Here is a 72,089-nt window from a genome sequence, read left to right as displayed (position 1 = left end):
AAGCCTGCTTGATGGTCGTTTCTAAATCTGGCGGACGGTAGCGCCGTCAAGGCAGTGGAGTGACTCCTGCTTGATGGTCGTTTCTAAATCTGGCGGACGGTAGCTCCGTCAAGGCAGTGGAGTGACTCCTGCTTGATGGTCGTTTCTAAATCTGGCGGACGGTAGCTCCGTCAAGGCAGTGGGGTGACTCCTGCTTGATGGTCGTTTCTAAATCTGGCAGACGGTAGCTTCGTCAAGGCAGTGGAGTGACTCCTGCTTGATGGTCGTTTCTAAATCTGGCGGACGGTAGCTCCGTCAAGGCAGTGGAGTGACTCCTGCTTGATGGTCGTTTCTAAATCTGGCGGACGGTAGCTTCGTCAAGGCAGTGGAGTGACTCCTGCTTGATGGTCGTTTCTAAATCTGGCGGACGGTAGCTCCGTCAAGGCAGTGGAGTGACTCCTGCTTGATGGTCGTTTCTAAATCTGGCGGACGGTAGCTCCGTCAAGGCAGCGGAGTGTTTTACTCTGCCACACTGGCGATCAAACAAGCCATCCACAAAATTATAAATCTGCCCCTAAGTCTGCTGTCTCCGTGGCTCATGTCTGACCTCTATGAATGCCATGGTTGCACTTTGTGTTATGTTATGTTGTGTTGTGTTTTATACACTTCTGACGTGTGCTCTCACTTGTCATTTATGGGAGCTCTGTGCATTGATAGTGTCATGTCTTTACTCTGGTAGTAATGTATGCACTATGTACACATCATGTCTGAAATCTGGATTTGTCACATATGTCCTCTGAATGCGCCATGTTGTAAAAATCATGTCTGTGTTCTGTGTGTCACACCAGAAAAGAACCATGGGTCCGAATTAGGAAGAGGTTAGTAAACAGTTTGAATATGCTCTGCCATGCGAGGTGGGGGATTTCCTTTTTCAGGACTGTTCCCCTCACACACCAGAGGTGTCTCGCTTCATCATAGGGCTGCCTCCTCACACAAAAGACCTAGTCTTCGTGTGGCTACAAACCTCTCTCTACGAGGGAGGAGGTAAGGGATGTTTTGTTGAATCAGGTGGGGTGTACTAAACCCTATTTGAGCTTGGCGTGTGTATAGAAAGAATGCAGTGTTGTGAAGTGAGAGTTTAAAACTGGCTCCAGGGTTAGCTATATTGTAATTTTATTCAGCTACCCGGTGTCAGGATTAAAAACAGTGAGGAGGTGATTAGACAAGTGCCTACATTAGAGACAAATGTGTAGATAACTAGACCAACATGTTTCGGCCAGAGAGACCTAAATAGTGTTGCGGCCTTCTTCAGGGTCAGATAGTTCAGTTACTGCAGAAATTAAGTGAAAATACGTGAAAATGAAAACATGTGGGAAAATCAAAAAGTATAATACTGAACCAGTAATATTGACTGTTCAGTATGTACTGCATACAACCTAAATTAGAGACAAAAAAGCATGTTGTCCCCAAATGCATAATCAGTATATACATATACAGTATGAATCAAACAGTTTCTAGCCTCCTACATAAAATGATTTTTATAACACATGTACATCTTAGATCAATGTGTAGTTAACAAGGACATGTGACACCACAGTGGGTTGCACATTTCACTTCGTATGTCCCGGCTTATTAGCCATGTGGTACGTGCACCAAAACATGCCAAAAAGAGGTATATGGCATTAAAAACTGGAGATCCCAAGGGAGGGACTAAGATATAGAATGTAAGTGTGACTTAAAGTTAGTCAGATGGCCTATGTAAGGACTTCTGAGGAAACATTTCTGCGGTAAAACTTCGATATTGAATTGCTGTCACCTAGGGTCTCGGGTGTTAGCTATACGCCCAGACTTAAATTGTGAGCAGGAAGCCCTAGGCAAGTGTCAAAAATGGCTTGGTTCACAGGCTAGTGGCAAAGGCATAACATAGAGTGGCATACAGGTCTGGGTCCCCAGGCGCGTACCAGTGGTGGACCTGGTTCAGGGCAAGAAGGGTAAGATAGCTGAGGCTGGGGGTGTTATTTGCCCGTGTGGGGCAAGAAAAAGGAAAGGGGAAGGGCTGGCCAGTCACTGGCAGGCATGAAGTGATGTTTCTGCCTGCCAGACACTACCCTACAAAACTGGTTAGGAAATCAGCCAAACGGGCACTCAACACCAATCGTGAGCCTCTTCCAGATCAGCCCTCTGCCAAACCAACACCATCTCAACTTGTCTGTGTTAACACCTACACCTCCATGTCCAATGTAGGTATAAAATCCATATTACATAATTGGCACATCTTGAACAAAGGACAATTGACCCTTGAAAAACCTTTTTTTTGCAATTTAAAAGAAACTCTGATCCACACAAGACCCTTTGTGTCAGAATTAACAAGACAAAACACACTTTAGAACTTACCTCCTGTCCAAGGGCATTACCCCTGTGGGTAGACAAACTTAAGACAAAATCCTAACTTCTGTGAATACCAAAAGTAGTACGTTTAGGATTTTGTCTTAAGTTAGTTCTGTGAATCGGGCCCAATGTCTTTTGTGTGAGGATGCACCCCTATGATGAAGCATGACACCTGTGGTGTGTGAGGGGAACCGTCCTGAAAAGGGAAATCCCCATGTTAGAAATGGGATCCCTGGCTGGCGAGGGCTTGCGCCAAAGTCAGTCAGAGACCACCACTTCCACGTCAGGGCAAGGGAGTTACACGCCAAGATAACCCCTGCTCACCCCCTTGGTAACGTGACTCGAGCAGTAAGGCTAAACTCGGAGGCGATGTGAGTTAAGTGTTTGCGCACGCACACCCAGCAACAACACCCAAGGCCCACCACAAAGGAAACTCTACACAAGGTTATGTATAAAAATAGCCTTTGTATTACACCAAAACACATTAGATAAAAACACACACTTTACAATGTGCCAACAGGCACGGGCAGAATTTACAGGGGATATATGTACAAGACAGGGCCACATGGACCACTGTCAGGAATATGCACTTTTAGAATTAGAATACTTGTTGGAATTAGCACTTTGTAGGAATAATAATACTTAGAACATAGAACATATAATGACTGTAGTACCAAATAGAACATAAAGCACACAACCAGTAACCATTGGTCACAGGTAAGTACCACCTACGCAACCCTAACCACCTTGGGAAAAGGTCACGCAGGGAACCAGGACCTCACTAGCAACACCTGTACTAGGAGAAAACAACCACCTAAGTATCACCATGATGCATCACAACATTCAGAGGTGTAGGGAAGGAAAACACATGATTCATAAACATACATTCAGCGGTGTAAGAACAAGGCACATGACGCATCAAAAACACATTCAGAGGTGCAGCAAAAGAACAATTCACAGAAATCACATTAGCACAGAACTTACATCAAAGTCAAGGTTGCGCCACTGCGCCAAAACCTAAACGTAGCAGCTGCCCACTACTTGCTGGGCATCTGAGGACAGGGACAGAACAGGGCCTAAACGCTGCAGCTGGCACTAAGTGCTGCGCAGCTGGGGAAGGCCAGGGTAGGGATGAAGGAGTGCACCTCAGTCCTAAAGTCCAGAGTTAATGTCCCTAAAAAGCAAGACCTAAACGGTGCAGCTGCCCACTAATTGCTGGGCAGCTGTAGCAAATCTGCGACCGGGGGCCCTCACTGGTCCTTAAAAACAAAACTGCTACTGGGGCTCTCACTAGCCCCTCAGGAACAAACACTGTGCAAAGAGTTGGAGCCCTCTAGGCTCTAAAAACACATAGGGGCCCTGGAACAAAGCTGCGCCAACTGTGGGAGCCCCCTGGCTCTAGAAACGAACAGTGCACCGCGTGGGAGCCCTCTGGCTCAGAAACAACTGGGTGCCTTGGAGCACTCTGGCTCCTTAAAAAAATAAATGCCCCCATCGTTGGAGCCCTCTAGGCTCTGAAAATCAGCATGTGGCCCCTGGGGCACTCGTGGCTAAAAATATAATATTGCCATTGTTGGAGCCCCTCTCGGGGGACTCGCAATTCGAACCATGCTCCCGGAGCCTCTCATGGGCTGTCAAGTAAGATATGCCCCTCGTTGGAGCCTCGTAGGCTCGGGAAGAACGGTGGGGCGGCCCACTGCCATCCGGAGCCGCCCTAGCTCTGCGGTCACCGGGAATCAGCTGCGCACTCTCCCTCCCCCCGCCCCCCGGGGAAGCTCTACTCACCGGCTGCTCTCCGGAGGCGGCGGGGGATGCAGTCATCCATCGGGGGCGGTAGCGGGGCTCTCCCGATCCTTAGGAGCCCCGCCCGACGTCACCTTTGTTCACCCGGTCCCCCATCTTGGGACCGGGACTCAGTGTGCAGCCTGGGCGGTTTGTACTGGCAGCCCCGGGGCTCTACCCAGCTCACGGGAGCCCCGGGCGGCCATCAGTAGGCCGGCTTCCTCTCTGCTTTCGTGGCGGGGCAGGCAGCCAATCGTGGCACAGCGGCGGGCGGGCTTCCTGGAAGCAAGCGAAAGTCCCGCTCGCTCCAGGCACCCGGCCGCCCGACTTCTTGTCTTGTGCCCGGCTGCGATCTCCTGACTGTTTCAGGGTCAATACCGAGGGGTGGGCACCCTCGGTAGGCAAAATAAATGTAGAAGCGAGGTGGGCACTCGCTAAGGACTCCATAAACGGGGTGGGCACCCGTAAAATGATTAAATACGTGGGGTGGCACCCATAGATTAAAATACAACTGCGGGCACACCAAAGGGCAGGAGCGCTTCCCTCCAAGGGAAAACGCTCTGCCCAGAAAGGAAAAGCAAGGCGCTCTCAAGGCGCTGGGGGGTCACAGACAGCACTAGGCCCCCAAGGAATGATCCCACAAGTAACCAGGGCCCCAGCAACAAGGTCCTTCTAGGTGCAGAGGGCAGGAGGGTCCAAAAGAAGTACTCCAGCACCCAGGCAAGGCAGAGGGGTCCCAGCACAGTCCATCAGCAATCCAGGGGCTGGGCAGGGCCCAGGGAGGCAAGCCTTCCCCTGGGCCCCAGCAGCAGCATGCCCCTGGTAGATTCAAGTGTCAGAACAAGAACATTTTGTAAGGGGACACAGCCCCTTTTTATACAGAGTAAACCTTTGTCTTGGGTGCAGGGTGCGGGAGAAACCAGTCGCAGCTGGTTTTGGAGCACTCTTGATGTGCTCAGCCACCCTTCCTATTCACTAGGGAGGCTAGGGTCATCAGTTGCACCACAGGGGGCGGAGCCAGCATTGTGTGGGGAAAGCCCAGCCCTATTCTGGTCCCAGGTGCACCCCTCCCTCACATCAGCATGCTAATCTCTCCACTCACCACCGGGCAGACCCACCCAGACTCCTGGAGCCAGGCTCACCAGCCAGCTACAGCCAATCACACGCCAGCACACTTACTGCACACACACACCAATGTCTAGAAGTGGCACTTCCACACTAGACACAATCATGCAGCATACACCATTGCACAGCATTAAATCACACGAGTCCGCACATACCAGACTCGAGCCTGCACACCCCACGCATCAGAAACTACCAGGGACACATACATTCCCTATGCATTCCTATGGGAGGGCAGGCCTATCTCACCACACGCACGCACTTTACCCTGGGATACAGTGGTAAAGTGCGCAGAAACCAAAAATCACTAACACCATGTCACAATTAAAAGCAAAAAGTTCAGGGGTGAACCTGCCAGAAGGGACAAGTCCAACACCCCGCCTCGCATGGCAGAGCATATTCAAACAGTTTACTAACCTCCTCCTACTTCAGACACGTGGCTCTTTTATGGTGTGATATTAGATTGGTGGGGAGTTCGACCACGCAGGTCCTTAAATCTCCTCCAGCCCTCAAGTGTATTGTGTGTTCTGTGTGTGTCATGTCTGCACTTAGAGTATGTCAAGTCAGCATTCTATGTATGTCATGTCTGTGATCTGCATGCACTATGTTATGTCATATCTCAGCTCTGTATCATATCTGCTCATTGTATGCCAAGTATATGTCATACCTGTGTTTTGTGTATATCAAGGCTGTATAAGGAGTGAGTTGTGAGTATGCTCTGTATCATATCTGCTCATTTTATGCCAAGTATATGTCATACCTGTGTTCTGTGTATATCAAGGCTGTATAAGGAGTGAGTTGTGAGTATGCTCTGTATCATATCTGCTCATTTTATGCCAAGTATATGTCATACCTGTGTTCTGTGTATATCAAGGCCGTATAAGGAGTGAGTTGTGAGTATGCTGTGCGCATGTCATGCCTGCACTCAGAGTACGTCTGGGTACGGCATGGATGCACCTCAGGTGTAAAGCCTGGGCTCTGTGGAGGTCATGCCTGGGCTCTGTGTAGGTCATGTCTATGATCTGTGTGTATCATGCCCACAGTCAGTGGATGTCTAGGCTATATGCTGTGCATGTCATGAAAGCAATCTGTGTATAAGGTTCACACTCTGTGCATGTCCTGTCTGATCCATGTGTGTCACGGGTACGCCTCGTGTGTCTGCGCTCTCATGGTCTTGCCGTGGTCTTCCTGTGTCATGCCAGCGACCTGCAAATGTTTGTGCTCCGTGTACATGATGTCAGTGTGCATTTAATGTCTGCACTCTGAGTATGTTTGCACACTGCGTGTGTCTTTTCTGCACTCTGTATTTGCATTTTGTGGGCATTTAGTAGTATTCGAGTAGTTCTACTGGTCCACACAAACCCTCGTGCGGAGGTCTGTGCGGCCGTCTCTGCTTTCTTTTAGGCGTGGAGATCTCTGGACATCTGCAGAGGTCTCTGCACACAAATGCCAAAGTGTGATTAGTAAATGTGGGTTGGACAGGGAGGAGTGACTAGAAAACGGGAAAGATCTTCTACAGTGGGGGAGGACACACCCCGTGCCCAACCCTCCATGGGCAGCCGCTGCACCTCACCGAAGGCCGTGCACAGCAGGTGGTTGGCCTCATGTTCTGGTCTCAGCCAGGCCCTGTGCTCCACCCTCCATAGGCAGCTGCTGCACGTCAAAGAAGGACCTGCACAGCACGTGGTCGTCCAACACTGCAGTGACAGCCATTGCACCTCGCTGAAGGCCGTGCACAGCAGGTGGTCGGCTGCATGGTCTGGCCTCAGCCAGGCCTTGGGGTCACGCCTGCAGTGGCAGCTCACCCCTCTGTGCAAATCTTCAGCAATTGTTGTTTGCCACAGTCCCTGGTCTCCAGACAGATTCTTCTTTGTTTTACTTATTTTTGGAGCTGTAGACCCCCCCCAGATCCTCAAATTCAGGAAGGACTACAGATTTTTCTGGTCCCTCAAGTCTGGACAGGATCTGTGACTTCAATAAAGGATCATGCTGGGATACGCAGATCCCGCCACTGGATCCAGGAATCCCGTAAGACACAATTAATTCCCCCTTGGGGCCCTCACATGGGCCTGGGGTCTTGCAACCTTATGTGCCCTGTAAAAAGTGTTTACAGGACTCAGGACCCAAGAACCAGAGTCCTTAAATGGTGGTGGCAACATTTTTATCATGTTGCTGCCAGCCAATCAGATTCTTTTGTATCCAATGATTCAAAATTGCTGACTGGAATATCAGCTCCCTGGTCCACTAGGATTTGACTTCGTTTTTTAAACCCTAGAATTCAACAATATCTGTGAATCCTTAATGATCCACGTGTCTCAAACAATTTCTGAAGAGTAACCCATTCATGCCCAATCTAAGCCCCTCTCTAGAAGCTAATTTCTTGAAAAAAAACCTAATGGATTTCCACCAAACAAACAAAAGCACACTCCTTGAGAAGAGTTCTACCTATGCGCCAACTTTGCTGTCATTTGTCTTCAGTGCAGAAGTGCAAAGCTGTCTCCGGGAACTCCATTGTCAAATGACACTTTTAGGACGTTCCTTTTATTGGCTAAAGAAGTTATTTCCTAAGCGCACGTCGAGCACTTTCTTTTGTGGCCAAGGATCTCTCGTATTCCCTTTGTTTCCCCCAGGACGCCCTCTCCAGTGGGAGAGAGACAGAGCAGATTCCAACAAACCCCAGGGAGCGGCGAGAAGTGGAGCAGAGGCCCCCCGCTGAGACAGCTGGTGTGTGGGTCCAGATGTTGCAGCCGTTCCTCCACTGGAACCTGGAGCGAGGAGCAGCCGCTGGTTCTGCAGCAGGGGGTCAGGCCGCAGTGCCCGCTCTGCTGCCCATCAGCTCGGTCCCAGGGCCTGAAGCTGCTGCTGTTGCCATAACTAGTCCCCACAGGCACTGCGGGCGCCCCGTGTTTGCCGCAACTGCACCGCGTGATCCTGGGCAGCTGCCCTTGACTTCCCCGTATGTGGGGACCCAGCATGGTCTCCCCGCTGAATCTAGAAGTGTAGAAAGGAAGAGGGGAGCCCTTATAACCCACTAGAGCAGGGGCCACACCACAAATCATGTGAAAAATTAAAAAATAGCTCTAGCGGGCAGATGTTTGCAGTGAATGTAGAAGCTCACTTTTTATGTGTGGCTTCTAGTGGGATAGCTCGCCTGCTGGGGTTATTTATATTTTTTTCTTAAAAAGGGGGAATTATAATTTTAACTCAATGATAAAAGAAATTGCTGAGCCGAATCTAAGGATGTACACAATTTAGACTGACACCCTTCTTCAGACTTTATTAATTACATATAACCAAAAATGAAGAATCATACATACTATTTCACAATCCATAAAGCATTGTAACTCACAATCAATTATCAAATATACACAGACTGTAAACAAAACATATATGTACTAGGTGAAGTAGGTGTCTGCAAATGACGGATAGCTAGCCCTTTTAAGGGCACCAATGGACAGGCCGTCTACAGGAACCAGCATCAAATTCATATTAGACCATCTAGTGCTTTTCACACATTAATTGGCTGCAACATTAATTTCGTGGTCTGACCCAAGAGGGCTTGTGTCTGCCTTGTTATATAATAGATGGTGCTGATCCTAGATGGTAAGGGTTGACACATTCCAGCCTCCAGGTTTTGGCCTCCTCAGGACAAAGCGGGACCGGAATCACCCAAAGCGACAGGGTTTCTACATCAGACTTCTCCAGGCTGTGAATTCCGTATTGCAGCTCAAAGTATGAAGTTGCGTGGGTGCTGCAAAAGTTAATGTTGACCACATCCAGCACGTGAAATGTGTCTTGCTTCAAGAAAAGAAGGGTATCCAGGCTGATAACTCTCTCCGGTCAGTGGTGTAACAAACTGCAGTGAGTCTGGAAACAGGGTCCATGTCCTCGATCGCTGTCGCAATATCTAATAATGTGGAAGGCACCCCCCCCCCACCCATTGGGACATACCTCAGAGGACTTGATCTGTGGTTCAGCATTACGGGGCAGATCTTCAACAGTGGCCCCATCTGCAAAGTCGTTTTTATTTGGAAAACTGCGTAAAATGATCATAGTACATTTAGTAGGCACGCAGGTGCGCCTGTGCCATACGTGGGATGCCTGATAACCATATAAAGTGTAGCTGCACCCTCTACTTATGGTGATATTTTGCGCACTGTGTACATATGGTGGTAGTTGGTGATTTATGTGTTTTTCATCTTACCTAACTTATATACAATATATATTTGTATATCCTATAATCCTGTGTGCGGTCTCTTTTGTGGTGTATTCCTTGTGTTTGTGTGTGAGTGTGCTGCACAAACGCTTTACACATTGCCTCTGAGGATAAGCCTGACTGCTCGTGCCACGCTACCAAGGGGGTGAGCCGGGGTTATCTTGGCGTGTGACTCCCTTGCCCTGACTAGAGTGCTGGGTTCTGCCTGACTTAGGTGCATGCACTAGCCAACCAGAAACCCCATTTCTAACAGTGTGGTTAATACAACCCATGAAGCAGTACGTGTCAGTTAACAGTTGCACTCTAGAGAATAAAGACGTGTATTACCAAACCTCCGTGTGTGGCGTGATTCCTTTACATGCCACCAGGATGGGAAGGCGGCTACAACCTATTCTATGCGAACGAGTTAAAACATCTAAAAGTCAGTCTCCAGGCAACACGGAAACGCAGGCTGAGCAGGCCGGAGCCCCGGGGACTCACTTAACAGTTTGGAAAGTGAGCAGTAACCAGGACTTTGAACGATTCGTAATATGGAGAAATCATACGTTATCCTGAGTGTCTGCCCAGGGACCTGGTGGTGAGGACTAACCGCACAGACTGCGCGTTAACACATGCAGGAGTCCATCTTGGCGGTGCAGTAATAGGATTATAATTCACGGCCCGTCACCGCCTCTGAAGTGCTCCTGCGTGTAATGTTTTCATGAGCACTTTGAGCCTCTGGGTCTAAAACATTTTTGTGCCTGTGGCAAGTATTTTAATATGCATTATGTGTCCGGAGAAGGCTTCTTACCCATTGGCTGCTGACATGCGCCTACAGTGGATTACCATAAAATGAACCCCGGCAGACCCCTGTGCATGGCTCAGAATGAATATTATGATCCTGCACAAAATCTCAATTGAACTAAAGGATGTGGTGTCCAGGCACCTTTCATCTGCTGCCAGGACACCATATACTAAACATTAAGGGGCAGATATAGAGGCCCCTTGCGCCAACAGTACGTCACTTTTTGAGACGTACTGTTGACGCATTTTACTGCTCCATGTTTACAAGGACAGGAAAAGCCTCCCAGCGTGACTTTTCCTCTCCTTGTAAATAGGGCCCCTTCACACGCAGCACTTTGAGCGGAAGTGGCATTCACCTGTGGGTGTTCCCATGCAGCACCCATGGAACCAGACACAATTCCAGATTTACGAGGAATTGAGGGGAGGCGTAGGGAGGCGCAACGAGGAGCAATGTTTTCATTTCTCCAAGTTTTTTCCCCTTTCATTTCGTGCTGCATTCTGCAGCACGCATTGAAGTAGAAAAATGCCTGTAGTGATTGTTTTTGTGCAGGAAGGTGCTCCTTCCTGCACGAAAACAATCTCCCCATGACGCAGGCACCCTTGCATCATGGTGCAGGGGTGCCTGTGCCGGCGCATGGCAGCTGTTTGTGCCCCAGGGGAGAGCAAAGGAATGCTACATATCATTGTGAATATGTCACATTCCTGTGCTCTGAAAGTGACTCAGTGCGACGGGCTTGTGGAATGCACAGAGCCGCTTTCATTGTAATTTGGTAATTAGGGGTGATCGTTATCACTGGGGATCTATCCGGGTTTAACCCAGTTCACATATGTTCCGAAAATGTCGGATTCAATTAATTCTATGCTGGACTGGAGCCTCAGATTAAGCTTCTCAAACTTTACTGCAATTTTTTCAGCAGTCAATAAAAACAGTAAAAACACAAAACTACAATTCCTATAATCCCATCAACCAATCAGGACATACTACTCCCTATATCAGGGCCAACCCCAAATTCTGCCTCCTCTTTCTTTGCTGCTGCAGCCAAAGCTAAGCACTTTTCATATTCATTGGTTTAATGTTAATATAACCTTCTATTATTAATACATTTATTGTCAGCATTACCAATCGCTGCGTTTCATGTATTATATTCAATCAATCAATCAATCAATCAGCGATTCATAGAGCGCACAATGTGGGGGTCTCATGGTGCTGGGGGGGGGGGATTCGGGCAGCTCTGAGGTCATCTGAAAAGCAGGGCCTTGAGGTTCTTTCTGAAGATTTGCATTGTAGGGTTTTGTCTGATGCTGGAGGGGAGCTTCTTCCAGGTCATGGTCGCGATTTAGGAGAAGGATCTGCCCCCCATTCTGGCTCAGGCCAGTCTTACCTACCTGGTTGTGCCTGGTACAACCCCCGCCCCTCCTCTTATCCCTGATATTATATATGTTGTTTGTACTCTCTACTCAGCTGTGGATCATTCTGTGTCTGCACAAGACCAGTTTGAGCCACAAAAAGGCATTGAGAGAGCCTGTCGGTCCGGTCAAGACATTTACTTGATGTTACTGGGCCCTTGGCTAAAACACTTGAACTGTTTGTGAACATCAAGGAGTCTGGAACCCCCATTGACCCTGAGGTCCCAGCAGGATGGACACAACATGCCAATTGTCAGATCAGCAACACTAACTGTGCCATGTGAACCAAGCACAGAAAATCTGTCCTAATGTTAATCAACTTGAAGCAATCAGAGTTGGCCTCAGCAGAGGCTGGTCCTATGGCGAACGGATTACTGTTCGAAAGACTTGAGCAAATTCCTTAACACCTTCACCATCCTTGACAATGCCCAGGCGTCAATAAAGTAAGTATTCCAGGTGGGCTTTTGTGCCAGGGCTGGGCGTTGGCAAAGCTGCTCGCCTGTCTGTGCCTTCCTTCAAGGTCTCTATCCAGGCTATGATGATCAACGCCAATCCTCCTAGCAGGACCCGAGCAGAGGTTCCTCCTTCTATTTCATGCACTCTTGCTGTCGTAGAGCCAGATACGGCAGAGGCGTCATCCGAGCCAACACCTATAACCCATCGTAGCTGTCCCTTACAGGTGAGCCTGTTTTCCAACTCAGAAGCGACTTTGGGGGGTTGAATTGGCTTGTTTCTTCACACTTTAACTATGCTCACTCAAGATACATAAACAATTAGAACTAAGAGTGGGACCTTCTCGCTGCCAGCACCTAACCTATCATCGCTCCAACAGTATTATCCCTTCTGTGCTTGCAAGGGTTCGTGTGCACACCAAATAGCACTCACCGTCACAGTGCTTGTTCCCTCAGGAACCCAACAGTTTAAACCAAAAACACAGGTGCATAACACTACAAAATTAGGTCAATAAGAACAATTATAAGGTCCATATCCAAAAAAAGAGAAGGTTCCTCAATTTTTTCTCTTTATTCCATTTTCATTGTGCGTAGAAAAAACAGAGTCCAGTTCTAAGGACTCAACACATAGTACAGCCGACGCGTTTCGCCCTAGTGCAGGACTTCTTCAGGGCACTAGATGATGGTGGAGTCAAATACCTCCATGTGCTGAAAGGACATAGAAATTCTGCTCAAAGGCTGTTTCCCATCCGGAAAATATTTTAGCAAGTCTTTGAACCCGTCTGTATAAAAGCCATGACTAGTCAATAATTACAATGCATGACCCACAAGGCTGGGATCCAAAACTGGCAGGTTAAATTTGTGATGATGTTCAGATTAAACCCTGTAGGGATTGGTCTTCAGATTGTCACATAAAGATCTAAGGATAGGTGAGATACCACCAATTAATAGGAAGTAGACTTGTATAGTAGAAAACACTGCTGGACCTATAATATATCCATGCAAAGGAAAAATCCCATCATCAAACAACTCTTCACTGGTAACCAATTTAGGCAGGAAAACAACAGCCGCAATACGATGGTTGCGGTCAGCGGAGAACACTGGGACAAGTCGCAGCAAAGGAAAAACCCGAGCAGGATGAGAAGTGCAGTGACTCAAGATGCCTGGGTTCTCCAGATGTTGCAAGGGGACAACATAAAGTTCTATGGGACCCCCTCTGAACGGTTTCCACCCTGTCCTCTATCATTTTCCCTTTCAGATCTGACAGTGTTAGATGAGGACATTCACATCCTCCTTCAGAAAGGAACCATCTCCTTCTCTCACCGTCATACAAAGAGATTTTGCAGCACTCTTTTTCTGATCCCCAAGCAAAGGTGAGGTTAAAGGTTGGTTTTGAACCTCCAAGAATTCAACAGCTGGGTTTGCTACCATCATTTCAAAATGGAGGGTATCAATCGTCTCAGAGATTTACTCAGAGAGGGCTTGAAGGACGCCTACCTGATGGTGCCGAATTTTACCAAACGCCGGCTATTCCTCCAGGCTCAATAGTGGAACCGTTGGTTCGAGTATTTGTTCTTCAATTTGGGCTGACCTCCTCTCCTTGATGAAAGCTGCTTTGGAATTCCTGGGAGCTCGAGGGGCTTCCCTCATTATTTATCTGGACAATCTTCTTCTCATGGCCCAGGAGAAAGATCTCCTCCTCTCTCGCCTCGACTGGACTATTTTCTTCCTTCAGCAATTGGGTTTTCTTCTGAATGTGAAGACAGCTATGTTGAACCACTTACGTTTTGTGGAGTTCCTGGGCTTCCCCAAAAAATGTGATGCAGCACATTTATTGTTGCTGATGTAGAAGGTCCCGGATGTCAAACTAGAGTTGAGAGACCCCCTCTCCAAACCCTCAGTCTTGTTGAGACAGGTCTTCTGGATTGCGGGACTCCAGGCTTCCGCAATCTAGCCCATTCTTTCAGGCCCCTTCACTACTGTGTATCAAAGTAGGGGTAAAGAAATTAGATCGAGAGTTGATCCTAAGGCTCAATTTACCATTCCAAGAATTGGAATGGAAGGTCCAACATGAGTCGGAGCCCCACGTAGCAATGATTAACAAGAAAGGGACTCAGTTGTTCCTAGACGAAGAGTAATAGTGATACGGTCAAGAGAGGATGAAAATTGATGAGGGGGTAGTGCTCAGTGGAGTGCTCCCCTGGGCATCCCATTAGTTGGAATGAATGGCCTCACACACCCTTGCGAGTGTCATGCTTCATCATCGGCCGTTGCTCCTCGTTGGGCAGGCGGTGCAATGTCCAACGGGCTCACCTCTAGGAGGGGCTCTTTATCGGAGATCTTTTTTCCAACAGCCTGTGGGTGAAGTGCAAGTGAGGGGCCAGGTAAGAAGTGGATAGTGTAGGTGGGTGTGTTAAAATATAGCAAGGGATACCGGAGAGCAATTTATTCTGGTGGTTCCCCTACTATAAGTAAAACAAGTGGGTGGCCTATGATCGCCAGAAATTAGGTTCTGTATCACGATCTAGGACTGCACAGCGTTACGTGAGGTCAACATGTTTCTCGCTTCTGCGATTGTGCTGCGATTCTTCAGGACCTTATTAAATTGTTACATCTATACACAAAAGGAAGACCTAAAAGTGTCAACCTATACACATCAATTTATAACTGTTGTACTACCTGGGTGTACCCGCTCTTGCCTATAGGTCAAGGAGTCCAGGTGTCAACAGTACCCGGTAGGTGTGGTTTCGAGGGAGAGAGCCAATAGGGGTTTAATGGTTGTCAAAGCCTCGACCAGTGCTGTTTCGCCTACCCATCTCTATCACTATCCGGACCCCGGTAGGTCTTCCTTTTGTGTATAGATGTAACAATTTAATAAGGTCCTGAAGAATCGCAGCACAATCGCAGAAGCGAGAAACATGTTGACCTCACGTAACGCTGTGCAGTCCTAGATCGTGATACAGAACCTAATTTCTGGCGATCATAGGCCACCCACTTGTTTTACTTATAGTAGGGGAACCACCAGAATAAATTGCTCTCCGGTATCCCTTGCTATATTTTAACACACCCACCTACACTATCCACTTCTTACCTGGCCCCTCACTTGCACTTCACCCACAGGCTGTTGGAAAAAAGATCTCCGATAAAGAGCCCCTCCTAGAGGTGAGCCCGTTGGACATTGCACCGCCTGCCCAACGAGGAGCAACGGCCGATGATGAAGCATGACACTCGCAAGGGTGTGTGAGGCCATTCATTCCAACTAATGGGATGCCCAGGGGAGCACTCCACTGAGCACTACCCCCTCATCAATTTTCATCCTCTCTTGACCGTATCACTATTACTCTTCGTCTAGGAACAACTGAGTCCCTTTCTTGTTAATCCCTTCACTACTGTGCCATACAGCATCGTACAATTCACCATCTGTACAAGGGTTTATCCTATTTGGACCTGGTGGAGTAAGATGTCATGAATGAGGAAGGAGTGGGGAGAAGGCCCTCCTTATTCGCTGAGAGAACCTCCACCCATTGACAGCGGAGAAGCCATGCAGGCCCCCCTGGCTTCTCCTGGGTAAGGCCCAGACTTCCTGGTGCTCCAGCACTCCCTTCCATGGATGCAACGGACGACAGGCTGGTAATCCCAAAGGCCATTTCTATTTTGATTATTCCCAAAATTAAAATATATAAAGCCTGCGGGGTTGGGGGACACACTGGGTGCGGCAGAAGAGGGTCGATCCAGCGAGTTGGAAGGTGCTCTGGTAAAACGGAGGTCTTTAAACTGCAAAGGAGAGGACCAGGTGTGTGTGTTGGGTTTTGTCTGGCGCATTCACTGCATTCTCCATTAGAATGTTCCCTGCGTGGAACACAAGTAGTGATTCTGATCTCGGCAGTTGCTGTCGGGGAGACGCTGTGGCTGGAAGCTAATAAACGCCCTCCAACTTACTTGATGTTTGGGCTCCCATCTTTTCTTTGGCGACGATCGTTGTTCCAGCCTCCATCCTCCCCATCGTCTGAGCGGTGTCCTGTTCTTCTTCCAGTGAGTCCTTTTCAGCTCCGCAGTTGTAATTTCCCAGAAGTTGTTGATTCTCGCCGCTGGTTCTTCCTGGATTACCGCCGCTGTGTCGGAGCCATTTCCGTGCTCCATGAGGTACTTTCGTGGTGCTGTACCTCGCATTGTGGGGTGTGTTAGCCCCGTTGTGTCCACGCACTGTCTCCGGTGACGTCACAGGCTACGCTCCTGCCTGCCTGTGCCTGACCCGCCTCACGCAACGTAAGGACATTGCGTGCGGCCATTTTGTGGATTTCTTGATTCCTCGTTGCCTTGGTTACTCAATGCTTGAAGTTACCGCGCTGATGCACACAGCTTTATTTCATTGCGCCCGCCTCAATTCTTTCGCTGGTGCGCACAGCAATCTTATTTATGGCCATTAATTCACACACATAACAGTAACGCTAGCTTTGTTGGCAGCGTTGTTTCTTTACTGATGTGCACAGTAATTCCCATCATTCATGGAACTCTGGATTCTGTTAGTAAGTGCAATTCTTAAGTGTGGGAATTTCTGTTTTCATATCCTTGTGTTTTTTCCACTGTGACTGATGACTTGTGGAATCTATAGTGGATTTTTTTTCTTGTCTGCAGGCTCATCTAATTTTTCATTTTGAGCATTTTGTACTGTATGGCAGCAACTCACCCACGCAATGGATCACATATTGACCCCTCCTCCCTTCTTGCAGACTGCTGGTACACCGCCTGTACCATGGTAATAGTGGAAGGACACTTTTGAGGCATATTTAGAAGCCATTGATGTTGACACTTTTACCAGCAAAAAGAAAAAAGCTCTTCTAATTTATTTTATAATCTTGGCATTGAAGGTAGGAACATTTTGGAAACCTTGACTCTTGAGGTGGTCAGCACTACTGTTAGTGGTGGTGATGCTGGTGATTCGCTTCTGATTGATGAATATGCCTCGTTGATAAAAACACTTGACAAGAGGTTTTCTCCCAAGAGGAATGTAGTGCTTGAACGTCATAAGTTTCTTCAACGTGCTCAAACCCCTGGTGAATCTATTGACGATTTTGTAGCAGCCCTTCGCATTATTGCTATTAACTGTAATTATAGGGAATTTAGAGATGAAATCATACGGGATCAGCTTATTGAGAGAACTTCTAACAAGAAGATTCAAGAGAAACTACTTGCTTCTGGTGATCCTGACTTGGAGACTGCTCTTACTCTGGCCAAAAGTATAGAGCATTCTCAGATTTGTGTTAAGGAAATGAGTTCATCCTCTTCATCTGCATCTCCTTCTACCATGGAGGTTAAACTTTTGAACTCCAAACCTCCTCTCAAACCTAAAGCAAGTGTACCCTTGCCTAATGTTACTCGTCCTGCTTCAGCTAATGTTCCTCCCAGAACTAGGTCTGTGCAAAACGAATTGGTATGTTTTCGTTGTAGTAGTAGGTCGCATTTGGGTTCTGCAAAGTTTTGTTTCGCTCTTAACCAAACCTGCTACAAGTGTGGGAACAAAGGTCATTATTCCCGGATGTGCACAGCTACTTCTGCAAAAAAGCCCATTCACTCTGTAAAGAACATTTCTGGGGAATCTGATGAGGAATGCTATGAATTATTGATGCTGTCTTCTTCTTCTCATGAGGCAGGGGTGGTTGAACTATCTTCCTTGTCTGGCCTCCGGAAAAGGAAATCCCCTTCATGTTTTATAACTGTGAATGGGGTTGTCTGCAAGTTTTTAGCAGATTCTGGTTCTCCGTTCACCTTGTTGAATCTTGCTGATTTTAGTAAACTTTCTGGTGTGCTTTTGGAACCCTCCAACATTAAGATTTTTGCTTATGGTGGCAAAAAGGTGGAAGTGCTGGGAAAGTGTTCTGCTAAACTGAACTTTCATGCTGACCATACCACTGATGTGGTATTTGTAGTCAAGGATGGTGCCAATTTGTTGGGGTGGGACGAGCAAGGTGATTTGAACATCATTTTGGATCCTAACCATCCTGATATGGTAATATCCCTGAGTGCATTGGGCGAGTTTTATTCTTCATCTTCTGCAGCACCAAGGGCACTGACTGTGTCTCAGGTATCGAACACTAAGTGGGCGCTAATGTTTCCTGAAGTATTTAGTGGGGAGTTGGGCAAATTCAAGGGTTTTGAGCATCGTATAATTCTGAAGGAAAATGCCAAGCCCGTTGCCCACAAGGTACGCAAGGTGCCTGTAAGTTTACGTTCAGAGTTGAAGAAAGAGTTGGAACGTCTATGTGCTGCAGGGGTGATCAAGCAAATTGAGGGTTCTGAGTGGCTCGCTCCCATAGTTTTGGCACGGAAATCGGACACATGTTTGAGGATGTGTGTTGACTTGCGCGATCTCAATGCAAACATCTGGATTGACCGTCAACCACTTCCAAATATCAACGAGATGTTAGCTACTCTTGAAGGTGCTACATTTTTCACTTCTCTCGACATTTCATCTGCGTACCACCAGATTGAGCTGTTTCCAAATTCTAGGCACCTTACTTCTTTTGTAACCCCGGAGGGAGCTTATCGTTACATCCGCATGCCATTTGGGGGCATGTTACCAACGTTAAGCGATATTTATCGCTAACGATGCTTAGCAACAAATTTTTTAACGCTAAGCATCGTCAGAAATTATCGCAGATAAACCTTGCTATTATCAAGGTTTATCGCAAATGCGATAAAAAACGCCCGCAATGCATGAATATCGCTGAAAAGTCAGCGATATTCATGCATTACCGAGCTAATGCTCTTAGCCATGTTATCCACCTCCCATTGGATAACATGGCTAAGAACTGCTCAGGGCAGGTGTTAGTTTTTGGAGATATTCGCGCTTAGCGCGAATATCTCCAAAAGTTGGTAATAGGAGATAGCGATGTTAGCGACTGTTTCCAGTCGCTAACATCTTGGCACGCCCACTTTGCATGTCATTAGTGATAAATATCACTGACATGCAAAGTGGGGCCCAAGATGGTTGCTATCTCCTACTAGCTGTCGCTAACTGGTGTTAGCGACAGCTAGGTAATAGGGAGATCATTTTATCTCCGCTTTCTTGGCTTTTAAAGCCAAAAAAGCGGAGATAAACCCCCTTGATAATATGCCCCTTGGTTTGGCTTCAGCCTCGGCTGTTTTTCAGAGGCTGATGAACAACCTGTTTAAAGATATTCCGGGTGCTGTCTTTTTCCAGGATGATATACTGGTCCATGGCAAAACCGAACTTGAGCATGATGAACGTGTTAAACTGATTCTGAGCATTGTAAGGTCCAGTGGGCTAACTCTGAGGGAGGACAAGTGCAAATTTCTTCAAGATGGGGTGGACTATCTTGGCCACCATATTTCCCACAACGGTGTTGAACCAAAGGTCAAGATCATTGATGCCATTCAAAATGCTCCTATTCCTGCGAACAAGGATCAACTACGTTCATACCTTGGTCTGGTGGAGTATTACTCGAAATTTGTTAAAAACTTCTCCTCCAAGACTGCTGCTATGCGTAGTTTACTTAAAAAGAATGTTAAGTTTGTTTGGGATGCTGATTGCAGTAGTAATTTCAACATTATCAGGCAAGAAACTGTTGGTGCTCGCCCACTGAAACTGTTTAACATCAATGACTTATGCATTCTTTCCACTGATGCCAGTAATGTGGGTTTGGGGGCTGTTCTCATGCAGAGAAGGAGTGATGGCCATAAGGAAACCATTGCTTTTGCCTCCAGAACTTTGAGCGGTGCAGAGGGGACATATTCTACCATAGAGAAGGAGGCTTTGGCAATGTGGTTGGGTGTATTGCATTTCAAGAATTTTCTCTGGGGCAACAGATTTATCTTAAGGACTGATCACAAGCCTGTAGTTGACTTATTCACGACTAAGGGGGGTGGCAGGGCAACCCCACATATCTCCAAATGGCAGTTCAGGTTGCAGGAGTTCCAGTGTCAACTTGAATATGTGGCTGGGGCGAAGAACTTGGTTTCCGATTGCTTATCCAGACTTCCTCTTTTCAATAGTGATGACAGTTTTGAGTGCGATGACTTGGAGGTGGTTTGTGCTGTTGGTTCTTTGTGTGACTCTGTCGGCTGTGCTCTTTCTCAGCGTGAGTGGTTGAAGGGGATTGCTTCAGCTGCAGATATGCAGGTGGTCATTGACCTTCTGTGCAAGGTTTGGCCGTGTGAAAAGGATTGTCCTCCTGCAATTGTTCCTTACATGAGAGTTAAGGATGAGTTATCCCTTGTGGATGGTATATTAAGAAGAGGGAGTTTGTTGGTTGTTCCTCTTTCTGTCCATTGTAAAATTCTATGTCTAGCTCATGAAGGTCATCCTGGTATTCGTTCCATGAAACGTAGAGTGAAGCAAGACTTTTGGTGGCCGTCTGTGTATAAGGATGTCGAACATTTTGTTCGCGATTGCTGTGAATGCATAGTTAGCGACAAGTCACAGGTCACTCATCCTTCGCCTGTTGAACCCATCGTTGTGAGGAATATTCCCTGGTCCAAGTTGGCTTTGGACATTGCTGGACCCTATGGTCTCATTGGCTCCACTCCCAAGTATGTTCTGGTGTTGGTTGACTACATGACTAAGTGGCCTGAGGTTAGGTTCGTGGACTCCATCAGTTCATCTGTGGTGATTACATTTTTATGTGACATTTTTTCCAGAGAGGGTTTTCCTAAGGAAATAGTATCTGATAATGGTACGCAGTTGGTTTCAGCTGAGATGTCTTCATTTTTCAAGGGGGTTGGTATCAAACATATTTGTACGTCACTATCATCCTCGTAGCAATGGTATGGTTGAGCGTTTCAACCGTGTAGTCAAAGAGCACCTTCAACTGGCCTTGGTGAATGGTTTGCATTGGCATCAAGCGGTTAGTGATATGTTATGGGCTGTAAGGACCACTCCACATGTTTCGACTGGTGTTGCTCCTTTTACATTGTTGCGGGGAAGGGTTGCTGGTACCAAGTTAAACAAAGAATGGATGTATAGGAAAGTTGTGGATGCTGCTTGTTTAGCTGCTGTAGCTGATGTCAGAGCTTCGGTTCCGAAAAAGTATGATACTAGATCAAATGTTTTGTCTCCTTCCAAGGTGAAAGATGGTGACTGGGTGAGGATAAAGAGACCTGGTTTTCTCCGCAAGGGGGAGTCGCGGTTTTCCTCTCCCAAGAGGGTGTCTGAAGTGAGGGATTGTGTTGTGGTGTTGGAGGATGGTAGGGTTTGGAATAAGAGTAAGGTTTCTATTGTGCCTGGTTTCATGGCTGAGAGTGTCAGCAAGCGGTTTGGGATTAGTGTTTCCCCTGCTACTCCTAGTGTTTGTGGTAGGGCTGTTGTGCGTTCTGCTGTTTCTGTCTCTAACCCACAGAGGGAAACCTCCTCCAGAGTCAGATCTGTTCCTGCTAGATTTCAGGACTATAAGATGGGTTAATGTTGTGTTTTATATGGTGGGATATTGTTGTGTTTTGTTATCTCTTTCGCTTCTGTCTTTTATCTCTTTTTCTTCTGTCTTTTTCTCTATGTGCTGGTTTCCATCTTTTTCTTTTCTCTCCGTTGCTTGTTCCCATTTTCTTTTCCTATCTTATTTTTCTTTTGTTTTCCTTTATGAAGAAGGGGAGGTGTGTTGGGTTTTGTCTGGCGCACTCACTGCATTCTCTATAAGAATGTTCCCTGCGTGGAACACATGTAGTGATTCTGATCTCGGCAGTTGCTGCCGGGGAGACGCTGTGGCTGGAAGCTAATAAACGCCCTCCAACTTACTTGATGTTTGGGCTCCCATCTTTTCAGTGTGTCACCAGTAAAAGTGAGGAGGGTTGGGTGTCAGTGCTTAAACTGGGCATGTGATGTCTGGTACTGAATACCTGCACTTCTTAAATGTTAATGGGTGAGTACCTGCACTTCTCTGCAGGACTGCAATACTTTCAATAGGAAAGTACCTGCACTTCTCAGTAGTAACCATGCACTCTTGGTGAGTACCTGCACTTCTCAGTGGTAACCAGGGACTCTCGGATGGTGAGTACCTGCACTTCTCAGCAGTAAACAGGACCTCTTGGATGGTGAGTACCTGCACTTCTCAGTAGTAACCAGGACCTCTTGGATGGTGAGTACATGCAAATATCAGAAGTAACCAGGACTTCTTGGATGGTGAGTACCTGCACTTCTCAGCAGTAACCAGGCACTCTTGGATGGTGAGTACCTGCACTTCTCAGCAGTAACCAAGCACTTTTGGATGGTGAGTATCTGCACTTCTCAGTAGTAACCAGGCTCTCTCGGTGAGTATCTGCACTTCTCAGTAATAACCAGGCACTCTCGGTGAGCACCTGCTCTTCTCAGTAGTAACCAGGCACTCTCGGTGAGCACCTGCTCTTCTCAGCAGTAACCAGGCCCACTTGGATGGTGAGTACCCGACCTTCTCAGCAGTAACCACGTCAAAATTGGACGGTCAATACTTGCACTACTCAGAAGTAATCTGGCACTTTTGGCTGGTGAGAATCTGCACCTCTCATTAGTAGCCGGGACCTCTTGGGCGGTGATTACTCGCACTTCTCTGGAGTAACCACATACTCTTGGGAGGTGAAGACCTAATCTTCTCAGTTGTAACCAGGCTCTCCGGGACGGTGAGTACCTGCTCTTCTCAGCAGTAACCAGACCGTCTTTGAATGGTGAGTACCGGCACTTCTCAGTAGTAACCAGGATCTCTTGGATGGTGAGTACCTGCACTTCTCAGTTGTAACAAAGTACTCTAGGACGGGGAATACCTGCTCTATTAAATTTCCATCTGAATGGCTGGAGCGGGTGAGAGGTCAGAGCAGACCCGGGACATTCATGGGCGGGGTAGGGGGGAGGGATAGGGGGGACAACGTGAAACACATGTTGAGCGCCCTTGAAACGCCATCAATAAAAACATTGCATTAAACAGGTGTCAGCGCTACAGATCCAACCCCTGCGGTCTCCACCATCACAGGCTGCTGGATATGCAAATATTCCACAGAGGAGCAGAACACAAGCCAATCACACACGGTCTCTCTCTCTCGAGAGAGGGGCCTGACCTCTGACCCGTGACCCCCCCAGGGACTCACTCTGTGAGTCAGGCGACCAGTGTCACCACCAGGCGAGCGTCGAAGCGGCTCTGCTGCTAATTAATTCCGAGTCAAAGGATTGAAAAACATCCTTTGATGTCAGATTCCTGCAGAAGCGACATTAATGCCCTTAAAGGTAAGATGAGCAAAGAAGAGGCGGCACAGGAAGGGTTTCTATGGCAGCGCTGTGACGCGGCACATTTAGAGCAGCTTTATCGATAATATTAATATGTATCAGGCCCTTCAGAAAACAGCCATTGTGAGCCGCGTCCATCAGAGCTGAGCCGGCGGGGGCGCGGCGGCCGCAGGTGGGGGTGGGATTGTAGCGCCTCCTGCCTCTACAGAACTCAAGGCGCCTCCTGACTCTGCACGACTCAAAGCGCCTCCTGCCCCAAAACATGACTCAAGGCGCCTCCTGCCTCTGCATCACTCAAGGCGCCTCCTGCCTCTGCACAACTCAAAGCGCCTCCTGCCTCTGCAGGACTCAAAGCGCCTCCTGCGTCTGCAGGACTCAAAGCGCCTCCTGCCTCTGCACGACTCAAGGCGCCTCCTGCCCCAAAACATGACTCAAGGCGCCTCCTGCCTCTGCATCACTCAAGGCGCCTCCTGCCTCTGCACAACACAAGGCGCCTCCTGCCTCTGCACAACTCAAAGCGCCTCCTGCCTCTGCAGGACTCAAAGCGCCTCCTGCGTCTGCAGGACTCAAAGCGCCTCCTGCCTCTGTACGACTCAAGGCGCCTCCTGCCCCAAAACATGACTCAAGGCGCCTCCTGCCTCTGCATCACTCAAGGCGCCTCCTGCCTCTGCACAACACAAGGCGCCTCCTGCCTCTGCGCGAGTCAAAGCGCCTCCTGCCCCAAAACATGACTCAAGGCGCCTCCTGCCTCTGCATCACTCAAGGCGCCTCCTGCCTCTGCAGGACTCAAAGCGCCTCCTGCCTCTGCAGGACTCAAAGCGCCTCCTGCGTCTGCAGGACTCAAAGCGCCTCCTGCCTCTGCAGGACTCAAGGCGCCTCCTGCCTCTGTAGGACTCAAGGCACCTCCTGCCTCTGCAGGATTCAAGGCAGCTCCTGCCTCTGCAGGATTCAAGGCAGCTCCTGCCTCTGCCGGACTCAAAGCGCCTCCTGCCTCTGCAGGACTCAAAGCGCCTCCTGCCTCTGCAGGACTCAAAGCTCCTCCTGCTTCTGCAGGACTCAAGGCACCTCCTGCCTCTGCAGGACTCAAGGCGCCTCCTGCCTCTGCAGGACTCAAAGCGCCTCCTGCCTCTGCAGGACTCAAGGCGCCTCCTGCCTCTGCAGGACTCAAGGCGCCTCCTGCCTCTGCAGGATTCAAGGCAGCTCCTGCCTCTGCAGGACTCAAAGCGCCTCCTGCCTCTGCAGGACTCAAAGCGCCTCCTGCCTCTGCACGACTCAAAGAGCCTCCTGCCTCTGCAGGACTCAAAGCACCTCCTGCCTCTGCAGGACTCAAAGCGCCACCTGCCTCTGCAGGACTCAAGGCGCCTCCTGCCTCTGCAGGATTCAAGGTGCCTCCTGCCTCTGCAGGACTCAAGGCGCCTCCTGCCTCTGCGCGACTCAAAGCGCCTCCTGCCTCAAAACACGACACAAGGCGCCTCCTGCCTCTGCGCAACTCAAAGCGCCACCTGCCCCAAAACATGACTCAAGGCGCCTCCTGCCTCTGCATCACTCAAGGCGCCTCCTGCCTCTGCACAACTCAAAGCGCCTCCTGCCTCTGCAGGACTCAAAGCGCCTCCTGCGTCTGCAGGACTCAAAGCGCCTCCTGCCTCTGCACGACTCAAGGCGCCTCCTGCCCCAAAACATGACTCAAGGCGCCTCCTGCCTCTGCATCACTCAAGGCGCCTCCTGCCTCTGCACAACACAAGGCGCCTCCTGCCTCTGCACAACTCAAAGTGCCTCCTGCCTCTGCAGGACTCAAAGCGCCTCCTGCGTCTGCAGGACTCAAAGCGCCTCCTGCCTCTGCATCACTCAAGGCGCCTCCTGCCTCTGCACAACACAAGGCGCCTCCTGCCTCTGCAGGACTCAAAGCGCCTCCTGCGTCTGCAGGACTCAAGGCGCCTCCTGCCTCTGCATCACTCAAGGCGCCTCCTGCCTCTGCACAACACAAGGCGCCTCCTGCCTCTGCGCGAGTCAAAGCGCCTCCTGCCCCAAAACATGACTCAAGGCGCCTCCTGCCTCTGCATCACTCAAGGCGCCTCCTGCCTCTGCAGGACTCAAAGCGCCTCCTGCCTCTGCAGGACTCAAAGCGCCTCCTGCGTCTGCAGGACTCAAAGCGCCTCCTGCCTCTGCAGGACTCAAGGCGCCTCCTGCCTCTGTAGGACTCAAGGCACCTCCTGCCTCTGCAGGATTCAAGGCAGCTCCTGCCTCTGCAGGATTCAAGGCAGCTCCTGCCTCTGCCGGACTCAAAGCGCCTCCTGCCTCTGCAGGACTCAAAGCACCTCCTGCCTCTGCAGGACTCAAAGCTCCTCCTGCTTCTGCAGGACTCAAGGCACCTCCTGCCTCTGCAGGACTCAAGGCGCCTCCTGCCTCTGCAGGACTCAAAGCGCCTCCTGCCTCTGCAGGACTCAAGGCGCCTCCTGCCTCTGCAGGACTCAAGGCGCCTCCTGCCTCTGCAGGATTCAAGGCAGCTCCTGCCTCTGCAGGACTCAAAGCGCCTCCTGCCTCTGCAGGACTCAAAGCGCCTCCTGCCTCTGCACGACTCAAAGCGCCTCCTGCCTCTGCAGGACTCAAAGCACCTCCTGCCTCTGCAGGACTCAAAGCGCCACCTGCCTCTGCAGGACTCAAGGCGCCTCCTGCCTCTGCAGGATTCAAGGCGCCTCCTGCCTCTGCAGGACTCAAGGCGCCTCCTGCCTCTGCGCGACTCAAAGCGCCTCCTGCCTCAAAACACGACACAAGGCGCCTCCTGCCTCTGCGCAACTCAAAGCGCCACCTGCCCCAAAACATGACTCAAGGCGCCTCCTGCCTCTGCATCACTCAAGGCGCCTTCTGCCTCTGCGCGACTCAAAGCGCCTCCTGCCTCTGCAGGACTCAAAGCGCCTCCTGCGTCTGCAGGACTCAAAGCGCCTCCTGCCTCTGCAGGACTCAAAGCGCCTCCTGCCTCTGCAGGACTCAAAGCGCCTCCTGCCTCTGCAGGACTCAAAGCCCCTCCTGCCTCGGCTGGACTCAAAGCGCCTCCTGCCTCTGCAGGACTCAAAGCGCCTCCGGCCTCTGCAGGACTCAAAGCGCCTCCTGCCTCTGCAGGACTCACGGCGCCTCCTGCCTCTGCAGGACTCAAAGCCCCTCCTGCCTCGGCTGGACTCAAAGCGCCTCCTGCCTCTGCAGGACTCAAAGCGCCTCCGGCCTCTGCAGGACTCAAAGCGCCTCCTGCCTCTGCAGGACTCACGGCGCCTCCTGCTTCTGCAGGACTCAAGGCTCCTCCTGCCTCTGCAGGACTCACGGCACCTCCTGCCTCTGCAGGACTCAAAGCGCCTCCTGCCTCTGCACGGCTCAAAGCACCGCATGCCTCTGCAGAACTCAGAGCGCCTCCGGCCTCTGCAGAACTCAAAGTGCCTCCTGCCTCTGCAGGACTCAAAGCGCCTCCTGCCTCAGCAGGACTCAAAGCGCCTCCTGCCTCTGTAGGACTAAAAGCACCTCCTGCCTATGCAGGACTCAAAGCACTGCCTGCCTCTGCAGGACTCAAAGCGCCTCCTGCCTCTGCACCACTCAAACTGCCTCCTGCTTCTGCAGGACTCAAAGCGCCTCCTGCCTCTGTAGGACTCAAAGCGCCTCCTGCCTCTGCAGGACTCAAAGCATAGGCACCCTTGCCCCATGGGGTACCTGTGCACTGGCTGCCTCCCGCCTGCACAGGCACCCTTGCACCATGGGGTACCTGTGCACTGGCTGCCTCGCGCCTGCTCAGGCACCCTTGCACCATGGGGTACCTGTGCACTGGAAGCCTCTCGCCTGCACAGGCACCCTTGCGCCATGGGGTACCTGTGCACTGGCTGCCTCGCGCCTGCTCAGGCACCCTTGCACCATGTGGTACCTGTGCACTGGCCGCCTCCCGCCTGCACAGGCACCCTTGCACCATGGGGTACCTGTGCACTGGCTGCCTCCCGCCTGCATAGGCACCCTTGCACCATGGGGTACCTGTGCACTGGCCGCCTCGCGCCTGCATAGGCACCCTTGCACCATGGGGTACCTGTGCACTGGACGCCTCGCGCCTGCTCTGGCACCCTTGCACCATGGGGTACCTGTGCACTGGATGCTTCGCGCCTGCTCTGGCACCCTTGCACCATGGGGTACCTGTGCACTGGCTGCCTCCCGCCTGCACAGGCACCCTTGCACCCTGGGGTACCTGTCCACTGGCCGCCTTGTGCCTGCACAGGCACCCTTGCACAATGGGGTACCTGTGCACTGGCTGCCTCGCGCCTGCTCTGGCACCGTTGCACCATGGGGTACCTGTGCACTGGATGCCTCGTGCCTGCTCTGGCACCGTTGCACCATGGGGTACCTGTGCACTGGCTGCCTCGCGCCTGCTCTGGCACCCTTGCACCATGTGGTACCTGTGCACTGGCTGCCTCCCACCTGCACAGGCACCCTTGCGCCATGGGGTACCTGTGCACTGGCTGCCTTCCGCCTGCACAGGCACCCTTGCGCCATTGGGTACCTGTGCACTGGCTGCCTCGCGCCTGCACAGGCACCCTTGCACCATGGGGTGCCTGTGCACTGGCTGCCTCGCGCCTGCACAGGCACCCTTGCACCATGGGGTACCTGTGCACTGGCTGCCTCGCGCCTGCACAGGCACCCTTGCACCATGGGGTACCTGGGTTGCAGACAGGATTGTTTTTGTGCAGGAACTCGCACCTTACCGCACAAAACCAGTCCCCTGGGCCATAATCATCTCTTTATGTCTGCAACACAGGTAGAAAGAGTAAGTGCCGATGCGAAATAAACATATTTCCCCTCGGTACACCTCATCTGGGAAGGAATCTCATTTTGGTGCAATCACAGGTTTAACTGACTTATGGTACATCTGGGCGCGCACACAATCCACGGGTGGGTGCGTGGGAACCCCTATGCAACACCCATGGAACGCCTCCCTGGGGCACAGTAAGACAATGTTGCAATCTGCGCTGCGCTGCGCTGCGTTGCTCTGGATTTATCAAGCCAGGCAAGGTGGCCTTGCGTGGATTCATAAATCCAACCTAGGACAGCTCTTGCAAGGGCGACCCAACTCCTTCTTAAATCTGCCCCTGGATTTACATCTGCGGTGCCTTCACTCGGCTCCTTCTGCATAAGTTAACCAGATCACAGCGCCGCTCGCCCTGCACACTTTACAGTGGGCAGCTGTCACTCCTTTCTCCTGCCCAGGAGCTCCAGGTCTTACACAGCAGAACAGGGCAGGAAAACTGCACAATGGCCCCATGCTCAGGGAGAAAAAAGCCTGCATGTCCAGGCCTTTCGTATTTTGTTTTGTGAAAACAAAACCACGTGTCAAGGGCGCATCAGAGACGGAGCCCACTGGGGGCATCACTGCCTTGAGTGTGCCCCCTGCCCCGCGGGGGCTCCAGGCACCAGCAGCCCGGCTCCAAACGATTCATGGGGGCCCTGATCTGATGTTTGGTTTTGGAACTATCTATCCTTCGAAAACATTTCTCGAATGCCCGGTGGCAGCGCGTGTTCACTGGGAAAAAAACCTGTAGTGAAATTAATGGTTATCTGATTTAAGTTGGTTTTCACATGAAGTTAAGCAAAATAAATTATTATTGATTCCTTTTAAAAGGCCAACACACAATTGACTATTTTATCGGGGCCTACGTCATAGAGTTCCTGATCCTCTGATACAGGGCCGGTCCTAGAACTTCTGGGGCCCCGGGCGAAAGGAAAGATGTGAGGCCCCTTGAATTTGCATGTAACATCCAATCGCGGCCGGCCTGATGCGCGAGTGGGGGGTCACGTAGGTGTTCGCACGCGGGGCGTAATTTAAAAATAAAATAAACTTACCTTCCCAGGTCTCGCGTCGTCTCTGCTTCTGACCTGCTCTCCTGCAACAGGAACAGGAACAGAACAGGAAGCCTCCCTCCCCTAAGCCAATCTCAAGGCTGCAATGGCAGCATTGTGATTGGTCGGTACGCAGACAAGCCAGACCAGCCAGGCGTACCTGCCAGCCAAGCCATTCTTACAGCCTTGGGGGCCTGAAATAGTTCAAATTATCTCGCTTGCAGTAGTGTGATGGTTAGTAGCTGTGTTGTTACTAAAATTGGCAGCGTGGCGAGGGCGATGTGTGGTGCAAGCTGCAGTGACCGCCTGATGAGAGCCCTGGCACTTATGTTGTTACAAATTAAGCACTCGCTGCTCTGCTCTTTGAAAATATTCTGCCAGCTATAAATGAACTACTGCAGACCACTGCTGGCTGGGTGTGTTTATTGTTGTCTCTTTTATTGAAAGGCTGCATGCTACATCGTGTGTTTTTGGTGAAAGGACAGGCCCGTACCAAGGAGTGATATACCCGCTTAATGCATACATGCAGATGGTATTGTCAGACTTCTCTCTTTTTAAATTACGGACAAAAAGCCTCAGGCAAAGCTCATTTATGCAGATCAGATAACTGGTCTGGGACCACAGGCTCCTAATCCATGACTCAGCGAGAACCACAAGGGACATAATACTTAAATATGACTGCAAAATAAGAGTCTTTGGAAGTTCAAAAATTAATAGAGAGGTGAAGTTGGTCTCTCACTTGCAGTGCCAGATGTCATGCAAGGCGGACACACTGTGGGTCAAAGGTTACACAGGAGGATGAGTATGCCATGATAATTCTCACTGAGTAATTGTTATGGATGATTTCAGCTCCAAAGGTGGACGGTGCAATCACTGGCTCTCTGTGCAACTAATATGCTTAACTAGACTTAGTGAGCAGGCATCAAGCAGATACTTAGAGCTCTATAGTTGCCTCACACATGTGCATTCTGGGACCTGTAGTTTTACTTCCCTTCTGTGGCGCTCGGAGTGCCAGAAGGAAACAAGCATTCACAATGCAATAGGTCTCCCATTTGCGTGAATTTAAGCTATTAGCATTGTAAATGACTATGCCTTTTATTTATGTTTAAAAAACCAAAATATAAATAAAAAGGCATTGTCATTTACAATGTCAATAGCTCAAACTCGCTTAAATGCGAGACCTATTGCATTGCAAATGCTTGCTTTACATGGAGCACCAAGATTGAACATTTAATATTAAATCAATCCCAAAAACCATTCAGTTCTTTTGCTGTTCAAGGACAATCGAAAAACGAATTATTTATATGAAAATGGGCAGTGGAAGAAGCTGCAGAGGTCTCTCGAGTTCACAGCAGCAGAGCAAGCCTCAACGTAAATGAGGAAATAAAACGGCCCACTTAAGCCTCAGGGACTGGGCCTCTCGCACCAGCCGAATAACTGCCTTCCCAATCCAACCCGGGCACTGCATAATTACTACAAGGCCCAGGGAAGGGGGCCCCCACACCTGAACCTTGCAGCTTGATCCAGTGCTTCAGGGCCCAGGGAGGGGGCCCCCTCACCTGGGCCATGAAACATTAAGGACACACTTCCCACAACACACAGTTTATACACAAAGAAAGGTCAAAAACAAGTTGATCTAGCTGCCCCCTCCATCCATCACCCACCTCCTCTTACCTGTGTCCGCCTTCCCCTGGAAACAAAGGGCCTAGAATGGCTGATACTTAACTGAGGGCTGCCTGCCTCTGACACTGAGCCGAGATAATTGCTGGCCCAGCTGCTGTGCTGTCCCCCATTCAGTTTGTACCTTCCCCCACCCCTGCTCCCCCAGGAATGTCACCACGCCAGCAAGTTCATGATGTAATATGATCAGCTGGGGCAGGGGGCCTCACAAGAATAGGTTGGCTAATGTGAAAGTGTGGCCTTTCACACTGATGGGGGGGGGACCCTAATCTTTGGCAGAGCGCGAGGCCGTGGGCCGCTGCCCATGCCTAGCGCCGGCCCTGCTCTGATATATTAAAATGCATCAAATTCATCAAAACTGAGAATGCACAGACATGAGTTTAAAGCCCACACGCCAGTGTCTGGCCGGGGTGCAAGGGGGCTGGTGGCCCCCACCTGCGAGGCCTCGTGAACACAACATTAAGGGGCTCCAGTGTAGAGAAGGCAGTTCTCTTGGTCTGTTACGACCGCCAGTTCCAGCTGTTCCAGCATCTGTCTCTCTTTGTTTCATGACGTCTGCTTGGTGTCAGCTGTCTTGTGACGTCATTCTCCGGATCAGGCCTGTCTCTCCACTCAGGCCCCCCTTGTCTCATTGTCCCCTGTCACAGGTCACAGTTCAGCATCAAGAGCCAGGGTGGGGCTGTGGACTCCAGGAGAACCCCCCCCCAAACCACCACCTGGTTGCACTTCCGAAGACCCCTCTGTAGTTAGAATTCGATACGTGCGCTCTGACTTCATCTACTCCAATGGGCCGATTTACAAGCCTCTTGCACCACTTTTGCGCCACTTTTCCCATGTTAAAAGTAAGCCTGGGCAAAGCACTAGGCTACGCTCGCATAGTTTGGAAGTTTGCAGTACTTTGCACTATGCAAATTGCACGTAGCACAGTGCAAACACGCGTAGCGTAGTGCAGCGGTAATTTTTTGCTTGCTTACGGTCCTCAACATCAAGTTGGCGACCGCGAGCAAGCAAAATGACATCCCGGCAAGACTTTTTCCTCATTCGCGATCAGCAACATCAAGTTGCCGATCGCGAGCGTGGAAAATAAACCTCCCAGGAACCTTCTCAACGCGGGAAGGTCAGATTTCTCACTGTGAGTGGTCGGGTATGCTCACGACCGCTCGCAATGAGAAACTACCAGCCGTGTTGAAAAAGCTGCCGCTAGAGTAGAAATCTACTCGAGCGGCAGAAAACGACCGCTTGCACTGTGCAAGTTGCAGTTTGCAATTATTGCACAGTGCGGACAAGCATCCGGCACTGTGCAATCAGTGCAAACTGCATCTTGCACAGTGCACTACGCGAAGTGCACTTTGCGTAGCTACGAGTAACGCTACTTCGCATACTATGCCAAGGGTTAGTTAAAAGTGACGCAAAAGTGGCGCAAATGTCTTGTAAATACGCCCCCAAGTCTTTGAGTGGTCACTCAGACTGGCTGGATCCCAGGGGGAGCTCATATCAGCAAACATGCCCATTGGTCCATGTATTGGGTGATGAATGTGTAGGTTTGTATGTTACAACAATAGGAAGGTGTAGGGCCTTGACCTCCTGATACTGCTCAGGGAGGGTCACTCTAGACCCCCCTTAGGATTCCCCAGGGGCTGCTGGGAGGAAGGCCAGGCTGGCATGTTTGTGGCGGTGCCTGAAGATATAAATGTTTGTTGTGGGCATTACCAGAGATGTCCATTCGTTCCTCCCATGACTGTAACACGGGGGGCATTTGTAGATCAGTGTCTGTAATTACTCGGAGGTGACCCTCTTCCGTGAGGAGAACCACATGGGGTTTAGGCCAGGGCCGTTACAGAAACCACGCTGCACCAGCGAGCAATTGACGCAAGGGCTGGACACGGTCAGCAGATGGTGCTGGAGCTGCTCCAGCCCCCGTCCGCGTCTGACCCGGCGGTTCCTGCGCTTCTGGTCAGGTGGATTGAGGGGGCGGGCCTCCTTGGAGTGGCCCTTCACTGGGGCGAAGCTTCCCTGGAGAGCCGAGAGGGTGCAGTGAAAGTTCATCCTGTGTGTCTTCGGTGCATGACGCAGGAGGGGAGTCCCCCAGCGGTCAGCGCTCTCGCCCATCCTGTTAGTAGGGTCACCAGGCCGATGTCACCTAAACTGAGCGATGCCCTACAACAAACCACTCAGGGCCTGAGACTCCTCACACAGAAGATCCCATCAGAGGCAATGTCCTGAGACTGAAAGGAGGACAAGAGCTTATGATGCAGGAGCTGAGATGCAGGAGCTGGTGACGCAGGAGCTTATGACGCAGGAGCTGATGACGCAGGAGCTGATGATGCAGGAGCTTATGATGCAGGAGCTTTTAACGCAGGAGATGATGATGCTGGAGCTCATGACGCAGGAGCTGATGACGCAGGAGCTGATGATGCAGGAGCTCATGACGCAGGAGCTTATGATGCAGGAGCTCATGACGCAGGAGCTTATGATGCAGGAGCTCATGACGCAGGAGCTCATGACGCAGGAGCTGATGATGCAGGAGCTTATGATGCTGGAGCTCATGACGCAGGAGCTGAATTTGCAGGAGCTCATGACGCAGGAGCTAATGATGCAGGAGCTCATGACGCAGGAGCTGATGATTGTGCGGTGAGATGCTGGAGGGACAAGTAAACTCTTGTGCAGATTATAGACTACAGTTCTTGTTCCCCTTCCCACCCAACAGAGACAAGCTTTAGGGATTGCCTTTTATCATCTACATTCTGGTGAACTAAGGGGCATATTATCGAGGGCAATATCGTCGCTTTAGCGGCACTTTTTGCAGCTAAAGCGGTGATATTTTTATCGACCTATCAGCAAGCTGTTGCTAACAGCTGTTAGCGACAGCTTTCAGGCAATAGCGATTGGTTTGGGACCGGCTTTGCATGTCAGCGTTATTTATCACTAAAGACATGCAAAGTGGGCGTACCCAAACTGTTAGTGACTGAAAGCAGTCGCTAACACAGCTATCGTGTATTAGCAACGCAGGCTTTGCGGAAAAAAAGTTGCGCAAAGCGCGATTATCGCTAGAATCTAATACCTGCTAAAACATGACTTACCTGTTTCTTCAATGGGAGGTGGATTGTTAGGTTAAGTCCCCATTCGCGTTAATGCGTGAATATCGCTGGATTTCCAGTGATATTCACGCATTTCGCCGCTATCGCTGCATATATTAGCACAATGGAGATAAACGTTGCTAATAGCATGTTTTCTCCGCTAACATATCCAGCGATAGGCAGTGATAACAATAAACGCGCTAGGCGCGTTTTGCAATAAATATCGCAATTCCTTGCTAATATGCTCCCAAGAGTTCTAATATTTGAGCCTGGGAGTTAGTGCGGTCCAGGGGCAGACAGCACTCTGTAATCTAATCTGAAGAAGATAAGTGCCATGCCTCCCTTAGAGGGAGAAGTCCTACAGGGCAGATTTACAAGCCCCTTGCGCCACTTTTGCGTAATTTTTAACATGGGAAAAATGATGCAAAAGTGGTGCAAGGGGCTTGTAAATCTGCCCCTGTGTCTTTGAAACTCGGTTGCACATTCAAGATTCATGTGTGTCATCGGAATGAAGCGATTAGTAGGCAAAATGCATCTTGTGCTGACGCTATGCAATAAGACACACCGGAGGGCTGGGGCAGCGTCAGTGGATCAGGGATTTGGTGATTTCGTGCAGGTCTGTTTTTGGTGAAAGGACACACACGTATTTCAATCTTGCTTCTAGAAGGGAATGAGGAGATGTCATGAGTAAGCATGGGCGTAAAATCCGCTCCGCTCGCGGATTTTTCGGATTTTCGGCAAATTCGCAATCCGCGAACTCTCGCGAATTTGTCGAAAATCCGTGAATCCGCTCGCGGCGGATTTTTTGCTTGGTTGCGGCGCGCGGCGTGGTGCACGGCGTTCACTTTCCGTCATTTAGCGCTTGCCGAGTTGTTTTTCTTTGCGAGTGCCGCGCCATTTTGGATCTTGCTGCGTGATCCCGCGGGAGTTTGGCGCCCGCGAATACGTAATCGCGGCTTGCCACCTTGCACAGCACACCTCGCGAGAGTTCGCAATTGCGAACACGTAGTTGCGGCGGAAAGGAACAATCTCGCACTCGCGAAATAGAGCTTTTGCAATTCTGCACAAGAAAATCACCAGCAAACAGGATAAACCTTCAGAAAATTATGATTTTTATCAGAATCACTCCTCAGATTGACATTTGCATGGCCTTTTTTTTTGCAAGGAGTCCATTTTTGGGGGGGGGGGAGGAAGGAAGTGCCCCCCAGTCTCCAACTTCCTGTTCCTGTCCAGCAGGCTCCTCCCAGTGCTTTGTCCATCTCCTGGTCACTTTCATTTGGATCTGGAGCTGGAAGGATTACTTTTTGTGGGTGCTGCTGGATATTTGGATTTGAGGCCTTTTTGACTGTCTTTGGATCACTTTTGGATTAGAAATCAACTTTCACAAGTAAGTTTGTTTGGGGCATTACAGTTGCTGCAAGTAAAATTTTGGAACTTTTTCAGAACATTAAATAAATTATATTGTGGGTAGCCACAGTATCCAGTAGGACCAGGGTTGGTTAGGGGTGCATGATACAACTGTTTTGTTGAATTTAAACACCATTGAGGCCATGGATGGGCTGGGATTGTGCTGATTTTTGTCGTTTTTTTGGGCCTGCTGGTGGGGCCCTTTGCCCAGGGGTGGTGAGTGTTGCATGGGCCTAGTCTTTCTGTGGGGTGTCTTCTTGAATTTAAACATAATTGAGGCCATGGATAGGCTGGGATTGTGCTTATTTTATTGTTTTTTGTCGTTTTTTGGGGGCTGCTGGTGTGGCCTTTTGCCCAGGGGTGGTGGTGCATGGACTGAGTGTGCCTGTGGTGTGGTCTCACTCTCTTTAATGTAAACATCATGGATGGCATTGGATTGTGGTGAGTTCTGGCTGTTTTTCTGTTTTTTGGGGGTGTACTGTTGATGTGGACTGGCCATGTGAGTGGTGGTGGTGGCCATCTTGAGTGCTGGCTGGTACAGGCAACATGTGCTTGGGGTGTAAGGGGGCCATTTTGAGGAGAGGCAGTGTCTGAGGCCTGCACTTATTTTGCCTACTTTTCATCCTTTATGCCCAGGGGTAGTGAGTGTTGCATGGGCCTAGTGTTTCTGAGGGGTGTCTTCTTGAATTTAAACACCATTGAGGCCATGGATGGGCTGGGCTTGTGCTGATTTGATTGTTTTTTTTCGTTTTTTTGGGCCTGCTGGTGGGGCCCTTTGCCCAGGGGTGGTGAGTGTTGCATGGGCCTAGTCTTTCTGTGGGGTGTCTTCTTGAATTTAAACATAATTGAGGCCATGGATGGGCTGGGATTGTGCTTATTTTATTGTTTTTTGTCGTTTTTGGGGGGCTGCTGGTGTGGCCTTTTGCCCAGGGGTGGTGGTGCATGGACTGAGTGTGCCTGTGGTGTGGTCTCACTCTCTTTAATGTAAACATCATGGATGGCATTGGATTGTGGTGATTTCTGGCTGTTTTTCTGTTTTTTGGGGGTGTACTGTTGATGTGGACTGGCCATGTGGGTGGTGGTGGTGGCCATCTTGAGTGCTGGCTGGTACAGGCAACATGTGCTTGGGGTGTAAGGGGCCATTTTGAGGAGAGGCAGTGTCTGAGGCCTGCACTTATTTTGCCTACTTTTCATCCTTTATGCCCAGGGGTAGTGAGTGTTGCATGGGCCTAGTGTTTCTGAGGGGTGTCTTCTTGAATTTAAACACCATTGAGGCCATGGATGGGCTGGGATTGTGCTGATTTGATAGTTTTTTGTCGTTTTTTTGGGCCTGCTGGTGGGGCCCTTTGCCCAGGGGTGGTGAGTGTTGCATGGGCCTAGTCTTTCTGTGGGGTGTCTTCTTGAATTTAAACATAATTGAGGCCATGGATGGGCTGGGATTGTGCTTATTTTATTGTTTTTTTTTCGTTTTTTTGGGCCTGCTGGTAGGGCCCTTTGCCCAGGGGTGGTGTTGCATGGGCCTAGTCTTTCTGTGGGGTGTCTTCTTGAATGTAAACATAATTGAGGCCATGGATGGGCTGGGATTGTGCTTATTTTATTGTTTTTTGTCGTTTTTTGGGGGCTGCTGGTGTGGCCTTTTGCCCAGGGGTGGTGGTGCATGTACTGAGTGTGCCTGTGGTGTGGTCTGGTCTCACTCTCTTTAATGTAAACATCATGGATGGCATTGGATTGTGGTGATTTCTGGCTGTTTTTCTGTTTTTTGGGGGTGTACTGTTGATGTGGACTGGCCATGTGGGTGGTGGTGGTGGCCATCTTGAGTGCTGGCTGGTACAGGCAACATGTGCTTGGGGTGTAAGGGGCCATTTTGAGGAGAGGCAGTGTCTGAGGCCTGCACTTATTTTGCCTACTTTTCATCCATTATGCCCAGGGGTAGTGAGTGTTGCATGGGCCTAGTCTTTCTGTGGGGTGTCTTCTTGAATTTAAACATAATTGAGGCCATGGATGGGCTGGGATTGTGCTTATTTTATTGTTTTTTGTCGTTTTTTGGGGGCTGCTGGTGTGGCCTTTTGCCCAGGGGTGGTGGTGCATGGACTGAGTGTGCCTGTGGTGTGGTCTCACTCTCTTTAATGTAAACATCATGGATGGCATTGGATTGTGGTGATTTCGGGCTGTTTTTCTGTTTTTTGGGGGTGTACTGTTGATGTGGACTGGCCATGTGGGTGGTGGTGGTGGCCATCTTGAGTGCTGGCTGGTACAGGCAACATGTGCTTGGGGTGTAAGGGGCCATTTTGAGGAGAGGCAGTGTCTGAGGCTTGCACTGATTTTGCCTACTTTTCATCCTTTATGCCCAGGGGTATGAGTGTTGCATGGGCCTAGTGTTTCTGAGGGGTGTCTTCTTGAATTTAAACACCATTGAGGCCATGGATGGGCTGGGATTGTGCTGATTTGATAGTTTTTTGTCGTTTTTTTGGGCCTGCTGGTGGGGCCCTTTGCCCAGGGGTGGTGAGTGTTGCATGGGCCTAGTCTTTCTGTGGGGTGTCTTCTTGAATTTAAACATAATTGAGGCCATGGATGGGCTGGGATTGTGCTTATTTTATTGTTTTTTTTCCGTTTTTTTGGGCCTACTGGTAGGGCCCTTTGCCCAGGGGTGGTGTTGCATGGGCCTAGTCTTTCTGTGGGATGTCTTCTTAAATGTAAACATAATTGAGGCCATGGATGGGCTGGGATTGTGCTTATTTTATTGTTTTTTGTCGTTTTTTGGGGGCTGCTGGTGTGGCCTTTTGCCCAGGGGTGGTGGTGCATGTACTGAGTGTGCCTGTGGTGTGGTCTGGTCTCACTCTCTTTAATGTAAACATCATGGATGGCATTGGATTGTGGTGATTTCTGGCTGTTTTTCTGTTTTTTGGGGGTGTACTGTTGATGTGGACTGGCCATGTGGGTGGTGGTGGTGGCCATCTTGAGTGCTGGCTGGTACAGGCAACATGTGCTTGGGGTGTAAGGGGCCATTTTGAGGAGAGGCAGTGTCTGAGGCCTGCACTTATTTTGCCTACTTTTCATCCATTATGCCCAGGGGTAGTGAGTGTTGCATGGGCCTAGTGTTTCTGAGGGGTGTCTTCTTGAATGTAAACATAATTGAGGCCATGGATGGGCTGGGATTGTGCTTATTTTATTGTTTTTTGTCATTTTTGGGGGGCTGCTGGTGTGGCCTTTTGCCCAGGGGTGGTGGTGCATGGACTGAGTGTGCCTGTGGTGTGGTCTGGTCTCACTCTCTTTAATGTAAACATCATGGATGGCATTGGATTGTGGTGATTTCTGGCTGTTTTTCTGTTTTTTGGGGGTGTACTGTTGATGTGGACTGGCCATGTGGGTGGTGGTGGTGGCCATCTTGAGTGCTGGCTGGTACAGGCAACATGTGCTTGGGGTGTAAGGGGCCATTTTGAAGAGAGGCAGTGTCTGAGGCATGCACTTATTTTGCCTACTTTTCATCCATTATGCCCAGGGGTAGTGAGTGTTGCATACTTGCATGTCCCTAGTCTTTCTGTGGGGTGTCTTCAATGTAAACATCATGGATGGCATGGGATTGTGCTCATTTTTCTGTGTTTTGTCCATTTTTTGGGGTGTATAACTGAACTGATGTTCCTCTGTCTTCCATTGCTTTTAGGTGCACAAGAAGACTCAAGAGAACCACCAGTGCCAGGAAGAAGTCCTGCAGCGGTGTGTGTGTGCAGCATAACGTCACGCGATGTCACGTCTGGACACAGAACCCTCTGCAACTCGTGCAACTGCTGCCTGCTGACCTGCTCTGAAGAAGATGGCCCCAAAAAAAGTAACCCGTAGCTCCTCTAGCAAGAAAGGTGCCAGTAAGGAGCAGAAGAAGCAAGTTACCAAGGACACTGGTGTGCCGCCCGCCCCTTTTTTTGGGAGTAAAAAAAAAAGTATGCCTGCAGCAGCAGCGGGATCTGCTGGGGACCAAGCTGGCAGCAGCACCCCCGCTCCATTGGGCTCAGTGCCACCACCACCACCACTCCAACTTAAGTCCAAGCCCTTGAGTGCTGCAGAGGCAGCCAGTATAGTTCTTCAATCACCATCGACCAGTGATGTTGGCTCATCGCAAGAAAGCAGCAGCAATGTCCCTCAATCAACACAGGTTGTTGTAGCTCATCTGACGAGTGTTGAACAACCACAGCCGCAACAACAATCACATCTGCAAGTACAAGCCCAAGTACATGTGGAAGGAGAGGCAGCGCAAGGAGATGCGCAAGCAGAGGTGCATGGAGGGTCACAAGTGGCCACAATAGTTGTTCCTCCCGAAGTAGGGGCACATCAGGAAATCGACAATCAAGGCGAGGTATCATTTGAGGAAGCCACTCCTCCTGATGATCCTTCATTGTCTTCCACACCCCTAGCAAGGAAGAGATCAAGGGTGGTGTCTACATCTTCTTCAAGCACACCTCCTTCTGATGATACGGATCAAACTTGGGAACCAGCACCACAGCCGTCTGAGAGTGAGGCACACCATGATCCGACAAAGGTAGTTAAGCGTAAAAGGAAGCTCGTCCAAAGTCTCAGAGTTATGGAGTGTGATGAGGCTCAACAAGAAGTGGCGGATACTGCTGCTGATGAAGACTCTGCCAACGACGACCCAGTCATCATAAAGGTCACTGCAGCCCCAGCGGGCATGCAGCAAACAGACATTTTGACCCTAGCCCGAAGAGCTGCTGAGCGTGATGATGATGATGATGTTGTCGATGAGGAGGCAGTGGAAACACCACAATCATTGGAGTTAAGTAGTACACCAACTCGTCCCGCTTCCATATTTCTTTCTGGCAAGAAGAGACCTCCGTCAACCTCGACCTTAATTAGTGGCGGTGAAAGTGCAAAACGTACAAAAGTTGGGCAATCCAGATCCTCCACTTCATCTGGCATTAGCTTCATGACCACCACCACCAGTATCGCCGCCTCCTCCATGTCCCACAGACACTTCAAGTCCCCAGTTTGGGACTTCTTTACTGTTTGTCCAAAAAATCCAAAGTTTGCCATTTGTACCATTTGTAAGCAAGCAGTTAGTCGTGGTAAGCCAGGTACCAACTATGGTACCGGAGGCCAGAGAGGTCATCTTAGGAGACAGCACACTGTCAAATGGTTTGCGCACCTAGATGCGATCAAGAAAGGCCGAATTCAAGGAAACGTTGATGTTTCATCTGATGATGACGAGGAGGAAGAAGACGTGTCAAACACTTCCCTTACACCCAGTACCCCTGTCAGCAGCACACCCAATGTGAGGCACACTAAGAGTGTTGGAGCGACTGAGACACCAACGCACAAAAGTTCACCAGCGAGCAAAATTGGGTCAACGAAGTCATTATCAGCCCGTAAATGCTTGGTCCAGGGCAACATTAGAACAATGCTTACTTCAGACGTGCCATATGAACGCAACCACCCACTGACGCGTCTGTATAACACTAAGCTGGCTAAAATGCTAGCTGTGGACCTTCTCCCTTTTTCTTTTGTAGAAGCGGTAGGTTTTCTAGAATTAGTGGCAACGCTCTGCCCTAAATGGAAGGTTCCTAGCCGGTTCTATTTTGCCAGAGTTGCGGTTCCAGCACTACATGAAGATGTGCTGGAGGCGATTGGGGCAGCTTTGCAGAAGAGTGCTGTTCACACAATACATCTGACAACAGACATGTGGACCAGTGGCGCAGGCGCTGATTACATGTGCATCACTGCACACTGGGTCTCTTTTTCAGGTGTTAAAGCAAAGCTAAACGCAGGTGTTGACCCGGACCAAGTTTTTAAAGCTGCTCGGAAACATGCAACACTAGCCATGTTTGGCTTGGAGAAAAGTCACACAGCAGAAAACCTTTTGGAAGAGTTTAACAAAAAGGTCTTGAAAATGCTATCCCCCCAAAAACGCATGATTGGTTATGTTTCCACGGATAATGGCGCCAATGTAGTTAAGGCCATGTGGCAGGGTGACTATTTTAGAGTGCCGTGTTTGGCGCACTGTATCAACCTGGTAGTTCAAAAATTCTTGAGTGATAAACACAGTCCAGCGTTCGAGGTAATGGCCACCTGCCGCAAAATGTGCAACCATTTCAGCCATTCTTTTAAGGCCCGGAAGCATCTGAGGAGACTGCTACTTGAACGTCAAATGCCAGTGAAAGCACTCATCCAGGAGGTGGCAACACGTTGGAACTCAACCTTCTACATGCTTGAGCGTCTGTATGAGCAGTATACGGTACTCGATCACTATTTCTTCACAGAGGGTACATCTCAGAAGGAGGACATGCGGTTGGGTGCGGCGCAATGGGACATAGTTAAAAGCCTGACAGACATGCTTCGTCCTTTTGAGTTCTTCACGCGTGCAGTCAGCCAGGAGGACTGTAATTTGGGAAAAGCTATCCCATTGTTGTGCATGCTGGAGCACCAACTGATGGCGGTGTCTTCTGAGTTTGAAAAAGATGAAAAAAAAAGACCATTTTATTTTGTCTGAGAAATTATTAGAGCGCCTACGTGGTGATGAACGTCTTAAAAACATCAAGTCAGAACAGCATTACATTTGTGCTACTATTCTGGATCCACGCTACAAAAAGGCACTGGCAGGCGAAGCATTCTTTCCTTTTGCTGATGCAGATGTTCAAAAGTACAAACATTGGTTAGCCTTGTCAGCCAAGAGGTTTGAAAAAGAACGGCAGGTTATTGAAGGAGAAGACAGTACATCAGCATCAGCATCAGCAGGCCATCCCCAGTCACAAGAATCCACTTCTGCACCTGTGGCTGGGGCACAAGTGACCTCTCAGCCGTTAAAGGCAACTGGATCATCTGGACCACACACAACAGTATCAGTGGCTGTTGTAGAGGATTGGCTAAGTTTGCTTGGGTATGGTTCTCGAAAAAATGTCAAAGGCACAGCAAAAAGTAAGCAAAGTGGAGGAACCGTTGATGACCTTGAGTCGATGGTGCAGGACTATATGAATGACTCAACAGAGGTCTTTCTTAATGATGAGCCATTGCAGTATTGGCATGGCAAAAAACAATTGTGGCCACAGCTCTCCAACCTGGCTATAAACTATTTGTCTTGCCCACTCGCAAGTGTGTCTTCTGAACGTGTTTTCAGTGCTGCTGGTGGCATTGTAACTCCCAAACGGAGCCGCCTCTCGCCCAAAAATGTGGAGCGGCTGACAATGATCAAGATGAATCAGCACCTCATACCACCAGATTACAAAGTACGAGAAAGCACGCCGCATGAAGACGAGGAGGACGGCAACGTAGATGAGGGGATTTGTTCTCTGTTCGGTGGCACTGACCTCATCCTGCCTGAATTTGCAGAGTATGATGACGAAATCTTCTTCTTATTCCCTGACACCGAGCCCTGAAAATGAGACAATGAATCAAGAACTTTCTTTTTCGTCCTTATTCACTTTTATCCCTGTTTGTCTCTCTTTCGTTTGCACAGTTAATTTAATTCAAACTTTAATCACCTAATCCCAAAAACAAGACCATCAGCAGAACTGTCTTCACTTGTTTGCTTATTGATTTGAAGGTGCCGCAGTCTACATTCCTCAGGTTCACAAGTTCTGAAGAACATGCTCCTCTATCCTCCTCCTCCAGACTGCGATTTCCCTCAAAGCAGAGTGCTGGATTACGCCCAATAAAGAAAGACTCAGCACTTGTGGGGGTGTTGTACTTCTTTGCGGGTGAGTTGACGGATTTGGGCCCATTGCTGTGAAGCTCTAATAATGGACAAAAGTGTTTTGGACCAAATATGAGGTGGAAAATTCTTGCCGTTTTTGCTGACTTGCTTGACTTTGGGGTGCTCTTTGGCGGGGTTCCGGGTGTTTGTGGGTGATTTTTGGTGTCTGGGAGCACTGCTGCGACAGTCTAATCTTGATTGCATTTGCTTTTCAGGAAATCCGTGGTGGAAAACAGGAGTTATGATGATTGATGATGATGACCTAGCTGCACAGCGCCGCGTTTGGACCGAAGGCCGAGAGATATTGTAAGTATGAGATTTAGCTTTTTCGCTGGTTAGGGGGTGTTGTCGGGTGGTTTTTTCCGGGTGGGTTGGCGGGTCTTGCCTGGGGCATTCCTGGGAAGGTCTAATACCGGATAGAAGTGTTTTGGACAAAATCCTTAAGGAACAGCCTTTTTTTTGCGATTTCTTCTGTCATCTTGCTCAATGTAGCGTTTTGGGGGGCTTCCTGCTGTTCGTGGGTGGGTTGCGGCCGGGGTCTCTGTCGAAGCACTGCTGCGACAATCTAATCTTGATTGCATTTGCTTTTCAGGAAATCCGTGGTGGAAAACAGGAGTTATGATGATTGATGATGATGACCTAGCTGCACAGCGCCGCGTTTGGACCGAAGGCCGAGAGATATTGTAAGTATGAGATTTAGCTTTTTCGCTGTTTGGGGGTGTTGTCGGGTGGTTTTTTCCGGGTGGGTTGGCGGGTCTTGCCTGGGGCATTCCTGGGAAGGTCTAATACCGGATAGAAGTGTTTTGGACAAAATCCATAAGGAAACACCAGTTTTGGCACTTTTTGTAAGTTAGGGTTCGTTAGGGTTAGCCCTAGCAGCAGGATTGCATGTGTTTCGGGGGGTTCTATTGCAACGCAGTTCTGGTGTTGTAGAGCACTGTTGGAGCGATGCTGGCTATGGATACTTTTGCTTGCTTGCAAGTGGTTTGAATACAATCCACGGTCTGTATTTGGGCCTACTGTTACTTTCAAAGTACGTTTTGTAACCATTTTTCTGCTAGGCATCGTTTTTGGAGATCTGATTGGGGTTCTTCTACATTTTTGCGACTGGCTTTAGTAAGGGTCTTGGTGGGAGCATTGCTGGGAAGGTCAAATTTTGTTCTAAAACACAGTTTACAGTACACCTACCTTGAGGGGAAAGATCCGCTATAATATTTTGGCCATACTTATTTATCCTTAAAAAGGTGACTCAGACAGAGCACGCAATTTCAAAAATATTGTACTGTCTATTAGGGAAATCAAAGTGTCACTTTTTGAACCACACAGCGTACATACCTTTTATTTATTTATCAGTGGTATTGTAATAGCACTTCCTGTTTTCCGTTCAATAATTACAGGCCGGGTTTCAGTCAACATCCGCCAGGCAGGCAGTGGACAGGGTGTCTTCTGTCAGTGGTCACCAACATTGATGGACGAAGCGTCAGCTGGAATGGAGGAGTGCCGCCAATAAGAGGAATTGTTTGCTGCATGCAACTTACTTACCAAATTCAACAGGACAACTCCAACAACATACGCAATACAGATACAGTATCCATTGTTTTATTCTATGAGTGTGACTGCATGTGCTTAGCTTTAGTTTGTAACCAAAGATTGTCTTTATCTTCAATTATTGTTTGTCCATGCTCTGCTTTTTTTTTCTTCTCTCAACAAAACCTACCCAAAAAGAAACCCCCATTCCCATCCATTTTACAAACTCTAACCCTCTTCCCCCGGGCTGTGTTGTTTTGCTTGATGTCTGACTAAAATGACATCAATAATTCCACACACTTGCTGGGGAGGATAAGGTCATAGCAACAGGCTGGTGAAGGAATACGAGGATATCTTCTAGACTTACTCAGCTTCAGTACTATATCTTCTAGTAGTAGTAGCCAATGTCAAATAAATTCAACGCAAGTACTAGTTATACTTGCAAGCAAATACTTTACCATTTGTTAGGCTACATTATGGCACTGTTCTAGTGTACTGTCACCTGCTATATTCTCGATCGTACCGTAACCGTTGTAATGCTACAGTAAGGACAAACAAGGTTTCGTTTTCTTTTTTTCCATTGGCATGCAACTGCCACTGTGTCACACCACTAGTACCACCGCAATGAGGAAATGTCACCCGCCCAGGATTGACAACGTTAATCCCCATTTCACGTGGAGCCAGCCCTGGGCCTAGCCCTAATTTCTAACACTAATTACAGGTAAGATAAGCGTTTGGTGGGAGGTAGTATAATGGAGTATTATTTCGGAGTAGACAAGAGATTGACGGTTGTACTACTAAAGTCCTACGACTGTTCAGGAAAACAAAGTTACTGTTACACCCCCGTCCCCCACCCACCAGACTGAAAAGCAGTAAAAAACAGGTATGGTCAGATAAAGTTTAAAAATGTATATTTATGTAGCCCTAACAAAATAATCTCCCTCAAGACCCACCCTAACCCCAACGATTGTCTTTGAAACGTCCCAAAACGATCCCAACTCCCAAATCCCACCCCCCAAAAGTCTATAAAAAAAGGGCAAGGGACACTCCACTACTGGAGGGTGCTGGTGCTGGTGCATTTTGCGGCATGGGCATCATACTCCTTGCGGAGGGTGGCAAGCTCGGAGCGGAGGCCCTTCACCAAGTTCTTATACTTCAGGACCTCCTGCTCCAGGTTGGACATTCGGACTCGTAGGCGGCGTTGGCGTTCCTTGCAGCTCCTGTGGGGGGCAGCTGGTCTTTCTGTTGCTTGGCGGTGGCGGTTGTCTTTGTTAGCCCGGCTCGGTCCCGCTGGAGCACTGCGCATGCTGGCGTCCCGTGGGGTCACGGAGGAGGATGCAGCGGTCCCAGTCGAGGATGTTGTTGTTGCCCCGCTCGACTGCGTGTCCTCCTCCTCCTCCAGGGCCACCAGCCGCCGATATTCGGCGACAGTGGCCTCCAGCCTCCGTTGCCGGGCCATTCTAGCCTGCTCCCTCCGTGTTGTTGATTTGGAAGGAGCAACTATATGAAGAAAGAAAGACATAGTCTGTAACCAATGCTCCTTAGCATTAATAACACAAAGTGATTGAGCCGAAAGTTGGGTCACAGTACAAGTAGCAAATTGAAAGCACAGTACATAACTATTGAGGACAGTATCTATGTAACCTCCCACTTCTGCATCCTTGCTCTAACATTAGTGGTAGTTTAATGAACAAATTCTACGACCACTATGGACTTCCATTACAGTCGACTATGACAGTACACCAGTCTTATTCTTCTTCTTCTCTCTTGTTTAGGGAAATTGGTACGTTATCTTATGCAAGCCGGCAGAATGACATGGACAGCACAGTGAACTTGCACCCGAGAAAAAAAGTTGCACACCATGATGAGTGAGACAGACTTGCGTTACTGTACCGGTCCAGTACATGCAGGTGGTGAAGCTATTACTTTTCTATTACGGGTGGCACTGAGAATACTCTGTTACAAGGGCTACTGCTTAATTAATTTACCTTTCACCCTACAGTGCAAATGAGTACTAGAAAAGGAAAATGAAGAAGCTAACTAATTTGATTATCTATCACTTGACATGGGACGTATTTGATGACATATGGGATGACTTTAGGTGCTTTGCTTAATATTGAGTGAACAGTGATACACCCACACATGAATGACGTACTACAAGCAAACTAAAGTTATTAAGAGAGGTACGGAGTGTCCACCGTAATAACCAGATATATGCTGTGATTGCAGACGCAATACAAAGTACTGCTACTATTCATGGTAGTATTGGACACATTTACAATTTCTTTTCCTTGCCTTCCCTGCACTGGAACGGACGTGCGGGTGCGGTGGTACATGCTCTTCAAGGTAACACTTAGTTCATCTGGCGACCATCTACTCTCTCTAGATACACATGTGCTATCTAAGAGTCAGAGAATACCATGCTCCAGGCATCCATTCAGTCAAAGTATACGCACACATACAGTTTCTGTTTCACCCACCCAGGCTGCTGTCCTTCCACCCATCCTTGCTTCATCATTGACCCAGCCATGCACCATACCATATTCTTTCCTTCCAAGCCACCTCGGGGGCCAAGCAAACACATATCGTTCTTCTTTGCCAGCCATCATACAATTTCGTGTCCCACTTACTTACACCCTTCTTTCGCTTTTCGTTCATCCCATCCATCACGTTCGTCTAAGAACTTATTGGGATTCTTCTCACCAAAAACTTCACAGCTAAGTCGAAGTACATTTCGAGGAGGCTACTACCTGGTTGATTTGTAATACACCCGTGCAGAAAGCACACTATGCAGTCTTCAATCTCAATAAGTAAGGAATATATAGCTTACCTGTTTCCGCCACCACCGTTTGAACCCCCACAGGACCGTCCGCCGGCTCTTGCACCGCCTCCTCCCCAGAGTCCTCCGAGTCCTCGCCCAACACAGCCACCTCCGCGCTGGCCCCGTCACCAGATGTTACACCTACAAAGTACATTTAAGAATGTTAGAATACACCACTCACTACTATATAATATTTGGTCTAGGAGAAATGTTAAAAAAACTGAATACAATGTAATAATTTGTGACTGTCTACTCCAAAGTAAAAATGTCCCTTTTTCCAGGGAAGGCTGTTGTCTTGCTGCACTTTTATGCACAACTGATGAATGCTTGCTTTTTATTTTTAACACGCACCACTTTTTCTCCTAACAGACAGAAGCTTGACTCCTAAGAACACGACCAGGATCAAGTTCAAACCAGGTGAGAGCTCGGCTCGACCACAAGAAATGTGTCCAATTAATCGTCAGCACTAACCACTTTTCCGTTTTCAGTTAAATAGTTTTATGACAAAGTAGATTTTAATAAATGTGTTTACTTTTAATAAAGCTTTTAAACTTAAATAGACTCTGTGGTTTTTGGTCCTCCAGACTAGAGTGGATGAGCTAAAGGTTTTGGAATTTTTGCAAGCATGAGTGCCTCTGACACTTCTTGACTGTGCTGTGACTCCGTACTCTCTTGTCCTGCGTACGATAATCTAGAGATCATTGGGGATCAATAATCGGTGACTTCGGGAGCTGAATGACTCTGCCACACTAGTATCTAGTCAGTAAGGAGACAGTGCATAGAGCTATTGCTGAATAGAATGGGAGTCCAATGGAATTGCCAAATGTCCAATCTTAGTTAGCTACACAGACAGACTAATAAGAATAATCTAGTAATACCACAGGGAGTCATATTAGAGCCAGGATAAGAATTTATATCCAGTCTACAAGAAGATCAAAGACGATTTAGAAAAAATCGAATGAGGAACGCTAGGAAAAAATAGGTACTCTTTATTACAATTAAAACTTACTGGGGCCAGCAAAGGAGCCCTCGCCTGCCCGATCCTGGCCTGCATCCTGAGCACCCTCCTCCTCCTGTGTCCTCTTGCCCTTGGGGGGAGCTGATGTACAACATGAAAGAAAGAAAGACCAGAAAACATGGATGAGATTTGTCAACCAAATCAACCATTTCAAAAGAACAATAACAACATTTTTTGGAGAAATAGCAAATAGATAGACAACTATTCCACGGGATCTATCTCATGTGGGACACCCCCGCGTGTCCACTTGTGGGACACCCCCGCGCCGCACGGCCACCAGCTGCTGCGTGTGCCCCTCCGCTGTGCCCTGCCTCGCTGCCCGCCTCGCGGCCTGTTTGGACAGTCATTTGTGCTTGTTTTTGCCTCGTTTAGCCTTTCCCCGTGTTTAGCCTGTTTGGACAATCATTTGTGCTTGTTTTTGCCTCATTTAGTCTTTCCCCGTGTTTAGCCTGTTTGGACAGTCATTTGTGCTTGTTTTTGCCTCTTTTAGTCCTTCCCCGTGCTTAGCCTTTTAAACTGCAAATTGTGATTGTTTCGCCGTCCCCCGTCCTGTTTCCCGCCTCCCTCGCCGCCCCCGCTTCCCGCCACCACCGCCGACCCCGCCCTTTTCTCCTTGTGTTCCCTCCCCGCTCCCGCCTCCCAGCTGCCCCGCCCACCCGCGCACTTGGCCTTAAATGACGACCGTGCGGCACAGGTGAGTGTGACCCACTTGTGGGACACCCCCGCGCCGCACGGCCACCAGCTGCTGCGTGTGCCCCTCCGCTGTGCCCTGCCTCGCTGCCCGCCTCGCGGCCTGTTTGGACAGTCATTTGTGCTTGTTTTTGCCTCGTTTAGCCTTTCCCCGTGTTTAGCCAGTTTGGACAATCATTTGTGCTTGTTTTTGCCTCGTTTAGTCTTTCCCCGTGTTTAGCCTGTTTGGACAGTCATTTGTGCTTGTTTTTGCCTCTTTTAGTCCTTCCCCGTGCTTAGCCTTTTAAACTGCAAATTGTGATTGTTTCGCCGTCCCCCGTCCTGTTTCCCGCCTCCCTCGCCGCCCCCGCTTCCCGCCACCACCGCCGACCCCGCCCTTTTCTCCTTGTGTTCCCTCCCCGCTCCCGCCTCCCAGCTGCCCCTCCCACCCGCACACTTCGCCTTAAATGACGACCGTGCGCACGCGCAGCGTTGACGCGCAGCGGGCGCTCCGATTGTGCGCCGAAGGCGCGCCAAAGGTAAGCCCGTCTGCGCCCGTCCGCGACCGGATCGCGACCAGCGCCAGGACCCCTGGCCCCCACCGACGGAAGCCGCCCCGACGAACCTACAGCGCCGCCGATCTCATCACACTCAACACCGGCCGCATCCCAGGATGTCACCGAGCCGCCCCGAAGCACACCCACGGACCCTTCAGCTGTCACACCTGCAAGTTCACCTGCATCCGGACCTTCCATGCACCCGCCAAGCCTAACTCCAGCAGCAACCACCTCAAGTGCATCCTGCTCAACACCCGCTCTGTCCACAGACACGCCGTAGAACTCTGGAACCTCCTCGACACCACCGCCCCTGACGTTGCCTTCCTCACCGAGACCTGGATGAACGCCTCCTCAGCCCCAGACATCGCCATCGCCATCCAAGAGGGCTACAAGATCACCCGGAGGGACCGCACCACCAACCAGACGGGAGGAGGCATCGCCATCATCCACAGAGACACCATCCGCATCACGACCAACACCGACGACACCCTGACCAGCGCCGAACACCTGCATTTCCAGATCCACACCAACCCGAACACCACCCTCAGAGGCACCCTGATCTACCGACCCCCGGGACCACGCACACGATTCAGCGAGGACATCGCCGACTTCGTCAGCCCACACGCTCTCCCCTCCGCCGACTACATCCTCCTGGGGGACCTCAACTTCCACCTGGAGAACAACAACGACCGCAACACCATCAGCCTGCTCGACAACCTCGCCAACCTCGGACTCAAGCAACTGGTGACCACCCCCACCCACCTCGCCGGACACACACTCGACGCCGTCTTCTCATCCAGCAAAGACGTCACCTTCAGCCACGCAACAGGACTCCACTGGACGGACCACAGCTGCGTCCACTTCACCTTCAGAAGAACGACGATCCACCACCACCAGCAACAGGTTGCCCGAAGAAGCTGGAACAAGATCACAGCCGACCAGCTCACCGCCTCCCTGAGCCAGCACCCTCCCGCCAACTCAGCGAACCCCAGCCAGGCCGCCGACAACCTCACGAAGTGGATCAACGACTGCGCAGACGAACTCGCCCCTCTGAGAACCCCACCCAGCAGACCCGGCAGCAGAAAAACACCATGGTTCACCGACGAACTCAAGAGCTCCAAGAAGAACTGTCGAGTCCTCGAGAAAGCCTGGAGAAGAGAACCAACAACGGACAACATGACCACCCTCAAGCTCGCCACCCGGAAACACCACCAACTGATCCGCGCCACCAAGAAAAATACATACAAGGATCGACTGGACAACAACGCCCACAACTGCAAGGAACTCTTCAACATCGTGAAAGAGCTCTCCAACCCCAACGCCGGAAACAATGACATCAACCCGTCGCAAGACCTCTGCAACTCCCTCGCGTCCTACTTCCACAACAAGATCACGGACATACACAACAGCTTCAACAACCAACCAACGCAAGCCACAACCACTACGACGCCACCCACCACCACCCTCCGCACCTGGACCCCGATCAGCACCGAAGACACCATCCGCACCATGAACTCCATCCATTCCGGATCTCCGACTGACCCCTGCCCTCACCACGTCTTCAACAAGGCCGACGCTGTCATCGCACCCCACCTGCGGGACATCATCAACACCTCCTTCGACACCGCCACCTTCCCTGAGAGCTGGAAGCACGCCGAACTCAGCGCTCTTCTCAAGAAACCCACGGCAGACCCCACCGACCTCAAGAACTACCGTCCCATCTCGCTCCTCCCGTTCCCGGCCAAAGTCATCGAGAAGACCGTCAACAAACAGCTGGCCGCCTTCCTCAAGACGAATGGATCCCTCGACCCCTCACAGTCGGGCTTCCGAGCGAACCACAGCACCGAGACCGCCCTCATCGCTGCCACCGATGACCTTCGAACTCTGATGGACAACGGAGAAACAGCGGCCCTCATCCTCCTGGACCTCTCCGCGGCTTTCGACACCGTCTGCCACCGCACCCTAATACAGCGCCTCGGCAACATCGGAATCCAGGAGAAGGCACTGGAATGGATCACCTCCTTCCTCGACGGAAGAACACAGAGAGTCCGCCTACCACCGTACAAATCAGAGGCCACCAAAGTCATCTGCGGCGTCCCTCAAGGATCCTCACTGAGCCCCACCCTCTTCAACGTCTACATGAGCCCCCTCGCGGCCATCGCACGCCAACACAACCTCAACATAATCTCCTACGCTGACGACACCCAGCTGATCATCTCCCTGACCAACGACCCCACCACCGCCAGAGCCAACCTGCACGAAGGGATGAGAGATGTAGCCGAATGGATGACGACCAGCCGCCTGAAACTGAACTCGGACAAGACGGAGGTCCTCATCCTGGGCTCCTCGCCCTCCGCCTGGGACGACTCCTGGTGGCCCCCCGCCCTGGGCACCGCACCCAAACCAACGGACCACGCACGCAACCTGGGCTTCATCCTGGACTCCTCCCTCTCCATGACCAGACAAGTAAACGCCGTCTCCTCGTCTTGCTTCAACATCCTGCGCATGCTACGTAAGATCTTCCGGTGGATCCCCACCGAAACGCGGCAGACAGTCACCCAGGCCCTCGTCACCAGCCGTCTGGACTACGGCAACGCCCTCTACGCCGGAACCACGGCCAAACTCCAGAAGAGACTCCAGCGGATCCAGAACGCCTCGGCCAGACTCATCCTCGACATCCCCCGACGCAGCCACATCTCCGGACACCTGAGGGACCTGCACTGGCTCCCGGTCAACAAGAGAATCACCTTCCGTCTCCTCACCCACGCGCACAAAGCCCTACACGACCAAGGCCCGAGCTACCTCAACAACCGGATCAACTTCTACACTCCCAAGCGCCTCCTCAGATCAACCAACCACGCCCTCGCCGCCGTCCCCCGCATCCGAAGAGCGACAACAGGAGGAAGATCCTTCTCCTACCTGGCTGCCAAAACCTGGAACTCACTCCCGACCGACCTGCGCCTGACCCAAGACCACCTCTCCTTCAGGAAGAAGCTCAAGACCTGGCTGTTCGAGCAGTAAACGGCACCCCCCCCCCCCCCCACCCAGCGCCTTGAGACCCTACGGGTGAGTAGTGCGCTTTATAAATGACCTGATTGATTGATTGATTGATGTGGTATACTACGTTATTCGTATTGCCTGATTTGCGGAACGTTGACTTAGAAAGTTCCTATGTAACTCAATAAACAGACTACTAAAGAGGTTTGCCTAGGCCTGGCACTGCAGGCAGCAGTCCGCAGCACGCGAAGTGACAGACAAAGTCCATCCTGCTTGCAGATCAGTGAATACTCAAACTATCAATCCACCCACCACCACCACTATTTCTTCTTATAGCCATGTGTCTAAAGGAAGGAGTGGACTTCAGTCTGTTGGGGCTGATTTAGAAGTCCCTTGCGGCTCATTTTCCTCCATTTTCGCGTGACTTTTGTGACGCTGCGGCAGAACAAAAGACTCGCCATGGTGTTGGTGCGGCGTATATATTAAAAAAAAAGAAATTATGGGCGATGCATCACGTTGTAAAGCCCTGCACCATCAGGGGGCGTTCCGGCGCAAGGGAGGGCGTACCTGCGCAGGAACGAATCCTAAAAGTGGCTGAGGGAAATCTACAAGATGTCAATCAGTCACTTTTAGGACAATGATGCATGACTCAAACCCTGCGCGCTTGAAGCCGACGTACGGCTTGATGCAGCATTGGGGAGATAGGGTACCCCAGAGCATTGCTGGAGCTGTGCCATCGTTGGCACGCAACTCCAGCAATGCGCCGCCTTTACGGCACAGATGCGTAAGGCTTCTGTGACGTTTTGGGCCAATGGGTGGTGGTGGTGGCATGGCACACAATTACTGCCGCATCCCTGCTACTTTGCAGGGATGCGCCGGTAATTGAAAATATGACCCTTAGTGTCTAGCATTACGCAGTTCTTATCTTTACACTACACTCATACATAATTTCTCAGGCCAATGAAATGAACACAATGTACAAAACAAATAAGCATAGTAGCAAGCAAGGCTACTGAGAAGGAGAGCAGTGCACCTGAAATGCATAGAAGATTTTGAAATATAATTTACCTACAATGTAATCGGCAGCATTATTGCTCTTGGTAAAGAACAAAGACTTGCAAATAACAGAGCCGGATAAAACAGAGTAGTGATGAATAGCTACTACTACTCACCAAGCCCGGGGGCCTCTACGCCGAGCGCGTCCAGCAAATCCCGTTCCCGGTCCATGACATCGGTCCAGCGGTGGGTGGCCTGGTTATATGTGCGCCGGACCCCAGAGAGCTTATACATGGCCCGGCACACCTTCTCCCACCGCTTCCGGCGCTCCCGGATGCCATAGCCAGTCGCGATGTTGCCGCCTCCCAGGATCGTCTTGGGGAGGCGGCGCTGGACGTGGAAGATGAGTGCCGCCACTTCCTCCGCGCTGAAGATCTCCCGCGGCACCACTTGCTCCCCCCTCAAACGCCCGCACGGGAGCCGGGCACGGGGTGCGGGACCCTTCCCCTTCTCAGGGTGCTTCCCGGCTCCCTTTACCATGGTCTGGGCAGAAATAAACTTAAATGATAAAGAAGAAATAGAATAGTGAAGAAGAAAAGAAAAGAGTTTAAAAAAGTAGTTTAAAAGTAACTAAAAGTAGCAGAAAACACAAAAATATACAGCTAGAAAAATAGAGGGATAGATAATAAGTAAAAGTAGATCAAATAAACTTCAAACAAGCAAAGGATGGCAGAGATTGAGAGAGGATACAGACAGCATGCCCAGAACCATAGCAATGAATGAGAAACAAGATGGCCGCGCCCGTTCACGACCGCGTGGGTAAGTTCGCGCGAGATTTTCCTCGCGAGCACGCGCGAAATTGTACTAGCGAGCAGCACACTTTGCGAGATTACACATAGCGGGCGGAAACGGAATTACGTCACGCAAACAAGATGGCCGCGCCCGTGTACGACCGCTAGGGTAACTTGGCAAACGTATAGCTAGAAGCGCCTCGCGAACACGCGCAAGATCACGCGAACATACACGTCGCAAAAAAAAAATGTTGTATTCGCACGCATTCGCGGCTTCCGAAATCGATCTCGCACGGATTCGCGCCCCAAAAAACGCGCGAAATTGCAGAAAAAACGATTTTTGATAAACTGAAAGCAATGAGCAGGTGCAAAAGTTCAAACTTAACATCAGTAACATTCAAGGTAGTGCTTCCTGAGGGGCCCCTCCAGAGTTTGCAACTATTCTATGACCCTGCTATGACCCAAACAGCAGGCTCATAGAATAGCTACAAGTAGACCATAAAGGTCCTCTGAAAAAAAAATTCACTGCAACAGAAAGCAAATTACAGATAAGGAAGGAAGCAGGTGCCAGCCAGACTGGAACTTTCAAAATTACTGACACATTAATGACCCACAAATTAATTGATGGCAGTTGAAGGGCAGGTGTGCTTGCTTTTTTCAACCCCCATAATCTACAGTGATAAACAAACCTAATGGGTGGCAGTGAGGATGTACCAGAGGGTGGCATGGGTGTCCCAGAGGGTGGCAGTGGTGAAACAGAGGGTGCTGTGTACCTGTGATGATAAACCAGACGTAGAAACAACATAGTCGCGGCCGTTGCGTGCCGAAAAGTAAGTTCGCAATTGCGAAATTGTCCCAAAATCGTCGCGAACGCGCGCCAACACAAAAAACGGGAAAATCCGCAAATCCGCGAGAGTTCGCGGATCTTCGCGGATTGCGAATCCGTAAATCCGCAAGTTCGCGTACGCGAGATCCGCTAGATCCGCCTATGCTTAGTCATGAGTAGGCGTAAGAATGACTCTTCCCTACAGATGTTCCTCCTCTGGCGTGTAGAATGGGAATCTCGCCCGCTGGCCCTGGAGGGCACTCCCAAGGGTGCCAGTGAAAGGAGGGGGCGGGTCCAAAAAGGAGCATGCGCGTTAGCGGTCTGTGGCAGTGGGAGGTCTTTGAGGGTGGGGGGTGTCCTGAGAGATGACTGAATGAGTGTAGGGGGCGTGAAATGTAATGCAATTCCGTGCTAACACCTCTGAGGGTAATTTCAGACTCTGCGATCTGCCATTTGGATGTATAAGGGCAGATTTACTAGGGTTTCACACAACGCAGGACGCTACAATGCGTGAAACGGAGAGAGCATGAATGCGCCATATCTACTAATACATGCCACACTTCGGCTCCGCCTGGTGACAGCGCACGTTGTGCTGCCTAGTGCCAACTCAGGTGCCCTTGTGCCACGCTTCAAGGGAGCCTGCATGACGGGCAAGATTTCTTTTTGTGCAGGAAGGGACATCATCCTGCACAAAAACAATCCTTGGAGGCCTTTTCCTTTGTGTGTGTGCTGCAGAATGTATCACACATAAGAGGAAGTAACAGGGAGGAATAAAGATATTTCCGCTCATTACACCTGGGTCTAGAAGGCGCACCATGTTGGCAAAATCCCAAGTCTACTGACATTAGAAGACCTGGGATTGCACCAAAATCTATGGGTGGATGTATGGAAACACCCATATTCCACCCGTGGCGTGCCACTCCAATGCAAGGTAATGCAAGGCAGCGTTATGCAATGCCTCGCGTTGCTCTTTTATTAAAAAAAAAAAGTCATGCAAGATGCCTGCATGGCTTGGTAAATCTCTCCTAACATTTTGTGCCAAGACTGTGCCCAAAAAGTGGCCACAAAGTTTGACTGTCTGGTTCTAAACTAAAGAAAACCGTGATGAGCTGCATGTGTTTCGCATGTAACATTTTCTAATGTGTTTTTTATGATTTGATATATAAGGGTCAAAGCTGAGTAAACTTCTACTCCATCCATCCTCTTGGTGGAGCAGAAACTCAGGATCCCTCTTTGAATTGAAGAAGTAAGGTAAGGTGGTGAGTCCCAGCAAAGTGCCATTTGGGTCTTCCGCTCAAAATATTGAGGCTCAGACAGGAACACTGCTCTCCAAGCAGACGGTCCTTTATGGGGTCTTTCAGGTTTCCAGCTGCAGATCAGAAGATGTGGTCATTTGTTCTAGAAAAGACGTCCATTTGTGAGTCCAGAGCTCAAGGTCCAGATAGAGATAAGCGCGCCTTAGGTTGGGAGTATCCATATATGGGTGGATGGAACTCAGGCCGTGCGTTCCTCCTGGGGAATGTCCGCTGCTGCTCGCCAACGCTCATGATGGTTGAATTTATCTTGAAATGATGGTCCATCATCTACTAGTGAGCTTCCACCGTGGATCTGCTGGAGAAGCTCCGTATGCTCGACATTGCATCGCCCGACTCCGGTTGAGTTGAACTTTCTTCGGCCGGTGGGGAGTCGCCCTGGGATCACTATAGCAGGGTGTTGTAGATCATCGTATGTTAGTACGTTCATGATTGAGTTGGTGGTCATCGACTATTGATGTGGCTTTGGTCCTGCAAGGACTGATCGTTATTTTTTGCTGTTGTTGAGGGTGAATTATCTGCATGATTTGTCGATGTTGATGATGCGTGGCGGCTCCTCGTTGGTCATTGGAGTGGAGTTGAGTGTTGGTGGAGTGGACGGGTTGGTTTCGGCTCATGGGCTGTCAATCTTGGCCTTCTGTAGGATAATGGGATGACCTCTTGTCGATGCTTCACTTCTCATTGAGTTTCTTCTCCCTTATGCTTATCTCTCATACAGAATCCTTAAAGAAAGGACGTCCTCTAATTACATTCTTTTCATCTCCTTTCCTTTGTGCTAAAATCATTTTTCTCACCCACGTCCTATTAGTCAGACACAAACCCCCATTGATTCAACCTCTCTCTTCCCTTTAAGACAGCTAATGGAGGCTTCAGTAGAAGGTAAAGAGATGGTGACCTCTGACCCCTGATCAATGCTAAAAACCATAGCTGAAGCACGTGGCGCCTTTGGAAGCAGGAACAAGTGTGGATGAAACTGGTTAGTACTGGACACAGCGCCTCCCTGGACACCCCCTCTGGGTTTCTGCGAGTCATAAAAATAGAGCTAATGAGGCTTTTCTTTGTCGACCGCAGCCTGGAGACCCCCACGTGCTGTGCACGCGAAGCACCGTGGACTAAGCCAGCACAGCCAGAGCTGACTGTAACCCACCCCAACCTTAAAGTGTGGCTGCTCCAGTCATTACTGGGCACAGGGGGTGCTGCTGCAAGGCAAGGTGGTTTATAGATTATATATATATTTCATCTACCTGATTTATGGGGTAATTGTTATGGAAATATCATTAGAAGTTTCTAATCATTTAGAAAACCTATTAAAGGGCACTGATGTATCACCCAGAAACTACATAGGTAGAACCACGGAACCTTAACATGAATTGAAAAAACACTGTGATACACTGTATTTCACACATTTTGTTTCCTACAGTGTCTTTACAATTTTCTACATATTGATGTCCACAAAACTTCTGTGCATTACCGCGGAAATACCTACAAAAGACTGCGGAGCATATAAGCAACAAATAGCGATAATTATCGCTAAATGTGCTTAGAGCATTTTTTTTTATCGCCGGATATTATCGCAGAGATAACGTGCTATTAGCAAAGTTTATCTCCAAAGCAATAAAATATCCGGCGATAGCGGCTCAATGCATGAATATCGCTGGAAATCCAGCCATATTCAGGGGTGCACTGACATAATATCGACTCCAAAATATCGTTTGGACAGAATATCGAGTTTAAAATATCGTTTGGACAAAATATCGACAGGACAGAATATAGACAGCCAAAATATCGTTTTTAAGGTAAGTGAAGTAATATCGACTGTAAATAATATAGAAAGTGAAAATATGTAAGTATATAATATAGATAGTAAAAAAATTCGTTTTTATTTTTAGGGTTCAGGGTCAGTTTGGGGTTTTTGGGTAAAGGGGTATTTTTAGGGTTCAGGGTCAGTTTTCAGTTTTTGGGTAAAGGGGTATTTTTAGGGTTCAGGGTCAGTTTTCAGTTTTTGGGTAAAGGGGTATTTTTAGGGTTCAGGGTCAGTTTTGGGTTTTTGGGTAAAGGGGTATTTTTAGGGTTCAGGGTCAGTTTTCAGTTTTTGGGTATTATTTTATTATATTTTGTTACTATATATATATGTTTTAATAAATATGAAATAAAAAAATATATTTATTTAACTTTCATTGATTATTTAATTATTATAAGTTAATTTAAGTAATTTTAAGTATATTTTAGTAATTAATTATTAATATTAATTTAATTTAACACTGTTTTTAGTAAATACGATATTTTTTACAACTATATTTTTGTAAACGATATTTTTAACTCGATATTTTTGTACTTACCTGTTTGTAGATAGAAACTCGATATTTTGTCTCTCGATATTTTGTCAATGATATGTTTGATGGTCGATATTCTGTCCCTCGATATTATTTCAGTGATCCATATTCAGGCATTAACGCTAATGGGGACTTAACCTGAATATCCACCTCCCTTTGGATATACAGGCTAAGTCATGGTCTGAGCAGGCACTAGGTTCTTAGCGCGATTTTTTTAATCGCTTTGTCTGACTTGCTAATAGACGATAGCTGTGTTAGTGACTGCTTTCAGTCGCTAACAGGTTGGGTACGCCCACTTTGCATGTCATTAGCGATAAATATCGCTGACCTGCATAGCAGGCCCCAAACCTGTAGCTATCGCCTAGAAGCTGCCGCTAAATGCTGTTAGCGACAGCTTGCTAATAGGGCGATAAAAATATTGCTGCTTTAGCAGGAAAAAGTCCCGCTAAAACAGCGATATCGCCCTTGCTAATATGCCCCTGCGTTATTTAAAGAAATTACAAAAAAGGTTACATTATGTAAAACACATGGTATGTGCTAGTTACTGCTGCGGTACTGCTTACATTGGTTAAATAAATACATAGAAAGTAATAAAAAAAATCCATACCTATTTACGCTTTATGAAAATGGTAATATGTTGGGGACAGCAATAAACCCTACTACTAACCTATGTTTAAGGCCCTAACCCACAACAACCCAAATGCCTAAGAAAAGGATTATGGCTGCCTCTTAAATTTGTAAAGGCAGACATTTCCCAATCATGTACCATGGTATACAAATTTGGGATTTTATTGTGTTACCCTTGCATTATGCATAGTGTTGCAAGGCAACACAATACATACGCAAAATATATCAAACTACGCAAAGCCACCATGAGTCGCTCGCTTTGTTTGGTACATGTACATAAATGCAATGCAGCTCAAGTCGCTGCCCTGGATTACTCTGCAACCCATAATCTACAGTCCTCCAAAATTCCAACTACATCCGTACCCCGCTGCACCGTATGACAATACACTATACACCACTCGACTCTATGCTACTCAACTGTACACCATTGCGGTGTACACCACTACACTGTACGCAACTACACAGTATGAGACTCCACTATACGTTACCACCCTCTAGGTTACACCACCCTGCGCTATTCTTCTATATGCTACTTCACTCTACGAAACTCCACTCTACAATATTTCACTGTATGGCACTTCAATGCATGCAAATCTACTGCAGGCCATTCCTCTGTAAGCCATTCCATTCTATGCTGTTCGCTTGGACGAAACTCCACTCTGTGAGACTCCACTATATACTTTTACACTCTTCCGTACTCCACTGTACGCCACTGCAGTATTTTTGAACTCCACTTTATGCAACTCCACTGTACAAGCTACACTGGTCGCCAATCCAGCCTACGTCATTCCAATGTGCGCAATAAGGGTGGGCGTAGTTCGCGAAGTAGCGCTACGCGAAGCTACGCGAAGTGCACTTCGCACTACGCGAACTTCACGTAGCACTACACGAGCTGTGTAGTAGCATGTTCGCACTGTGCAAGACGCGTTTTCAATGATTGCACAGTGCGGACAAGCATCCGGCACTGTGCAAGCATTGAAAACGGCATCTTGCACAGTGCGAGCTGTAGTTTTCTGCTGCTCGAGTAGATTATGTTATGTTATGTTATGTTATAAAATGTTTTGTAGCGCGCTCTGCTACTGCAAAGTATCCTGGCGCGATTATTACTCGAGCGGCAGCTTTCTCAACGCGAACAGGTAGTTTCTCATGGAGAGCGGTCGCGAGCATGCGCAACCACTCACAATGAGAAACCTGACCTCCTCGCGTTCAGAATCTCGCCGGGATGTCATTTTGCTTGCTCGCAGTCGCGAACATGACGTTCAGGACCGCGAACAAGCAAAAAATGACCGCTGCACTACGCTACGCTGCACTACGCATGTTCGCACTGTGCTACGTGCAGCTCGCGTAGTGCGAAGTTGCGAAAACTTCGCAAACTCCGCGAGCGTAGCGTAGTGCTTCGCCCAGGGTTAGTGCGCAACTCCACTGTACATCATATTTAAACTACACAAACATTGGAAATTCGAAAGATATAGGGGCATATTAGCAGGGGCATTATCGCCGCTTTAGCAGGACTTTTTCCAGCTAAAGCGGCGATGATTTTATCGCCGTATTAGCAAGCTGTCGCTAACAGCAGTTAGCGACAGCTTTTAGGCGATAGCGACCGGTATGGCACCCACTTTGCATGTCAGCGATATTTATCGCTAATGACATGCAAAGTGGGCATACCCAACCTTTTAGCGACTAAAAATAGTTGCTAACACAGCTATCCCCTATTAGCAACGCAGGTGGAGCCATAAAAAAAGTTGCGCTAAGCGTGTTTATCGCCAGAACCTAACGCCTGCTCAGACCACTCCTTAACCTGTATATCCAATGGGGAGTGGATATTCAGGTTAAGTCCCCATTAGTGTAAATGCCTGAATATCGCTGGATTTCCAGCGATATTCACGCATTCAGCCACTGAAAACTCACCTTTTCCCCTGATCTCCTCCCTTACATTATCCTCCTTAGTGTCTGGATCTTAGCGCTGGGATGCTTACGGGTTACTACGCGCTTCACAAAACCTTAAATAATATCACCGGATAATTTATCGCATTAGAGATAAACGTTGCTAATAGCACGTTATACCTGCGATAATATCCGGCAATAGGCGGTGATAAAAAAAATGCGCTAAGCGCATTTAGCGAAAAATATCGCTATCTGTTGCTAATATTCCCCATAGTCATAACTTAAATTTAGAATTTACACTACCACCTACAAGTTTCTATAAGTTGTGCACGTCCATGCACAGTATTCTCACCTCACTCACAATACTTCATTAACTATATCTCACATCTCTACCACGCACTGTGTTCTGAAAAATCATCAAAATTGTCATAAGTGTTGTTATGAAAGGTATGATTTGACATGATCTAAGTGATGTCATAACCAGTGCATTGAGAGGTGCAAGGTATAGTTAGGGTAGTATGGTGAACTAGGTGAGATATCTGTGTATGTAAGTGCGTGACATATAGTAATTTGAAGCTGGTGTGTTAAGTAAAAATGTAATGGGAGAGGTGTGGCCCCGCGGCCAGGGTGGCTGACGCTGGAATCTGGGGATCACGGTTCGATCGCCAGCAGCAGATTATCCCAGCACCATGTGACTCTGGGCAATAGCTTGCTTAATCTTTCCGACGGCCCCCAGCGCCTAGAGACCCTAACGGGTGATTATGCGCTTTACAAATGTGGATTATTATTATTATTAGGTTATAATTAACAGTGTGTATATGAGTGCATGCTTTATAGTAATTTGAAGGTGGTGTGTACATTCTAAATGTAAGTTCTAAGTAGTGTAAGTTTGGTTTGCATGGAGAGAATCAGTAAAGTTTTCCTAACTATATCTTAGCTCTGACCTTTGTTTTATCATGGAATATATTTATATAAATGTATTACCTACTGGCGGTCGCCAGTAGGTAGTTATAGTAAGGACCTACGTTCCATAGGAAATCCACAACATTCTATTTGGAATACCTTTGGTGTTGGTGAACGAATCTTTGTGAATTTCTCCAAGAAAATGGCCTGCTCGGTTCCGCTCCTTCCCTGAAAGTTTGGGGTTGATTCGTCAAGTGGGGGCCGAGAAAAAAGGTGGGTCCACAAACGTTTTTTCCCCATGCAATTTTCCATGGGGACCTTTAGCCAGGGCTACAGCCCGAACGGCTGTACGGAATTACACCACATTTGGCAGAGAGGTAGAGTTCAGTTCGCAGATTGTGCTTTTTGTTAAATGGTGTAAATCCGTTCAGTAGTTTCTGAGAAAATTACAAGTAAAATCATAGCGATATCTAGAGACAGAGTTCAACACGCGGCGGAAATCCTTTCAATTACGAGCACGAGCTGCATGCTGATTGGCTGTGAACTGTCTGTCAACACTCGAAACCAGGAAGTGTTGGCGGCCATGTTGTGCCTCGGTAGAACCGAGTCACAAGAAAACAGTAAAACCAAGTTGAGAAATAAGGGAAGGGGGCAGGCTAGAAACATTCTGACCCTTTACGCTTGCTCAGCGGGTCGTACATGGATGTTTAGGCTCTTTTTTAATAAAAAAAAAAAAGAAAAATCTCGGCGTACGCATACAGAAATATGTACAATTACGAGCACGAGCTGCATGCTGATTGGTTGTCAATACTCCAAAACAGGAAATGTTGGCAGCCATCTTGTTTGTCGCGAGAGCCGAGTCGCAAGAAAACAGTAAAACAAAGTTGAGAAATAAGGAAAGGGGGCAGGGTAGAAACATTCTGACTCTATGGTCTTGGTCAGGGGGGTGGTACATGGATCTTTAGGCTCAATTTTTATTTATTTTTTAAATAAAAAATGGCGGGGTACTCGTGCAGTACTTGTTCACGGTGGAAAAGGTGAAAAAAAACTAGAAGTCCGTTTTATTCATTAGGTCCCGGGGGGGGAATTACGGGGGCAATTTTTAGAGCTATATTTCTATGACAGTATGTAAAACTTTCCGTTTTATTTTCCTGCATCAGTTGTACTCTCTACGCATGCGCAGCCTTGTTTGCAAGTGCACTTTTTTTTCTTTTTCTTCAAGTTCGCCAAGCAAACCTCTCTTGATTTTAGATATTAAATTTGCCACTTTCTTTTCCCAGGTGGTGTGTGTCATCCCGTGCTATACCTTGTAATATATTAATAAACATATTGTATATTACGAGCACGGGATGCATGCTGATTGGATGTCAACTGTCTGTGAACACTGCAAACCAGGAAGTGTTGGCAGCCATTTTGTTCTTAGCTAGAAGCGAGTCACAAGAAAAGTGTAAAACAAAGTTGAGAAATAAGGAAAGGAGGCAGGGTAGAAATATCCTGAGGGGGTCGTACATGGATTTTTAGGGTCAATTTTAATTTTTTTTTAAATAAAAAATGACGGCGTACGCGTATGGTACTCGTACGCGGTGAAAAAGGGAAAAGAAACTAGAAGTCCGTTTTATTCATTAGGTCTCGGGGGCAAATTCCGGGTGCAATTTTTAGAGCTATATTTCCATGACAGTATGTAAAACATTCCGTTTTTTTCCTGCATCAGTTGTACTCTCTACGCATGCGCAGCCTTGTTTGCAAGTGCACTTTTTTTTCTTTTTCTTCAAGTTCGCCAAGCAAACCTCTCCTGATTTTAGGTATTAAATTTGCCGCTTTCTTTTGCAGGGTCATGTGTTTCATTCTGTGGTATACTTTTGTAATATATTAATAAACATATTGTATCTATATTTATTTGAAATGTAGTGTCGAGGCACCAAATGTTGAATACATACTCCGTCCAACGGCCATTTTAGTAGTTTTCCTCCGTTTTTTTTAATATACCTATTACTTTTATTTTACCCTGCGCATATTTTCTCTGTGATCAATGAGATTTTTTGCCACAGATACCACGGTGTTTGTCCTTGGCCTCCGATCTTATCAGACTTGGCAACACGTATACCTAGAAACTAATTTGAAGGACGTAAGGCACAGCCATTACAACACGTGTTGGTAAAAAAAAACATTATTAAGATTATGCGTTTATCATGTGTGGTAAATGCATACTACTTGTAAAAGCACGTGTGGAAAAGCGATATGCGTGCTAATGGTTTTGTGGTGACGATCACGCGTGCTTATGAACCGGGTCTGGGCGTGGTGGAGTCTAGGGTACCAGGCGGAGGGGCACACAGCTGCACTCATACAATATAAAAGTAATATAGGATTTTTAAAACTTAAAAAAAAATATTCCATAATTATCCTAGATTAAGTCTTCTGTTGGTATGTTCATTAAATACATGAATATATGTTTTTAAACAATTTTTTGTACGGGGTGCTGTACATGACGTCACACGGAAGCTTTGATGCGACTTGTAATGTCAAAGGGTATTCGTAGCGTATGCTGACAATCATTAACAGTACAAACTATGGTACGATCACTCTCTCACGGTCAAATCAGAGCACAGGGCGCGCTATGAGAATGGTTAGAAGTGGTTACTCATTGGAGATCCAATTCAGGTGTGTGGCTTATCCACAGTATCATAACGTTATTTTTTAACCTGTTTAAGTTTGAGGTTTGCATGAAATACTATGCTATAGGCAGATATGGATGTTTAGGGAGCGCTTATCTGCATGAAGCTTGGTTATTACCATTTACATATAGGTGCCTGAGGGAGGGAAAAGAAGTCTATGTGAATGGCGAGGATTGCACAATAGTACCAGATCACTCCTTAATTTGTTGACACATACAATTGCATGGCTCTTGTATACAAGATGAGCCTAATTTGGACTGAGTTTTGAAATGTAAGAATGTAAATGTAGTGCTTATATAGTACACGTATCACCCCCGAAAGGGTCTCAAGGCGCTGTACACATACCGCTGTGGAACCCTTCCTGGCCTTTCCCTGTGAAGTGCCCACTCCTGGGCACCCCCAAGGTGAGGCCAGGCATCCCAGCGCTGTTGGGGCCGGTGTGGAGATTAAGCAAGCTATTGCCCAGAGTTGCAGAGTGGGACCCATGACTAGAATAGGCACCGAGGCGAGAATTATCAGGTCCGGGGAAATTGAGCCCAAGACCCGCCGAGGCGGGAATTGAACCCTGGTCCGGCCAGTCCTCTGCATCAGGGTCTGTCGCTCTAACGATTGAGCCACACTTCTCCGACACCTGCTATCATTACAACGTTCAGTTTACTGGAAACAGGAGTTATTTACTTTGAAATATTGGAGATTGTTGTGCAATTTTAGCGGGCATAGCTTCAATGATTACGGTAACTGAGCATGTGGTTTGATTACAAAAAAGTTGTGTTAACTTCTCTGCATGGGAAGCTGGATGTTCCCATTTGGCTGTCGATTTCGACCTTGAAAGCAGAGTCAATCAAATGAGTCGTATAAGAGCGCTATTGTCTCAAAAAGAGGTCACTCTTATATCTGGTGCAGAAACATTTGTCCTTCATGTAGCAAACACCCGCACAGAAGTGCATGATTTATTAAATACAGACGTGCTCTTGAATTTTGGGGAGTTAATTTAGAGTATCTTTAATGTGTCCTTAACTACGGGATCTTGGAAAAAATTCACACCGCGGACACGAATGGTGGATTAGCCATCAGAAAGAAAAGGGAGGTGTTTTGGATTTTTGTCTTTAATACCTTTCGCCAGGGAATGAATAATGAAATTCCATGGGAACATGCAATATGCTAAGTTATCCTCGATCTACACTAGGTCTATGGAATTATCCCTGATAAAACACTGTTACTGCTACTTTAGTCATTTAAAATGCGAAATTTAGGATAAATAAAACACTCAAGTGTCATACGTGTAGAGTGATCTTCCCCCCCCCTTTTTTTTAATTTTATTGATAGCGAGTCTTTTTTCAATGTCAGTTCGCAGTCGCGCTGTCAATCTAGGATAATATTCGCTTGTTAGCAATATCCGCCTCGAACTTACAGGAAGTATCTTTTCTCGGCTTCCCCGTGGGACATAGTCCTCTTTCTATCACGCCATGGGAGAGAGTCCCTCCTCTCTCTCTATAATGAGCACACCTGATTTCAATTTACTCATTTATCACGGCATAAAAACGCGACTCCGGGCGCGTTCAGGTACTATCCATCTTCAGAAACCCCGTGTCCCGCCGCCGGAAGTTGAGAGCCCTGTTGATACACATTGGGTAAGAATACCTCACTACTCAGCGTGATAATTTTATCCCTGGGAATTCTCTTACTTATACCATTCGTCTTTTCTATCTTTTAGACAGGGAGTTATTTTAAACCTTGCTTCATCAATCACACTTGGAGGTAAATCAACAAGGTAATTAAAAATTCAGATTGTATAGGTGTATACTCATAGATAACTACATTTCCCTCCCTAATAAGTATATAAAAAGGTTAAAAAACGGACTTTGTCTTTTCACTAATATAAATCAATTATATTGTATTTTAATGCACAGGAGGTTGCCCCCAATAAGATCCCCAGATCAGGAGGATCGCACATTTTCAGTACCGAGCTACCAAGCCCATCCATGGCTTAAGTGACCTAAAGGTTCCGGACGGCGGGATTAACCTATATTGTTTTTAAAAAACAGGTAATTGACTGATCACTCTGTGCGAATATAACATAAGAATAATACTCATCCCATATATCTTCAGTCATAAAGACAGACATTTATGATGCTGGTGTGATTAATAGAAACCTTTCTCTGTAACATTCGTAATTAGATAAAATTATCAAAGTAGCACATGTCAATCGATGTTTTCTGTACCACTACAAGGGATCTAAAAAAAAACTGGAACATTTAAACCGACAATCTCTACCTATAGGAAACAGAAAACCCAAGACCTGAAACCTAACAGGATTAAGAACGGAGACCCAATTCAGAATTCTATCTTAAACGTTTTAGGTACTAAACATAAACATACATGTCATAATAACGAGATACCAAGCCCTGACCCACATATAATATTTTTATCTTTTTATCATTTTCAGTGCTATCTCTTGGAAATAGGATACTATCGTTGACTCATACTAATCCTTACCATTGGGCTGTATATACTGCATTTGAATATCATGTAAGTGACTTCAAAACTACTAAAATATATACTATCGGCTTAGGAAATCTTTGAAGTATATCTAATAAATTCCTATGATACATTCCTCTTTATCTTTCCAAACCCAAAAGTTGGAACCGCTTTCTACAGAGACTAAGAAACCAAAGTATACTCTATACACCGAAATAAACACACATCCCGTATGAGTACAAAACTCAGCCAGAACCACTATATAAAAATCTAGAGTAGTCCATATGTACATTCAATAATGGTCCCACGAGACTTACATGGGCCGGTGAGGCTATTTGCTGTTTCTGTTAACTGAAATGGCTCTGTAATTGTATCCCTTTGCAATATACCAATTGAAAACAAGCACTGCAAGGAAATGAAATTATTAGTGTTGATGTGTCACTACACTATAACTATTGTATATGGGAAGGTTAACTATAAGCTATAGACAAACTAGTAAATTGCATTTTTAACTTTGTACAACATTATATTTTTTGTATGTAATTCTTTCTTTATGTAATTTTATTACTTTCTAGAAAATATTGTGGCTGCTCCAGAAGAAGGCGCTGGTCGCCGAAACGCGCGTAGAGTACCAATTCGCCACTTTTCCACACCTTTTCTCTTAATTTTATATGCATTTTCATATGTAATGTGATTTATGTATTGTGTTTTCTTTTTTATAAAAACTGTATTTTTTATTATGTGCTTTTATTTTGAAATCTGTTATTGCACTTTGACAAAATCTTTTATTAATAAATTTCTGAATTTTTTAAAAAAAAATTATTGTTGTAGCCTAGTTCCCTTCCAATTGTTAATCCATACATTGATTTGTCTCTTCATGGTTGCCTAGATTGTTACATATCAAGTGCTTATTTTTCCCTGGTCTAGGAACCTTATTTCTATGAACTCGGGGGGTCCTTGTTAAATATACGCCAACTTAACTACGGGGTTACCTTACTTTTTTAAAGTTAGAAGCAGTGGCCTTGTGACTTCTGTAGAAAGTATATTTGGTGTCTTTTTGGGATTGGTCCATGTGAGTTCTGTGACGTGGCTGCATTTGATACCATTGCTGGAGGGGAATATTGGGGTCCAGCGCGTGACCTGCAGTGTGCTTGGAATCGCAAATGTTCAGGAAGTGGAAGTTGAGGTTGCCGAGGAAGATGTAGTGCTTGGAGTCCAGGGCTTGGACGCAATAAAGTCTGTGATGGTATTGCAGAAGCTGGAGCATGGGCCTGTGGGTTGGTATGCGAGAGTGCCTTTGATGGTTGTGTTGTCATCCCTGTTGAGCTTAAAGTTGTTGCATGGAGGTGGTGATAATGTCGGTGGTGATAATGCCCGTGGTGGTGGTCCACTATATGGCATCTTTGTGGATGATGGCTATTCCTCTTCCCAGGTTGTTGATGCGGTCCTGGTGAGTGATTTTGTACCTGTCGGCAGTCACTGTGGCGTTGTCAGGGGCAGAGGCGGGATGAAACAGGTCTTGATGAGGTAGACAATGTTGGGTGCAAGGGTGGTGATGAGGTCCCATTAGTCGGTTGAGTGTTTTCACATCGAGCTAGTGTTGAGGAGTAGGCTGTGGAGTCAAAGGGTCACTTCTGGTGTGGTGAGATGGGAGGCAAACGTGTTGCTCTGCAATGTGATGGTAAGTGTGCTGGTGTAGGGTAGGGTCAGCTGGTGCAAGAGAATGGTCCTGCCGTATAGTGTGGCACAAGGGAGAGCTAGATCTGCGTTAATGAGTTATTGAGCATGCGTTGGAACATGTATTCTGTAATTTGAGGGTGTGTGGTGGTTAGTGGGATATGTACAAGGTTGGATGTATGTGTTAAGCAAATGCTGAGTGTCTGAGCTGTTTATCTGGGTATGATTGGAGGGATTGGTAGAATGCGGTGCTGGGTGAGGCACATGATTCCATCTTATGAGTGATGCTGCCATGTCAGATGTGTATTCTCCTGCTGCCCACCCCAATCCCCAGGGCAGCACAGGGGCATGTTAAGCATCTCCATCAGGCAGAAAGAACTAATCCTATCTCACAAAAACCTCCTCCTGTAATTAACAGCTGGTTGGAGCTCTGTGAGGGAAGGTGTGTGTGCATCCATTATACACCCTCCAAGCAACCCCCACTGCACTGTGTAGCATAGTCCCCCGAATGACAAGGAGATTCCTAGAGTCTCTCCTGTGAGCTCACACCATATACACTGTTTCTTATCTTACAGGGACTGGTGAAGATGGCTTTCTGGATGAGGGACACTTAGGAAGAGAGGGAAATGGCAAATAGCCCAATAATTAGTGAATAACTCCATTAAATAGCTGCATGGCTCCTTTCTTATTTCAGTTTCTACAGGACACACAGCTCTTTTCTACTATCCCTAGGACAGAGCAAGGCAAATGGATTTAGAAATTAGGCTTGTGCAGTGTTTGTCAGTTTATTCAAAACCTGCAGACAAAAACGGCACAATGACATTAGAGCTTGATCGCAGGTGGAGCAGGGATAGGCGTTAACAAGCTGAAGTTGGGCGTGGACAAACTGATACCTCATTGCCCTACGACCCATCAACCTTTTGGCATTTCCTATTCTGGTGACCTCAGGTTCGATGAGACTGTCCCTCTTCAGCAATTACACAAAGAAACTTGGGGGCATATTAGCAAGGCGGGCGATATGAAATTGTCGCCGCTTTTGCTGCCGTTTTAGGCCGAAAAGCGGCGATAATTTCATCGCCATATCAGCAAAGACACACTATCGCGTGTTTCGCTGATTTAGCGCCCTTATCCACAACTCCCAGCTTTGCATCTCTAATGAGATGCAAAGTGGGCGTTCCAGGGCAAAATAATCGGAGAAATGTCGCTAAGCGACATTTCTCCTATTATCAAGCTGCATGCTCACAAGCAGAGCGTTAGGAAAGTAGCGCTAACCACAGTTAATGCTACTTTCCTAATGCCTGCTTGTGACCTGACTTGGGGCCATATGTATCAACTTACCCTTTTGCGATTTCTTAATAGCGAATTTTAAGGAATCGCTATTTAGAAATCGCAAAATGGTATGTATGTAGAAAATAGCTTTTTATTAGCGATTTCTTAAGATTCCTTAATTGTGATTAGCAAATTCCTAATCGCAATTCAGGAATAATTTCCCATTCATTTCTATGGGCCAGGAGGCCCATAGGAATGAATGTGAAATGATTCTCAATTTGCGATTCGCAATTTGCAAATCTCAAATTGAGAATAATTTCAAGGGTGCAGGGGTGTCTCAAGAACACCCTGCTGCACCCCTGAAAATGGCATGTTTGCGCATATGGCGCACATACATGCCTTAAGGGCATGTATGAACGTCACATGGCACCTTTGGATTTTTAATAAAATGCTTTTTTAAGATAATTCGCAACTTACCACCAACTAGAAGTTGGTGGTAATTTGCGATTCCTTAAGGGCATTTTTGATTTTTTTTCCCTTGATACATTGCTTTTAAGGAATTGCAAAATATGCGATTCCTTGAATGCAATCGCAAAATAAGGAATGGCAAATTTTGCGATTCCTTATTTTGCACCCAAATTGTTTCATACATACCATTTTGCGAAAGCCTTGATACATATGGCCCATAGCCATGTAATCCAATGGGAGGTGGATTACATGGCTAAAATTGCCCTGCTCTATCAGCAAGGTTATTGCCATTTTAATTGAAAACGGCAATAATCCCCGCTATCGCGGGGATTTTTATCTCCATGGCTTTAAGCGTTGTTAATACAACGCTACTATGGAGATTATCGCCAGCGATAGCGGGCGATAGAATTCCTCACTCTAGCAGCGGTCAGCGATAATTATCGCTGCCTCTTGCTAATATGGCCCTTGATGTTGAATACGACTCACAACTGAGTCTTAAATCTCAAAGTGGAGCAGCGGCTAGGGTGTATTTTACCATCTGCATCTACTGAAAAGGATTCTGAAACTTTTTTCCTTTTTATGTAAACTTCAGATTATGGATGCTTTTGTATAACGTTGATTGGATTAAAGTGATTTTCTTGATTTACTAGAAAGCCTGCCACACTGATTACAATTGGTTCCGAACACATCCACGAAGATGGTCACCGGATATCAAACTACAACCATGTCACCACCTCCCTATATCTAACTATGAGTGTTTGGTGCACACATCTGTGCACACTGGATACAAATGTGTCATGTAGAGCTATATTTAGGGATCTATTCACGAGAATGTCACACGCTGACAGGGAAAGGGCATAAATGCACCGTATTAACGCAATATGGTGTATTCCTGTTGTTTCCCCCTGTGCTGGCACCGTTTTGATTGCCTAGTGCCAACGCAGGCACCCTTGTGCCATGGTTAGGGTGTGCCTCTGTGGTAAGCAGGATTGTTTTTGTGCAAACAGGGCCACCTCCTGGCACAAAAACAATCCCCTGAGGCGTATTCCTCTTTCTATGTGTGCTGCAGAATGGGGTCCATATAGAAAGAGGAAGTAATGAGGAGGAATATAGATAGTTCTCCTTGTTCCACCTCACCTGAGAGGGCTCATCTATTTGGCACATTCCCAGGTCTACCAGTTCCATAAAATCTGTGAACGTGTAAAAAAAACATGG

Source organism: Lissotriton helveticus, chromosome 11 (genome assembly GCF_964261635.1).
Source record: "Lissotriton helveticus chromosome 11, aLisHel1.1, whole genome shotgun sequence".
Taxonomy (NCBI): domain Eukaryota; kingdom Metazoa; phylum Chordata; class Amphibia; order Caudata; family Salamandridae; genus Lissotriton; species Lissotriton helveticus.
The sequence above is the reverse complement of the archived record's forward strand: the minus strand, read 5'-3'. Positions refer to the sequence as shown.